The sequence below is a fragment of the Dreissena polymorpha genome, chromosome 4 (genome assembly GCF_020536995.1).
Source record: "Dreissena polymorpha isolate Duluth1 chromosome 4, UMN_Dpol_1.0, whole genome shotgun sequence".
Classification (NCBI taxonomy): Eukaryota; Metazoa; Mollusca; class Bivalvia; order Myida; family Dreissenidae; genus Dreissena; species Dreissena polymorpha.
This window is the reverse complement of record NC_068358.1, coordinates 128324826-128386764: the sequence shown is the minus strand read 5'-3', so window position 1 is coordinate 128386764 and position 61939 is coordinate 128324826. Positions and strand designations below refer to the sequence as shown.

The window sequence follows — 61939 nt, the reverse complement described above, 5'->3', positions numbered from 1 at the left end:
CTTACGTTTTAAACCTTCATTGAACTAAAATATAAACAACAGCTAAAGAGTGACGACTGGTTCCATCGCCATCATCCATTAGAACTGCAAAGTACTAAAATGACCTTGTTGTGTAACTTACCAAACATAGTGCTGTTTTTTTTGGGGTACAATTTATGATTGATCTACTGCTCTAATAAATACAACTGACTTATTTTATCTTTTTAGTGCGTTGTGTTTAAGAAAGTTCTTAAAATGCAACATCACTGATACCGCTCGGCTTACAGTACTGAGTGAGAATTTTGTCAAAAACGTGCGTTGACAATAGGAATACGGCGTGTGAGCGTCTTTTCAAAGAAAGAAAGATCGACGCAACGACCACAATACATATTACGGTAATTAAAGTGCGTTGATGCTTTGGCATCAATCAACCTCGGTGTGGAAACCGTGCATCATGTGATAAAACTGCTTGAATCCTACGTGTTTTTGCTTTCAACTTGCTATTTACTGCACGTACGTACGTCGTACGAAAACATTGTTTTACTTATGGTTTAACGCAACTGCGACGCAACTAGACAACTCACCACCTGGCAAGAGATTGCTGCGTTTCGTGAAACGTCTGATGTCAGCTTTATCGTATAGCGTGTTGGCCCTTTCTGGGTGCGCCGAAACACTAGAACGACATACTAGAGGGACGATACGAATAATTAAGTGACATTTCAATTTGGTTGAACATTACAGTTATAATGTTTATGAATTTAAACTAAAATCATGATTCCACAAAAATGTAGCAATACATATTCACAAAATGAACCAACCATGCAGGTGAACAAACACAATTATTATGACATATAGATCCATCTAGTGTGACGCCCAACGCTTCGTCTACGTTTGCCTTTCAAACGCAGAAGCTTAAGTCCGAGGCCAATGCACCGACGCCCCCCAGTAATCGACAATAAATAGAGACATACAACACAGCCGAGATATACTGTTTACTAATGTTTTTTTACAGTTCAGATCTCAATAACTCAAACAGACCGTTCATAACAGTCTTTTAAAGCATGCAGATTTACCCGGGGGGGGGGGGTAACTTCCCAAGTTTAAGGGTAGGGGTGTCCCACTCAGCTTTCCGAAATGTGACCCATTTTTATACCGGAACTCTGATAAAGTAGACCCATTTTGATACAAGATTTTTCAATTAAGCAGACCCATGTTTATACGATACCATTGAGAAAGTGGAACCATTTCAATACAATAATTTTGATAAACTGGACCCATTTCAATTCTAGAATTTGATAAAGTGGACACATTTCATACTAGAATTTTAATCTCTATCATATCAATACAGTATACTTATTGAATTTGATATTACATGTTAATTTGTAAATTTCATATATGTATCATACATCTTTGCCATTTAAACGTATGTCTGTATATTGTAGTCATACAACACAATAATTGGTTAATTTTCAAAGGTCAACTCTGTCCTCATTAGCGCATTGTGATTTTCAAAACACATTTAATATATCACGTAGCTTTGTACTTTTATAATGTGGCTATTATTGCTACACCGATTCGTAAAATATTGCCTTCCTCTTGAGGACAGACTTTCGTGTACCATCACTTGACGCAATAGGTTCTATTGTCACACTTCTACGTCCATCGTCATTATCACTAGAACTACGTGGTAAGGGGTTCTTTGACATACGGACCTTATTTTACTTAATTTTCTGTTCTAGAGCCCCTTTGATCAATTTAACATCCTGCTCTTCAAGTGAATAGCTGTAAATTCTGGTGTTATAATTTAAGTTTACAGCACACAAAATGTCTGAACACCTAACTTCACTTAACTCATTTTCACATAAAACCATAGCATCATCACTGAGATCTTTATACAACTGGAATAAAACAGCTATTTCCTTAATGTCTGGATCAGTAAATGACACTGGTCTTTTGTATATAATGAGACCTCTATGCTTTCATTGTTTTTTATCCTTTGAATTTTGCCAATACGATGCTTGTTTTGACACTTAAAAGCATAGTACTCAAATAACGCAATTCACTGTGTTTTTTCCGCTATTGCTCCTTCCGAATTCCTCTGAGTCAACGACGGCCTTTGGCGAACTCTCACCAGTCTGAAATTAGTTTTGTGTGTTTTTAAATTAATCCGAATTTTGATTTTATAATCATATAAATTATGTGTTTTAAAAGTGCATTTGCAGTCCACTGCCTAATTATGCATAAGATATACATTCATACTTTAAATGTTCAGTCTGTCTTAGATATTAGAAATTCTCTACTGAGAAATACTCAGACGTTGTGGACTGTTCCCATTAAGTCCCGAAAATGTTGACCAGGCAAAACTGCATCAATCTGAGGTAAATGCTCCCTCCACTGCCACTTCCATTATCGACACCGTTGCCACAAGTAAATCAGGGATTGCGACTCAAACGCAGCTATAGCCTCCCCAATCGTTACGTCAGAGAAAACCAATGGCAGCGATACAGACGGCGTGGCGATGTCCTGCACCACGAAGCTTATCGACCAACCTGAGCGATCTGTACAGCCTAATAGTGAGGCCTTCTTACCGTCAACCAGCAAACAGCATTCTTCGACAGAAAATGCAAATATGCACACAATCCCGTCCGTCAAAATTGTACAAACAGATAAAAACAGTCAAGTTTCTGCATCTTCCTCGATACTAAAATTTACGTTTTTATACCCATTTATATACAAGAATGAAATTTATCATACTTATTTTGATACTGATACTTTCAAATCTATATGCATTTATATACAAACAAATTTCTGATTTCAATACCCATATATATACTTAGATGCTTAAAACCATACCCATAACTATAAATTTAGTCGAAAAGCACACCCCATTTTTTGGCACACCCCTATATACTCGTATATAGGAAGTTACCATCCCCCGGGAGATATATCTTGCAATGCGTTACATTCACTGGGGCCACACGAGACAATAAACTTATTCACTAAAGTGATATTTTAAAATGCCTATAATATAGTTTATGTGGGAAGCGTTAAAAATGTTTATAAAATTTTCTTTTCATTCATCAAAATGGTCAGTGTCGGTAATAATATTCTGGCTATTTCGCAACTGCTTTACATACAGTCAATGCAGGAATAATTATGATTTAATTAGATTTTAATATTTAACAACAAAAATCAATCGTATACTTAGTATTTTTCAGCTAGATTCGATATACCGGTATCCGCATTTAATATTCGTTATTGTTTGAATACACTTGGTTAAAAAAGTATGGCTTCAAAAAGCATAGCATTTGATTTAAAATTATAACATTTGTACGTTAACGTGTGTAACTTTACATTTTAAACGATCCGACTCTGTTATAATTCCCCATTTTTTACGTAAATGATTATATATGCAATAGATAAGTTTAGAAATAGTAACCAGATCCGAATAATTTGTTTCAATTAAATAGTGAAAATATTAGCAGCGAAAGAAAAAATTGTATTGTTAGTTTATTTTACGATACGACTGATGCAAACATGTGAAGCATGAATATCGTTCATTGCGTGTTATCTGAGCGCGCATAAATGTGTCGCAAAACATAGATGTAGAAGTTGCATATTGGCTTAAAATTTAGTAGATTTCCGACCAGTGTTTGCTCAGAAATACAATTTTTATAGAACAGAAAACGGAAGGAAGAACAGACGGATAAAGTAGCGACAATAGTATGCTCACTCTGGTTTTCTGTCTTGATTATACGACATATGAATGTCACATGCATAATTCCCGGTACTATATACGATTGCCGAATTTGAAACGTGCGCTTTGCCTAATCATTGGTAACTTAGTTTGTATTCATCTCGTACACCACATTAATCACCCCTGGGAGGAAACTGGCTGACGTTCCTTTGATTCTATTAATAATTCAAAACAGAATGACGGCGCCTAATTGTTGCGTCCAGTTGAGGCGAACGTTCGCTTACTGAACCGTCGGTTCGCTGCGAACGCTCGCGATCGATAGCGGACGGGTATGTTGTAGTTCTTCGGGTCGCGATACGTGATATGGTGTGCTCGCAGAATAATTATATTAATCAAAGTTTCAAACACGTTAATGGTTCACGGAAATGTGTATGTTTTGCAATGGAAAACGCCGAGTTTCTGAATTTGAAAATATGCTTATTTATACATCGAATGTCTCCGGAAATATCGGCAAGATAGATCTTGTGTCTAATCTACCAGCCGTGCTACATCGACTACCTCAAAATTCTCCGAAAGATATATTGAATCAGTAATTCAAATCTTCGGCTTTCGGTTTAATTACGTTTTTATCAACTCTTTATTTTGAGCATTTATCCAGAAACAACACGCTAAATGATGTCGATGGTAACAGGTATTGTATTTGTAACGACCTTTAAGGTTGATTGAATGTGATGTTATAGAAAAGCTTTGAGCATTTCTCCACAAATAAACACGCAAATTGGTGTCGATGGAAACGGGTATTGCATGTGTTTGTTACAATGCATTAGGTTGATTTAACTCGATTGTAGAGACATACTTGAGACTTAATTATTTTGTAATGGAATTTGGTCTTGTCAGGAAGAACATTGAGAGGTACGTATGTACTCATTAAAGTACTCATAAAAGCTCAAAGCATTCAAGAAGAACTTTGTTATGTTTTTACTAAATGAAATTATGGTATATGTTATTTTGAACTGCAATAACACTGTTTAAAATTGTTACTTTTGATAACTACTCCAATATTTGCTTTTAATTGCACAATTATTCCTTATTACAAAAATGTATAAATCATGATCGATGTCTATGGGGACCGCCTACTTTAAACGATTTTGTCGATCTTATCGTTCAATATGACTGTATATAACAGTAATTTAGGAGCGTTCGCTGCAACTGAACGCACTACAGGATTTCATTGGTCAAAAATATTAATTTCATGAAGGTAACTATCGCATTTTACTGTGTATATTATACAGCCAATTTTCCAACGGATGATTAAAGATTGTAGCACACGTGAAAATTCGACCTTAGGATGACCTTCGGTATCTGTAGGTTGCCCAAACAATAGCCACACGATGCTTAGAAAAACTCAACAAGGATTTGCAAAACGCACGAGTGATCGGAGGTATTTCACTGACAATTCAATTAAACGTTCTGTATTTTGTCATTTTTTGACATTTGTTTTCAATGATCGGTGTAATTTATGAATAAATGAACGACCGAACGAACAAGTGCGATAAAATCAAATAAGGACGGAACGAATATGAGTCCTTTTTGATGTTCAGAGACCTTTCACTGCACCATTTTCATTTTTTGTTTAGTTCTACGATCGTGTCATCTGAGCATGAATACTGTGAGTTGTGTAAGTATGCGTCTTCCTTTTTTCAATGTCGAACCATTGTATATGACAAACAGAAATATATCGTAAGTGTCGTAAAACAACAACGCCACAGTGGGTTTAAATCACAGATATCAATTTCAGAAAGCCCAATGAAGGGCGCGAGGCAAACTTTTTGACATGTACCATTTTACCCAACGTGAAGTGGCCTAAACTCGCGTATTCAACGTGTGTCAAGATACATTCTGAGGTTGAATACAGCTTATTAAAGGGGCCTTTTCACGTTTTGGTAAATTAACAAAAATAAAAAAATGTTTCAGATTCGCAAATTTTGTTTTAGTTATGATATTTGTGAGGAAACAGTAATACTAAACATTTACAATGCTCTAAAATAGCAATTATATGCATCTTTTGACGATTTAAAAAACTGAAAATTATAAAGCGTTGCAACCCGAAACGATTGAACAATTTGGAGAGTTCTGTTGTTGTCCTTATATTTTGTGAAACAACGAGGATTGCTTATATAGAGTATAAAATACATCACTAATTGTATGAGCACGGATGGCCGAGTGGTCTAAATGGGAGACTTTTTACTCAAGTGGTCAGTGGTTCGAGCAAATTTGAGGGTTTCTTTTTTTTCTTTTTTAGATTTTATTCTTGATTTTCTGCTGGAGCTTTTTAGATCCAATGTTTACATTTATCAATATAAAGCATTTAATGACAATCTTCAATACATGCCAAAATCTGTGAAAAGGCCCCTTCAAACGATTCCAATTCTGAAACTAGAAATGGCGCGGCAGAGGCCGACGCGTATCCCCACGCCGCATGTTTGACCCAGGGGTGCCCCAGGGTTGGTAATGGGGCCATGCATAGTTGAGATTGACCGTATTGTCATAAGAGAAGTTTAGTATCAATTAAAAGTGAATCGGTGAAGAATTGAAGAAATTATAGTTCAAGGCAATTTTGGGCGGGCGTGGCCTATGTGGGCGGGGCGCCCCAGGTTTGGTAATGGTGCCATACATAGTTGAGATTGACCGCATTGTCATGAGAGAGGTTCAGTATCAATTTGAAGTAAATCGGTGTAGAAATGAAGAAATTATAGTAAAAGGCAATTTTGGGTGGGCGTGGCCTATGTGGTTGGGGCGCCCCAGGGTTGGTAATGGGGCCATGCATAGTTGAAATTGACTGTATTGTCATAAAAGAGGTTCAGTATCAATTTGAAGTGAATCGCGGTGTAGAAATGAAGAAATTATAGTAAAAGGCAATTTGGGGTGGGCGTGGCCTATGTGGGCGGGGCGCCCCAGGGTTGGTAACGGGGTCATGCATAAGATTAACCGTATTGTCATAAGAGATGTTCAGTATCAATTTGAAGTGAATCGGTGTAGAAATGAAGAAATTATAGTAAAAGGCAATTTTGGGTAGGCGTGGCCTATGTGGAGCGTGGCCTATGTGTACGGAGCGCCCCAGGGTTGGTAATGGGGCAATGCATAGTTGAGATTAACCGTATTGTCATTAGAGAGTTTCAGTATCAAGTTGAAGTGAATCGGTGTAGAAATAAAGAAATTATAGTAAAAGGCAATTTTGGGTGGGCGTGGCCTATGTGTACGGGGCGTCCCAGGGTTGGTAATGGGGCCATGCTAAAGCTGAGATTGACCGTATTGTCATAAGAGAGGTTCAGCATCAATTTGAAGTGAATCGGTGTAGAAATGAAGAAATTATAGAAAACGGAAATTTTGGGTGGGCGTGGCCTATGTGGGCGGGGCGCCCCAGGGTTGGTTATGGAGCCATGCTAAAGCTGAGATTGACCGTATTGTCATAAGAGAGGTTCAGTATCAATTTGAAGTGAATCGGTGTAGAAATGAAGAAATTATAGTAAAAGGCAATTTTGGGTGGGTGTGGCCTATGTGGGCGGGGCGCCCCAGGGTTGGTAATGGGGCCATGCATAGTTGAGATTGACCGTATTGTCATAAGAGAGGTTCAGTATTAATTTGAAGACAATCTGTATAGAAAGGAAGAAATTATAGTAAAATAACTTTTAAAAATGAGTAAAAATCCCTGACCCGGTCCCACCCCAACCCCCATAACTTTTGACCCAGGGGTCAGATCAAAATTCCAAATAGTGCAGGATCGCACATATGCTCATAGCTACCATGTGTGTAAGTTTCAAGGTTATAGTGCTTATAGTGTAAGAGGAGATAGTGGCCAGGTCGGACGGACGGAAGACGGAGATAACCATAATATCCCCACTTTTTCTCCGAAAAGCGTGGGGATAAAAAAGAATCGCAAAATAACGGTATCTACAAAACATGTCTATACATACAACCATTTTTAATGACAAAAAGAGATTGATTCTTGACAACTGGAAATTTACTTGTTAATATCATCATTATATATACACAAGTCAAATGCGTAATAACTTAATTTAATTTAATCTTATTATTATTTTGATATATGAGGTGTACTGTAAAGAATGTGATTGGAAGCTGAATCACACTAACCGGTCCTCTTTTTTGTCTGTGCGTGTTTATATTTACATACTATGCATCATAATAACATACTCTACACATTTTTCATGTTATAAACTTATAATTCGAACAACTTTCGAATTAAATTGCCTATAAGAGTTACCATTCGCTCCTTTCCGTCATAAACAAAATTGTATGAATTGTCATGCGAGTCAGTAATAAAACATAGTAAGCATACTGCTCGATTGGTCATTTTTGGCTCGGGTACTACTTACATGTACCCCGGGTATTCTTAAGTATACTTACATGTACCCCGGGTACAGTAAATACATGTAAACTAAAACGTACGCGGGAATTTGAACCATAATTCGGTCGTTGTCGGCTATTTTTTTTTCGAAATTAATTATGTTCACATTTATGTCAATTTTCTGTTAAATGGCCTATATATACTTATTAATTATAATTATCGGAACTCATTCTCAAAAAGTATATTGATGCAGATTTTTTAAGAGAAGTAAATTTTTCAAGATAAACAATACCGTTTTACGACATCGAATTTCGGGCGAAAATACAACTCGGGTACAGTCTAATATCGAACGGGTAAGTTTAAGTATATTTACCGTATCCGGGGTACATGTAAGTATACTTATGAGTACCGGGGTACATGAAAGTAGTATCCGAGCCGACAATGACCAATCGAGCCATAGTATGTCAGAGGGTTACATAGTTTCATTACACTGCCATTTAATTTTGGAATCTGACAGTATGTACTATAATTTCTTTATTATGGTTGTGGTAAACACAGTCTTAAATTCATCCCTAGAAAGCGGAAATAGTAAACCATTCTGGACCTAGGTTAAATCTAAAAGAAATGTTAATATTGGCGTCTCGGGCCTTAAAAAAGGCGGTACTTTGTATCAGTAAAGTAAAGATAAAGCCAACATACTAAATGATGAATTAAAATCTGTATTTACGAAAGAAAAAATGAATGAAAAAATGCCAGAAATGAACACCATAAAATCCCCAACCATCAGTGACATCAAAGTTGATCGCATAGGTGTTGAACAATTACTATAAAATCTAGACACAAAAAAGCGATTGGACCAGATAAAATTTCAAATATTGTTTTAAAAGAGTGCTCCAAAGAACTTGCTCCTATCCTTAGCCACATCTTCCAACTGAGCCTTGACAATGCCATCTTTACAGAGGACTGGAGAAATGCTAATATCAGTCCTATATTTAAGAAAGGAGATAGACATACTGCAGCCAACTATATATAGACCAGTTTCATTAACTTGTGTGTGCTGTAAGCTACTTGAACATATAGTCTGCCGTCACATAATGAACCACATTGAACAACACAACATCTTAACAACGCAACAACATGGATTCCGCAGCGGACACTCTTGCGAATAACAACTTATAATCACTCTAAATGCAATCAAGGAAAATTTTGACAAGCGGACACTCTTGCGAATAACAACTGATAATCACTCCAAATGCAATCATGGAAAAATTCGACTCCAAACAACAAACTGATCTTGCCATCTTAGATTTTGGCAAAGCGTTCGACACAGTGTCACATAAAAAATTACTTCATAAATTAAAACACTATGGAATAGATGGAAAAATAAATAATTGGATCCGATCGTTCTTAACACAAAGAAAACAACAAGTCATCGTAGAAGGGGAAAGTTCTGATAACTGCTCTGTTGACTCGGGTGTGCCACAAGGAACAGTCTTAGGCCCCCTGCTCTTTTTATGTCATATCAAAGATCTACCTGACTGTGTAAAATCTAAAGTCAGACTTTTCGCCGACGATTGTTTACTATATACATCTGTAAAATCCATCCAAAACCAAATCAAACTGCAAACAGATCTGAAATCCTTAGAAAAATGGGCTTTCAAATGGGGCATGCAATTTAATGCCACCAAGTGTTATATAATGCCGTTACACAGAGCAAAGATCCCGTTCACCTTCAGATACTCCTTGAACAATCATATCATTGAACAAGTAATTGAAAATCCATATCTTTGACTAAATATATGTGACAATTTAAAATGGTAATCCCAGATCAATAAGATATGTAACAAAGCAAGTTCTACATTGGGATTCATACCAAGAAATCTGAAAAAATGTAACGAAAAATTTAAAGAAACAGCCTATATCTCATTAGTGCGTTCCGTTCTAGACTACTCTGCAAGTGTTTGGGATCCGTATCTACAGAGGGATATAGGCAGAATCGAAAACATACAGCATAGGAGAGGAAGGTTTGTTAAAAAGGACTGCCGTCAAATAAGTAGTGTTACATCAATGATGAACGAACTCGGATGGAAACCACTTACACACCGGAGAAGAGAACAACGGTTAACACTGCTCTTCAAGATCATACAAGGTCTGGTGGCTATATCCCCGTCAATGATCACATAGCTTTCAACAAACGACCATCCAGAACAGGACATAGTCAACAAATTAAAATCATTTCCACAAATACTGACAAATAGAAGAACTCATTTTTTCCTAGAACCATAAAGACTGGAACTCATTACCAGAAAGTGCCATTTAATCAGAAACTGTGGATAGTTTTAAATGGATCTTTTCACGATTTTGGTAAATTGACAAAATTGAAAAAAGTTGTTTCAGATTCGCAAATTTTCGGTTTAGTTATGATATTTGTGAGGAAACAGTATTACTGAACATTTGCCATGGTCTAATATAGCCATTATGTGCATCTTTTGACGATTTAAAAACCTAAAAATTATAAAGCGTTGCAACGCGAAACGATTGAATAATTAGGAGAGTTCTGTTGTTGTCGTTTAAATTTGTGAAACTACGAAGATTTGCTTATATAACGTATAAAATACGCATGCTATGTATGCTTGGCAGGATAGCTTAGTTGGCTAATGCGTTTTTACTTCAGGATTCCGGGGGTCACTGGCTCGAGCCCTGCTGAGGACTACTTTTTTCCCTTTTTTTAATATTATTTTTGATTTTTTAATGGAGCTTTTAAAATTTAATGCTAACATTTATCAATATAAAGCATTTTATGACAAACTTCGAAACCTGCCAAAATCTGTGAAAAGGTCCCTTTAAAGAATGTATTTCATGCCACTAAATTAAATTAAAGGCCGATTTACCTTTGGAACGTTTTACAAAATATCCGTTTGCGCATGCGCGCAATCATCAATGGACGAACGACTGTCAAAATAAAACAAATCGAGAAAGAGTAAAGATGAAGTAATGGTCGTTTTGAAAAAATAAGCTGTCATTACATGTAAGGAATTTATAAATGTTTGTTAATGACTGTTTTGTAAAATGGGACAACGTTGAATCTGGAAAATGACACTCATGTTATCTAATTTTCAAGAAACGTCTGATGCTAGGTGACTGAGTCAGTCAACTCAGTGTTTTATAAATTTTGAAATTAAAACATTGCGTTTTTTGCGATCTTGATTGTGGCATTTTGAAAGAGGTGGCGCAAGTGATTAACTGGGGTGAAGGATAGTTGTGAACGAATGTTTGAGGTTTTATGAGTATCATGAGCTACATTCATACAGCTCAAAGTTGTTCCAGATAAAGTCAAAAACCATGTTAAAAATTATGTCCCATCTTACAGACATGTATGTTTATAAATATGCTTTTCATACTTACAATAGTGTCTTGATTAGTCAAACAAATCATTTATTTCCAGTGGCATTCTCAACAAAATAAGGTAGAAAGGTAAGCACCACATTTTTAATTTTTTTTTTTAAATGATTCTCAATTTTATAAAAATATCCTCTGATTACCATGCATCAATCAGTTAAGGAAACAAGAAGAAAACTTCTGAATTAATGCTAACAATGCTGCAATAAATGATTTATCTTTGAAGATTCATTAATTTCCGTAATATCCATGCTAAAATTGTTTATTTACAGCGTGTTTAACCAAGCAAAGCCGCTGGTTCCATACATACCCGCTAGCATGTTCATCCGTTGTATTGACCCTCTTATTACTCATAACAGGTTTGGTGGGTTTAAAATAAATAAATAATACATTGATTTTGTATTTCTTTTGTTGATTATCATGTAAGCTGTCAATTCGAAGTGAAAAACCGAACAAAAATATTAACGGTATAAGTTTACATTAACCGGACTTACCTCCCTCTGCAGCTCCATGTCATTTGAGCGCTGTCTCATTGTATCGCCACTCGTGATTGGTTGCTATTTATTATTGGAAAGGGCAAGAGTTCATGCTACAATTCACATGCTACAATTCAGTTTGCAAAGTGAAGTACAACTTCTGACGTAACAGGGGCAACGAAAAATTTAAAAGAAGTAACTCGGTTTAAGATTTCAAGTAGTTTTTTTAAGTATATATAATCAATTTGTAACAGAAAACGTATTCAAATATAAAAAACTCAATTCAATACACAATAATAACAGATAACAGATGAACAATTAAACCAACAATTAACTATTTAAGTCAATGTTTTCCAACGGTAAAGGTTAATTTTACAAATCGACTTGACATTTTAGACAAAAGAATTGACTATTCCGTCTCACAACCTGAACTGAAGTGCAGTATGCAAGATGCACCCAACCATCGCACTTGTCGCACTGGGCCCAATTTACAATCTTCAGACAAGGTTTATTGCGTTTTTTCTCCAACCTTCCATTTCTGATTCACATCCATGTTATGCAACTTCATGTATTTTTAGAAAATTCAAAGATGTTGGAGTTTATATCTTGACCGCTTTATTCAACTGTCTTTTTAACCGATTTTAATCGCCTAGATGTTAAACGACACCGGCAGCTTATTGGTGTTAATCTGTTGTGCAATGTCAATAAAAGTGTGAAAAATTCATGCGTGTTAGTCTTTATAACATATATTCCCTATAAGAGCGGTTCGGTGCTCAAATTCCATTTAACGTAAGTGCAAGCGGAATAATGATCAAATCATAGTTATTCAAAACAATTAAAACTTTCTTACTTTGATATAATTGCATTTTGTCTATATAAAGGGGCGGCCGTTAAATATACTGCGCACAGTATAAAACAAGTTTCCTGACATTTCATTATCATTTTAGCATTAAGGCATTTTATTTTAAAGAATGTGTACGAGAAATTAATAAAATAATCAAAACAATTTATTTACATGCTAACGCAGTGTAATTGTTAACAGAGATTCATTTTCATTTTTGCCCGGTATCAGAAAGTCCCCGGGAAGCATGTTTTTTACATGACGCGTATGACGCAATAAAACATTTCTTTAAACATTTATCGTATTGCATTCAATTTAAATTTACTTGTCCAATGAAAGCGCTGCCCCATAATGAACTTTACTCTTTACACTTCTGAAAAATGGCGTATGCTTATGTTTGTGTTTATGAAAATCTTAAATATATTTATCGTAATAAATGTTTAAGATTAATTTTTTGTAAGTGATTTTGTAATTTTATTGGATTATCGGATAAATTTGCACATTGGAAAAGCGGTATGTATACTGTTATTGATACAATTCGGTTTATATGCATGTATTGACGAATGACAACACAGCATGGCAATAAACAGGACCTATATATGTAGGCTATACTAAGCCTTTTTTTATAGCCCCCTGCAATAAATGAGTTCAAAACTTATAACGCTGTCCATTTATAACGCTGTTCTATTGCTTGGACCCCTTCATCCGCATTATATTGGAGTTACAGTGGATAACCTTTATTATTTTATTGGTAATTCATTGTAGATTTTGATTGTACTCTTATTTATTTGTATACCTGTACAGGTGTTGTAATTTACAACTATTGTATCAAAACCAGTAATGTTCAGTAACTTTTTACTTCCTTGTAAATTGTAAACAATTTGAAATTGAATCAAATTGATATTATATTTTTATATTTTGTTAAAACTGTAAGTTTAAAATAAAAGTTCATTGGAAATCTCATTTAACAGCAGAGATTCCGAATCTAACCTGTAGGGGAGCCCCATATTTATCACCAGTGCCAGGAAAACTGTTATTTCAGCAGAGGTTATGTCTTCCCATTTTCTCATACTTGAGTGTTGTTTTAATGAGCCATTTAACTTTGAAGAAGTATAGTTAAATAGCACAAGGATATTTATCAGGCATCATCTATGAAAATATCAAGCTGTCTAATGGCTCCTGACTGTCCATTTCAATGTTCAACGCACAACCTATTAATGGCGCCAATAATTGCAGAGATCTTCTTTATCTGGCCATTCCACCAGCTAATAGATTTTAATTGGTCAACGTCTGGCATAAGAAGCATAAAATGGATTAAAAGGCACTTCTCCTTTATGTAATTCAAGTGCCAAGTTAATAAGTCTCGGGCTAAGTTATTGCATTTATCAACCTTCTTAGAATAGCCTTAGGTCCCATGGCCCTCTTGTACATGTAGTTGAGTGTGCTGATTTGCAATTTTTTCATTCATTATTATCCCTTTACCACTTAGATATGTATTTTAACGCATTTGTAGTCCCCTAGAAAGTTACATTTAATTAAAGATTTTTCTTACTATATTCAAGCTTTAAAGGCTTCATTTCCAAACCTTAGATACTGATGAGCAGAAAACAGCATAAAACCTAATCAGACTGCGAGTTTGCACATAGCCATTTTCACTTTGCTTCTGAGTGGGAAAGGGTTATTTATAAAGTTCTGGTATAAACGGCACATTACCAATCATGGAAAATTCCATAATCCCAAAAATGAACATTTATAGTGCTATATTATTTTCAGAAGAAATGACAGATTTGCATGCTTATTATAACAGCTGACAATAAAAACTTTTAGTGGTTAATATTTGGAAAAAATCTAGAGGACAAAATATAGCATGATGCTGCACCTTGCATTGGTCTGCTTCCTCTAGCTGCCCTCTGGTCTAGACCTGCAACATAATAGAAGCATATATTTTTAGCTCGACTATTATATATGAAATATATATAGTGGAGCTATTCTACTCACCCGGGCGTCGGCGATTCCGTTCCCGTTAGCGTAAGCGTGCAAATGTTAAAGTTTGCGTACTACCCCAAATATTTCCTATGTCCTTTGACATATTGCTTTTATATTTTGCATACTTCTTTACCATTATGACCCCAATCTATAAACAAGAGCAGACAACTGTATCAAGCATTTTGACAGAATTATGGCCCCTTTTATACTTAAAATATGCATATTATTGATAAGTCTATGTTCAAGTTTGCGTACCACCTCAAATATTTTCCATCTCCCATGCCCCACCCCAGATTTTTGAAAGATCATCTATTAAATAACCACACACCCACATTATACCCCCCCCCCCTTTCCATGATGGCTTACGTTATACTGTCAAGCACTCGTATAGTCGAGCGCGCTGTCCTCTGACAGCTCTAGTAAAGTATATAATCTGTTTGCTAGTATTGAAATACAGTTCATGTACATATTCATGTAGTTTGACAAAAACAAACTTGAAGAAAAGATACCATTCTAATAAAAAAATGATTTATCTTGCAAAATTAGGAAAATTAGAAATTACAAAAACAAATCCCCCTTCCCCCCTCCACACCACCATACCAACTACATTTGTACACTTTAATGTCTTTGTACCTTTTTACCCTAGATTTTTCTCTTACATTTTTGTGCAGACTGATAATCAACTTTAATATGCATTTTGGCTCTTGTATCCATAGTTCAGTTAGTCTGCCTCTTCATGTATTGCTGATGACTATTTTCTTGAATGGCTTCTAATGCTGCTTGCCATTTTTGTTTATGTTTGTCATGTCTTTCATTTTCTTCAGTGATTGTGGCTACCCTTCAGTTATGATTGGAATGACATAGCAAAAGAAACTGTAATGATGAACAGTGTTGACAAGCTAGATGCTATAGAAAAGCTCATTGGATATTCAGGGTTGGAGCGTGCCAAAGCAAAGGACTATTTAGAGCGTGAGTCCATTTATTTATTGATAATTCTGCACTTTTATAAATTATTATTTCTGTAAGTTTGTAATGTCTTTGAAGATTTCAATATAACTTTGCTTGAATAATTCCCATTACCAAATGATAACTTGTGTAAAATGTTCATGGCTCCTCTGTGAAAAGTCAAAGTCATATATCAGTTGACCAAGATCAATAACTTCAATGTCAGTTCTGTGACTTATAATTCCTAGAATGAATCTAATATGTCACATGTCTTGTTGTAAAGTGTCTGTTTCTCCTGCAAGTTTTCAAGGCATTAAAATTTATCTTTAAACTAGAAATGGCGGCAAAGGCAGACAGGTATCCCCACGCCGCATGTTTGACCCAGGGGCGCCCCAGGGTTGGTAATGGGGCCATGCATAGTTGAGATTAACCGTATTGTCATAAGAGAGGTTCAGTATCAATTAGAAGTGAATCGGTGTAGAAATGAAGAAATTATAGTAAAAGGCAATTTTGGGTGAGCGTGGCCTATGTGGGCGGGGCGCCCCAGGGTTGGTAATGGGCCATGCATAGTTGAGATTGACTGTATTGTCATAAGAGAGGTTCAGTATCAATTTAAAGTGAATCAGTGTAGAAATGAAGAAATTATAGTAAAAGGCAATTTTGGGTGGGCGTGGCCTCTTTGGGCGGGGCGCCCCAGGGTTGGAAATGGGGCCATGCATATAGTTGAGATTAACCATATTGTCATAAGAGAGGTTCAGTATCAATTTAAAGTGAATCGGTGTAGAAATGAAGAAATTATAGTAAATGCAATTTTGTGTGGGCGGGGCGCCCCAGGGTTGGTAATGGGGCAATGCATAGCTGAGATTGACCGTATTGTCATAAGAGAGGTTCGGTATCAATTTGAAGTGAATCGGTGTAGAAATGAAGAAATTATAGTAAAAGGCAATTTCGGGTGGGCGTGGCCTATGTGGGCGGGGCGTCCCAGGGTTGGTAATGGGGCCATGCATAGTTGACATTGACCGTATTGTCATAAGAGAGGTCCAGTATCAATTTGATGACAATTGGTGTAAAAATGAAGAAATTATAGTCAAATAACCTAAAAAAATGAGTAAAAATCTCTGACCAGGCCCCACCCCAACCCCAATACCTTTTGACCCAGGGGTCAGATCAAAATTCCAAATAGTACAGGGTCGCTCATATGCTCATAGCTACCATGTGTGTAAGTTTCAAGGTTTTAGTGCTAATAGTGTAGGAGGAGATAGTGGCCAGGACGGACAGACAGACGGACGGACGGCGGAGATAACCACAATATCACCACACTTTTCAAAAAGCGTGGAGATAACAATTGTAGATTTCATTAAGATAAATATAGCGTACAAGGAATAAAACTTTTGTTGTTTTTTGTCATGTCTGGAAGATAATTGTTAATAATAAAAATAAAGAGATTGATTCATTTGATCTTTTTTCTTTTGTGGAGCATTACTCTATTAGTATTGTAGGGAATCTAACACAAAATCTTGCAATGATAAGAAACTTTTAGAGTACAAAAATCATAACTCTTTCTCCACTACATAAGTATGTTTTTTGCTAGTTTTCTGTTTTAAAGTAAATATATACAATTTTCTGCTTACCTGTACTTTAAAGGTCAAGATAACCCTATATAATGGGGTCAAAACGATACTTTATGGGCCTTCCACACTTACATGGACAGCACTTGTCTACATGTTTGATTTCATCAGCTTCCAGGATAGAAAGCCTTTACAGATCTCCTTGCTTTGAGCTTTAACATCAGAGTTTTGTAGCATAATTATTGTTTTTTTTGTAAAATATATTATAAAACAACAAAGATATTTAAAATGATCATGTTGATGAACAAATTAATGCTTACTAATGCACTTAACAGCAAGTGCACTTGAAACAGATTGGCCTACCGGTAATTACGGGTTATTTGAGACCTGATTGATTCGATTACACAAGGTACAATATTAACAGATACATAATTATGTGCACCAGCTGGCATGGCTTGACAGTTATGATAATTGCTAACTATTAATGAACTGATTGCAGTTTTTTAAGGATATAGAACATTTGTTCTTCTTAATTGACTTTAATGGACTTGTATCATAAAGCTTTCCTGTGGATGAATAGTTAAGTGAGTTGGTTTCTACCTTGAGACAGGCTTTGGAAATTTTTCATCATATGTGGAGCCAGTTAGCTGTAGTGAATGAATGGTTTCATTGGCATTTTCTATAGATTTGAGATGCATATATTTGTGTATTAACTTTATTTCCTGGGATGCATGTTTCTGTTTCTGACTTACATTTGAGAGTTTCAGACGGTCATATTTTTGTCATAATAGATTTTCTCATTATAAATAGGGAAATCATAAAATACCTTATAGATAATCTATAGATCTGCTTGAAAGGTGTTAAATGTTTGCCCTAATATGTGTCTTGTTGAGTTGAATCTTTACTTGTTGCAAACAAATTATTTCAAAATAATAAATAGTAGAAAATTAAGAAACGTTATTGTGAAGTTAGATTTCAATTGAGTGTGTTTGTGCCTGATCAAGTGGAACAGTGATGATGTGAATTCTAAATTACATGTATGGCTTTAAGAAAATTTAAACTGTTGATGATGGCCCATCTGAGACAGTGAGGAACGAGGCCCAAAGGTCATTCTCTCAAGTAATAAACATTTACGTGTCTCCGATGAAATAGTGTCAGTCCCAAATGAGTACTGTAACTGAAATTTCCACCAAAATAGGCATATGAAAGCACATTTAAATGGATTTATGCAATTCAGCACCAAGCTTTTAAAATTTAGGTCTAAAATTCTGATTTTGATGATTTTATTACATGAATTTTCCCAATTTCAGGGTTGTTTGTGCGTATTATTTCCAATAGTACATGCATTTTACTCAAGTCCAAAAAATTGCTTTATTCTGTTAACAAACCATACCGTTGGTCATGTTTGCACTGGCTTAATCTGCTCCTGTAAGTGACCTGTCACAAACTGCCTTCTCATTAGAGCTGCTTTTGTCACAAAAGTAATATCGTACCCAGTAATTCAATATGTTCACACACAGGTCCAGAGTTTACAATTTATTTACCAAAAAGTTGTAGACCCAACATTTTTGACACATGTTTTTTCGCAAATAATAATATTGTATTGTCGCATTTAAAAAAAATTTATTTGGCACCTAGGCAGCAGGGGCCCTGATATTTACTCTAATGGTTACTTCTAATAAGGGCATTGACAAAATGATTTGTTTTCCTCACTGTGACCATTGTGATCATGGAGAATGAAGTGAATAGTTGCACCAAATATATATAAGTCTATGTGTGGTCTTCTGAAAATGGAAGAACTATTTTGGACAAGCACATGGCACATTTGTGAAACAATATCTGTGTCTTGTAATTTTCTTAGTTAATTATATTTTAAGGACAATCGAAACAAGCATTTTGTTGAAACAATTTTGTGAAAACTTACATGTGTAAATGCATCTAGTTACATGATTCAGTATTTTAGTCATTATTCAACTAATAATACTTCTTATTTTAACAGATTAACAATTCATCTTTCTGACGACATAGGAATCTGTAAAATATCTGATACACTTAAGAAAATGTGTTACTAAATAAGGTTTTATTTTTCAGTATTAACTTATTCAAATTCTAAAGCAGCCCAACTGTAATTTTTTTATTTTTTAGCTCGACTATTATATATGAAATATATATAGTGGAGCTATCCTACTCACCCCGGCGTCGGCGTTAGCGTTAGTGTTAGCGTTAGCTTGCAAATGTTAAAGTTTTCGTACTACCCCAAATCATTTTCATTGTCCCTTGACATATTGCTTTCATATTTTGCAATACTTGTTTACCAACATGACCCCAACCTATAAACAAGAGCAGACAACTCTATCAAGCATTTTGTCATAATTATGGCCCCTTTTCCACTTAGAATATGCAGCAAATGTTAAAGTTTTCGTACTACCCCAATTATTTTCATTGTCCCTTGACATATTGCTTTCATATTTTGCATACTTGTTTACCAACATCACCCCAACCTATTAACAAGAGCAGACAACTCTATCAAGCATTTTTTCATAATTATTGCCCCTTTTATACTTAGAATATGCATATTATTGATAAATCTATGTTAAAGTTTGCGTACTACCCCAAATATTTCCTATGTCCTTTGACATACTGCTTTTATATGTTGCATACTTGTTTACCAACATGACCCCAACCTATAAACAAGAGCAGACCACTGTATCAAGCATTTTTACATAATTATGGCCCCTTTTACACTTAGATAATTAAACATTTTGCTTAAATTGCCATAACTTCTTTATTTATGATCACATTTTATTATTACTTTGACAAAACAACACTTACCTGAATACCACAATGGATTCCACCCAAACAATACCCCACGCCCCTACCCAGAATCCCTCCCCCCCCCAACCTCCCCCCCCCCCATTTTTTTTTTAATTATCTTATAAATTACCCCACCCCACATTATACCCCCCCACTCTCACCCCCTACTGCCCCCCCCCCCCCTAAATTTTTTTTTTTTTTTTCCTTTTGTTATTTTTGAAAGATCGTCTAATAAATTATTGGATATGAACAATTTCCCCATGATGGCTTACGTTATACTGTCAAGCACTCGAATAGTCGAGCGCGCTGTCCTCTGACAGCTCTTGTTTTAAAACCTGGTTTACCCACCCAAACAAAATATTTTGACCCCTTGGTCCCAGTGATTTTTAGCTTGGCTGTTTTCGGAGAAAACCCGATTTTTTGTCATAACCAGCTTGTTGTGTTGTCTGCCGTCCGCCGGCGTTGTGCTAAAACCTTGACATTTTGCTCTAAAATCAAAGTGCTTCCACCTACACTTTTGAAACTTCATATGTAGATGCACCTTGATGAGTTCTACATGCCTCACCCATTTTTGGGTCACTAGTTCAAAGGTCAAGGTCACTGTGACCTCTAAAAATAATTTGACAAGCTTTCATTTATTCAAAACTGCACCCACAGCCGAGCGTTGGTACCCATTATGGGGTTCTCTTCTTTTACCTGTGACACCTGCGTACTGGACTCACAAAAACCTCTGGAGATGCAAATTTTAGAATTATGCGAGTCCCAAAAATGCATTGAAATTTCTAAAAAATACTATTGTTTAAAATTTGGAGTCATTCTTTCAATTCAAGGACTCATAGATATGCAATTTAATGAGTCCCAGCACTCAGATGAGAAAATTTGTAAAAATATCACTGCTTGGCCCTGGGTCCTGCTTGTATCTGGAGTATAACTATTACCAGAAGGGAAGTAATTGCTGCAAGGAGTTGACTGATTGTCAATATATTTTGCATGGGTATGGAAGTAACCTCCCATTATTAATAGTGTCATATGGATGAGTTTCTCCCTTAGTAAATGAAGATGTGGGCGGAAAGCTAGTTTGATTGCAGGGAACATATATCACAGTGACAGCTGACCAACTGTTACCTTTCTACAGGGAACTGCTGGATGAAAAGGCTTGTGACATCATGCCTCTACTTATGAAAACTCTATCATTCTACAGCATTACTAAGCATTGACTCACCTTTAAGGTTGTAATTAGGTTGTAATTGAAGGCCTGTTTTTGGCAATTTCTGATGTGAAGTTTTTATAAAATTGTTCTGTGAACAAAAGTGTTCATGAGTATAGTGCGATCGGATCTGTAGATTTCATAAAATTCAGATTTATTATAGTGAATTATTTCATGCCTCACTGAAAATCTAAATAAATACTTTAAAAATGAAATACAAACAAAAGTGTTGGTTACTAAGGTTAACTGACGGCTGTGATATGACTGAAATACTGTTGAAAACAGTATTAAACATGAACAATAACAAGTATATGTTAAAGTATAAGTAGCCATGTTATAATACAAATTGTAAGGTAATTAAGGAAAAAATTATCTGACTCATATCCACTTGGTCCAGTATAACACGCTGTGCACAAATAAAGTTTGATCAGATATGTTGGTGACGTGTAATGGATGCAAATGACATTCATTTTGACTGTCTTCGTTGGGGCTAATGCAAAACATTCAAATGTATTAGCATAAACATTTATACAAAAGTATTCCCAAGTTACCAGTTCACTGTTTCTGACATCCACCTATACACAGCACAACAACACAAACAAATAAATAAAAATGATTCATGACTTTGAACATTGCACATGATCTTATTCAATATGTTTATGTCAAATCCTTATATTTATATGTACTTCTACTGCTAGTCATGTTCTATTTTTAGAACCAACTCAGGGTTTAAGTCCAATATATATTATTAATGAAATCTACTTGGACCATTTAAAGTGTCTACAACTTAATGATCAATGTTCACAGAGTGGTCAGGTTTAAAGAGCTATTTATTTCCAAAAGTGAATGTGTAATTAAGAGTTACTCATTTGAAATATTGCAAAATTGAAAAATTAGTAGATGGCCTAGTACATGCATAATGAAATGTAAGATTGTGGGATTGCTGAACAATTTTGCAGTGTTTTCTGTGCCAGGAAAACGGCATTATAGTTAATGCAGATAGGGATGTTTGAATAAAATTGTAAAACTTAATATAATCAAGTAAGTGTTACCTAATTTTTATGCAGATAGAACTTGGTTTAGAATATATATTAATGTAATACTAAAACAATATTTAAACATAGAGACTTTAATGTTGTTGATTTATTGTGTTTATAAATATGTTTTTATTTCATGTATTATTTATTTAAGAGATTTGTAATGTTGACATTTGGGTTGGCATTTGTAAAAAAACTTTTAACCATGATTTTGGTATTTATTGATAATTAACAAATTTGTATAATGATAAAATTTCATGTTTCTAATATTTTAAATCATACATACAAAACAAAAATAAAATAAACATTTTAGTTTGTTTATTTATAATAATAACAGTCCTTATGAACAAGTCATGGCAAGCTGTTTGTTGTCTTAGGGCTCGCTTACTAACAAAAGTCCTGAACTCGTTTAATAAAATATGATATGATATGACAACTCGTGCAAGATCCTATATTTATGCCCCCCTTCGAAGAAGAGGGGGTATATTGTTTTGCACATGTCGGTCCGTCAGTCCGTCCACCAAATGGTTTCCTGATGATAACTCAAGAACGCTTCGGCCTTAGATCATGAAACTTCATAGGTACATTGATCATGACAGGCAGATGACCCCTATTGATTTTCAGGTCACTAGGTCAAAGGTCAAGGTCACAGTGACTCAAAACAGTAAAATGGTTTCCAGATGATAACTCAAAAACGCTTATGCCTAGGATCATGAAACTTCATAGGTACATTGATCATGACTGGCAGATGACCCCTATTGATTTTCAGGTCAAAGGTCAAGGTCACAGTGACTCGAAACAGTAAAATGGTTTCCGGTTAATAACTCAAGAATGCTTAGGCCTTGGATCATGAAACTTCATAGGTACATTGATCATGACTGGCAGATGACCCCTATTGATTTTCAGGTCACTAGGTCAAAGGTCAAGGTCACAGTAACATGAAACAGTAAAATGGTTTCCAGATGATAACTCAAGAATGCTTAGGCCTAGGATCATGAAACTTCATAGGTACATTGATCATGACTGGCAGATGACCCCTATTGATTTTCAGATCACTAGGTCAAAGGTCAAGGTCACAGTGACTCAAAACAGTAAAATGGTTTCTTGATGATAACTCAAGAACGCTTAGGCCTAGGATCATGAAACTTCATAGGTACATTGATCATGACTGGCAGATGACCCCTATTAATTTTTAGGTCATGAGGTCAAAGGTCACAGTGACTTGAAACAGTAAAATGGTTTCCGGATGATAACTCAAGAACGATAAGGCATAGGATCATGAAACTTCATAGGTACATTTATCATGACTTGCAGATGACCCCTATTGATATTCAGGTCAAAGGTCAAGGTCACAGTGACTCGAAACAATAAAATGGTTTCCGGATGATAACTCAAGAACGATTATGCCTAGGATCATGAACCATCATAGGTACATTGATCATGACTGGCAGATGACCCCTATTGATTTCAGGTCACTAGGTCAAAGGTCAAGGTCACAGTGACCTGAAGCAGTAAAATGGTTTCTTACGTATTTACACCATGGCTGCCACTAAACTTACAGCCCATATGGGGGGCATGCGTGTTTTACAAATAGCCCTTGTTATGTTTCCATTTATTAACTTAAAGGGGCCTTTTCACAGATTTTGGCATGTTTTGAAGTTTGTCATTAAATGCTTTCTATTGATAATTGTAAACATTTGCTCTAAAAAGCTCTAGTAAAAAATAAAGAATAAAATTTAAAAAAAAAGAAAAAAAAGTAACCCTCAACAGGGCTCGAACCATTAACCCCTGGAGTCCTGGCGTAAAAAGTCTCCTACTTAGACCCCTCGACCATTCTTCCGCATACAATGTCAGATGTATTTTATACTATATATATGCAATCATCGTAGTTTCACAAAATATAGCGACAACAACAGAACTCTCCAAATTAGTCAATCCTTTCGCGTTGCAACGCTTTATAACTTTTAGGTATTTAAATCGTCAAAACATGCATATAATGGCTATATTAGAGCATGGTAAATGTTTAGTATTATTGTTTCCTAACAAATATCATAACTAAATCGAAAATTTGTGAATCTGAAACAACTTTTTAAAATTTTGTAAATTTACCAAAATGTGAAAAGGCCCCTTTATTTTTAACAGTGAAAGTAGCTTTTTATGCCCCTGGATCAAATTATTGTTTTTGGCCTGTCTGTCTTTCATTGTATATGTGTGTCTGTCCAAAACTTTAACCTTTGTCATAACTTTTGCAATATTGAAGATAGCAATTTGATTTTTGGCATGCATGAGTATCTCATGGAGCTGCACATTTTGAGTGGTAAAAGGTCAAGGTCATCCTTCAAGGTCAAAGGTCAAATATATGGCTTCAAAGGGCAGTAGGGGGCATTGTGTTTCACAAACACAGCTCTTGTTTATTATTACTTTTGAAACAATTTGTTTAATGAATATTCATGTGATTTGATATAATACATGCTGTATTGAAAATATGTATGCCATAGGGATAATATGAACAGAGACATTGATGGCTTTAGCATGTCGTTTTCACAATAGAGCACCCTGTCCTTTTGATATCCGACCTGAAGAAACTTATATGATAGCTTGAAAGTAAGAAATTTAGAAAGCTGGCATATGTGATTCTGAGCATTTCAGCAAGTCTGAAAAAAGTTGCCAGTCCAAAGCTTATGAGCCTGTGCTTATTTTTAGTGTACTTCATATTCACCTGTGCTAAGTTTGAGTGAAGTCATATATGCAATTGCCTATTGTGAGTGCAAGGCTTTAATTAGTGCTCATGTTGATGGCAGCTTGTCTGGAGAGCCACTGACAGATGTATTTCGGAATATCAAGTATTGCAGATTATGGTTGTATATCAACAGTGTAATATTGATTTAATATTTATGACAAGGCATGGACTCCTCATGTTTTTTCCATGAACACTGCATGATGGTTTGAAGAAATCCATTTATGGAATTAAACCTACATAGGATGTTCATTTGTGTACATTTCTGGGAAACAGTGTTTTATAATAACCATTTTACTTAATTACCAGTAAGCAATACTCTTTCAAAGAAAAATGAACTGTTGTTTGCTAAATAATAAATTCCTTCTCAAATTTAATGTAGTTATTGTCCAATAAAATATATTACATGATAGTATTTGGGTTCCGATACCAACAGCTGAACCTTAAATTGAAAAATAAAAACACTTGATGATTCTTGTTAATTATTCAGTGCATTGTTTAATTGCACATATTTTTGTGGATCAAGTGGTTTAAACAGATTGTTTTTCTGCCAAGACAGGCGAATGACTCACAGGTTGTTGTGTAAGGTTTTGCTATGTGATACAAATAACAAGATGTAAATCTACTGTTGTTGTCTGTCTAGGCCTCATTGTGTGAAGGCATGAACACTGTTCACTGTGAAACAGGATCAATTTGTGGCATTCATTACAGCTGGAATACAAAGCTTATTCTACAGGTAAATTAATACTGCTCTAATAAAATGAGGACTTTTTCTGTGCCTTTGTATTTTATCAATGCTTTGTGCCTCTTTATTTTGTGTACATAACTTAATATTCATGATTCTGGTGATTTAAAAGCGCTTCAATATGATCAATATTGTAAAGAGATTATATAATGTTTGTTTTATGCCCCCAAAGTGTATGCCGCTAGATGTTTTGCTGAATTATGTGCCCATTAACTTCACCAAACTTTTTATACTTCAATAATTGTACATGTAAATGATTCTTTAAATCAATGTAAAGAAGTGAACACAATTATTTGACATTAATTTAACTAATAGTAAATACTGAAGTTTTGCATATGCTAAAAATAAAACTTTAGGGGGGTTGGAAAGAGGGAATTTGTCATCTTAAATGACTGTTCTAGTTGCTTGCACTTTTGCTAAACATTTCTTTATCTAAATTGTTTTAGATAAGGTTTATAATTTCTTTAGATCTTCCTTTTTAGACCAGGGGATGTTTTTGGCATACTGCTTGTTTGATCATTTGATAATGTCTGCACTCTAATGCGTAATTATTTAATTTGGCAAGTATAGTGGATGGGGAAGGGATTTTCTAAGATGTTTTACCAATGCCACTTAAGCTGTTGTAAAATTTCAATCTGAATGATTAACTGCATTGGCCTTCAGCCTGAATCCTACAGACTAAGTTAGATTTTGAATTCTTGAAGTGAAAGAATTCTGCACAGATGTTTCTAGTAGTCTTAGGTTTTAGTAATTTTTTTAAGAAAGATTAAGTTTGTGTATAATAAATAGGATTTGTGTTTAGTGTATGTGGTGAATGAAATGTGCTCCTATATTACACTCCATAGAAACATGTTGTCAAAACATTTATCCATTTGATATGCCAGTAGTGACGTGAACTATTGCAATGATAGTTGTGCTTCCATATATAAAATAATGTCTTTAACTTTGAATGTAACTATGTGGTGATTCACTATATTAACTGTATTATCAGTTAATATTTTTATTCAATTAATGGTATTCACAAGCCAACAAACAAAAACTGGTTTTCTCAAAGAAAATTGTGGTTCAGTGTGAGTCCTGGCCATGGGGTTTCACCAGTATGCTACATGTGATTTCCCTAGTGTCATCTGAATGAATTCCTTCCTTGTAATATATGGCAAACACATAAGCGTGCATTTTCTGCTGTGTAGATTGAATCAATAATAACTACAAAATAAGGTGCATTGTCAAAACTAAAAAGTGATAAGGAAATATTAGATTTGTGTAAACCTTTAATTCATAATGCTGTCTTGTAAACATTTGTTTCACTGATCTAATTATTTGTACCAATATCTATTATTTCAATAAGAATTTTTTCCATGGAGGTATAGTATTTTAAGTATTTTTTATCAGTATGCTTTTATTCTTGTTAAATAGTCTGTTGATATTTTGTGTTTGTTTGAGTAAAACTGCTGATTATTGTATTATTTTATTATGCCCCCCTTCGAAGAAGAGGGGGTATATTGCTTTGCTCATGTCGGTCTGTCGGTCGGTCCGTCCACCAGGTGGTTGTCAGACGATAACTCAAGAACGCTTGGGCCTAGGATCATGAAACTTCATAGGTACATTGATCATGACTTGCGGATGACCCCTATTGATTTTGAGGTCACTAGGTCAAAGGTCAAGGTCACGGTGACCAGAAATAGTAAAATGGTTTTTGAATGATAACTCAAGAACGCATACGCCTAGGATCATGAAACTTCATGGGTAGATTGATCATGACTTGCAGATGACCCCTATTGATTTTGAGGTCACTAGGTCAAAGGTCAAGGTCACGGTGACCCAAAATAGTAAAATGGTTTCCGGATTATAACTCAAGAACGCATACGCCTAGGATCATGAAACTTCATAGGTAGATTGATCATGACTCGCAGATGACCCCTATTGATTTTGAGGTCACAAGGTCAAAGGTCAAGGTCACGGTGACCCGAAATAGTAAAATGGTTTTCGGATGATAACTCAAGAACGCATAAGCCTAGGATCATGAAACTTCATAGGTAGATTGATCATGACTTGCAGATGATCCCTATTGATTTTGAGGTCACAAGGTCAAAGGTCAAGGTCACGGTGATCGGAAATAGTTAAATGATTTTCGGATGATAACTCAAGAACGGTTTTGCCTAGGATCATGACACTTCATAGGTACATTGATCGTGACTCGCAGATGACCCCTATTGATTTTCAGGTCACTAGGTCAAAGGTCAAGGTCACAGTGACAAAAATCGTATTCACACAATGGCTGCCACTACAACGGACAGCCCATATGGGGGGCATGCATGTTTTACAAACAGCCCTTGTTACATTATTTTTTATATACTTGTTTGCATAGATAAAAATCTGGACATAATGATAATAATGAAAATTTTGTCCAGAAAATTAAACAATTTGTTTATGCTGATCCTTTAAACATGTCTAAGGGAAAATTATGCCTTTGTAATGTGAGGGGAAACTTGACTATAATTATAACACAATCTTTTTTAAAGAGTTATACCATTGTAATAAAAACACAACCATCTGTGGTCTGCCTAAGAACATTGGTTAGATAAAAACAATTTAGACCGAATTTCACTTTTAATGTCAGTTTATTTTTCTGTCATTCCCGTCATTATTAAGAATCTTAAGGCATAATATTGTTTTGATTCCAAGCGTCTAGACAGTCCAGCAATAGCACTGCTGCAAGTCAGGTCTGCACTCTATAGAAATGCAATGTGTGTTATATGTTGTTTTGAAATTATACATTGTTTTTAATTAATTCAAATCTGCAGCATAAAAATGACTTTAATAATTGTTTATATGGTTATGTGAACATTTTTCATTTAATGACATTCAGTTTAAATTGTCAGAAATAAAACTGAAACCTGTAATAAAAAAATAAATCCAAACGCAATTGACACTTTAATTTTTTTAGCTCACCTGATTGCTCAGGTGAGCTTTTGTGACTGGTCTTTGTCCATTTTCCGTCCGTCCGTCGTCCACATTTGGTTTGTAAACACTCTAGAGGCCACATTTCATGTCCGATCTTTATGAAACTTGGTCAGAAGATTTGTCCCAATGATATCTCGATCAAGATTGAAAACTGGGTCATGCTGGGTCCAAAACTAGGTCACTAGGTTAAAAAAAAAAGAAAAACCTTGTAAACACTGTAGAAGTCACATTTCATGCCCAATCTTCTTGTAACTTTGTCAAAATGTTTGCCTTAATGATATGTTGGTTGAGTTCTTAAGTGGTTCCGGTCCGTTGAAAAACATGGCCGCCAGTGGGCGGGGCAGTTTTCCTTATTTGGCTATAGAGAAACCTTGTAAACACTCTAGAAGTCACAATTTTTGCCCAATTATCATGAAAGTTGTTCAAAACATTGGTTTTATTGATATCTCGGACGAGTTCGAAAATGGTCCAGGTCGGTGAAAAAACATGGCCGCCAGTGGGCGGGGCATTTTTCTCTCTATGTATATAGTGAAAACATATGAATACGCTAAAAGTCACATTTTTGGCCCAATATTCATGAAATTTGGTCAGAACATTTGTTTCTTTGATATGAGAGTTGAGTTTGAAAATGGTTCCAGTGAGTTGAATTACATGGCTGCCGGGGGTGGGGGGCAGTTTTCCTTATTTGGCTATAGAGAAACCTTGTAAACACTCTAGAAGTCACAATTTTTGCCCAATCATCATGAAAATTGGTCAAAACATTGGTATTATTGATATCTAGGACGAGTTCAAAAATGGTCCAGATCGGTGAAAAAACATGGCCGCCAGTGGCGGGGCATTTTTCTCTATATGTATATAGTGAAAACATATGTACACTCTAGAAGTCACATTTTTGGCCCAATTTTCATGAAATTTGGTCAGAACATTTGTTTCCTTGATATGAGAGTTGAGTTCGAAAATGGTTCCGGTTAGTTGACAAACATGGCTGCCAGGGGGGGGGGGGAGATTTCCTTATTTGGCTATAGAGAAACCTTGTAAACACTCTAGAAGTCACAATTTTTGCCCAATCATCATGAAAAGTGGTCAAAACATTGGTATTATTGATATCTAGGACGAGTTCAAAAATGGTCCAGATCGGTGAAAAAACATGGCCGCCAGTGGCGGGGCATTTTTCTCTATATGTATATAGTGAAAACATATGTACACTCTAGAAGTCACATTTTTGGCCCAATTTTCATGAAATTTAGTCAGAACATTTGTTTCCTTGATATGAGAGTTGAGTTCGAAAATGGTTCCGGTTAGTTGACAAACATGGCTGCCAGGGGGGGGGGGGGGGGGGGGGGGGAGTTTTCCTTATTTGGCTATTATATAGAAACCTTTTAACACTCAAGAAGTCACATTTTTTATACCCATCATCATGAAAGTTGGTCAAACAATTGGTTTATGATATCTCAGAACAGTTCAAAATGGTCCAGATCGGTGAAAAAACATGGCGCCAGTGAGTGGGGCATTTTTCTCTATATGTAGATAATGAAAACAATGTGAACCTCCTACTAGCAGTCCACATTTTTGGCCGAAATATTTAAAATTGTCATAAAAATTTGGTCAGAACATTTGTTTCCTTGATATGGAGTTGAGTTTGAAAATGGTTTCCGGGTCAGTTGTCAATACATGGCTGTCGGGGGGGGGGGGGGGGGGGGGGGCAGTTTTTTTATTTGGTATTAGTTTGTGTTTGTTATTTCTGAAGTCACATTTTTTTGCCATATTTTCTTGAGAAGTGGTCAAAAAGTTTTCTGTTTTGTCTTCGGATTGTCCTCTCGAGTCAAATTTTCCAGTCATCTGAAGGTCAAAACATTGGTTTTCTGATATCTCTGACCGAGTTCGAAAATGGTCCAGATCGGTGAAAAAACATGGCCGCCAGTAGGGCGGTGCATTTTTCTCTATATGTATCTAAGTGAAAACAATGTGTACACTCTAGAAGTCACATTTTTGGCCCAATTTTCATGAAATTTGGTCAGAACATTTGTTTCCTTGATATGAGAGTTGAGTTCGAAAATGGTTCCGGTCAGTTGAATAACATGACTGCTGGGACGGGGGCAGTTTTCTTATATTTATATAGTAAAAAAAGCTGGTGAACACTCTAAAAATCACATTTTTGCCCAATCATCATGAAACTTGGTACAAAGATTGGTTTTATATATATCACATAATTATCGCCCTTAGATTGTCCCAATTTTCATTATATTATACAAAATCCTTGTAAACACTCTAGAGGTCTGACAATTTTGTTTCAGATTTTATTAATCTTGGTCATAATATTTATTTTTGTAAGCAAAGTTTGATGTTTTGTAAGGGGGGGTCAACTCAAAATATAGGTCACCAGGTCAAATCTTACAAAAACAAAAACACTCCATATGCCAGAGTTTTGGTTCAATTATGATGAAACTTGACCAGGATGTTTGTCTGGACAATATCTAGGTCAAATTTGACTTTTGGTAAAGATTGAATATAGCGACTCCTCTCAGGTGAGCGAACTAGGGCCATCTTGGCCCTCTTGTTTAATTTAGAAAAGACATAAGCATTAGATGCTGGTCTTGTACTTTGGCCTCACTGTCCAATGAGGAAATAGTTGAATTGATGCTTTTTCAAGTATAGCCTTGTTTTTGAGCTAGTTGAGCATTTTGGATTACATGTTCTGATATAATTTGAATTACAAGCAACATAAATACTTGTTTCAGGCTGCCACTGGAATGTACAAAACGCTTACACAATGTACAAAAAGACCAAGATGGCTTCCAGTGGGTTTATACCCCCGACACCTATGAGCAGCAACACATACTCCACCGCTGGCATCACTCAGCGCTACCCGGTCCCCGGGACCACCCCTGTCACCATGGTGACCCATGGCCCGCCTGTTGGGTTTGCTCGCCCCACGAACTATCGTATGATGCCGCAGGGGGAGGGGCTGGGTACTGTAGTGACTGGGATGGGGCCTGCAGTGGGTGACACCCACCCAGCGTTCTTGCAGCAGCAGTATGTGCCTAAGTTCCCTGTGGAGAAGGCAAGTGAGAGGATCATACCCATACAGGTGAGATATCACCAGGGCCCATGACTTTGAACATTCATGTCTTAGACTTCTTTTCTTAACCTTTTACGAATCAGAAACCCATTTTGACCATTTTGAAGTCCCTTAGAAAATGATATCAACTAAAAGACCTCTCTAACTCGATTCAAATATAAAAGGCTTCATCTCCAAGATTAAGATAATGATGTGCAGCAAACATCATAAACATGAAGAGTCTGCGAGTAACTCGCAGGTTGTTCAGGTTTTATGCTGATTGCGCATATTCATTGTTACTTTGCATTTGAGCGGAAAACAGTTATATTTTGAAGGTTTAAACTGTTTTATCACATAAAGAATTGTAAAGCAGTTATAACTATTTTGTACTCATCTCATGAAATTTAAATTTATTTTAACAAATGGAAGTTAACACAGGTTACAAGCATTCTAATTGATGAGTTTGATATTAAGACTTAGAGCAATAATAATTGTTGGACCTTACATACGAGTGCGAAAGTTGTGTATCTCACACATAGACTTGATTTTAAGAATTGACCAATAAATATCTTAATATTTATGCCCCCCTTGGAAGAAGAGGGGGTATATTGTTTTGCACATGTCGGTCTGTCTGTCAGTCCGTCCGTCCACCAGATGGTTTCCAGATGATAACTCAAGAAAGCTTAGGCATAGGATCATGAAACTTCATAGGTACATTGATCATGACTGGCAGATGACCCCTATTGATTTTCAGGTCACTAGGTCAAAGGTCAAGGTCACAGTGACTTGAAATAGTAAAATGGTTTCCGGATGATAACTCAAAAATTCTTAGGCCTAGGATTATGAAACTTCATAGGTACATTGATCATGACTGGCAGATGACGTCTATTGATTTTCAGGTCACTAGGTCAAAGGTCAAGGTCACAGTGACTCGAAACAGTAAAATGGTTTCCGGATGATTACTCAAGAACGCTTATGCCTAGGATCATGAAACTTCATAGGAACATTGATCATGACTGGCAGATGACCCCTATTGATTTTCAGGTCACTAGGTCAAAGGTCAAGGTCACAGTGACTCGAAACAGTAAAATGGTTTCCGGATGATAACTCAATAATGCTTATGCCTAGGATCATAAAACTTCATATGTACATTGATCATGACTGGCAGATGACCCCTATTTATTTTCAGGTCACTTGGTCAAAGGTCAAGGTCACAGTGAATCGAAATAGTAAAATGGTTTCCGGATGATAACTCAATAATGCTTATGCCTAGGATCATAAAACTTCATATGTACATTGATCATGACTGGCAGATGACCCCTATTTATTTTCAGGTCACTTGGTCAAAGGTCAAGGTCACAGTGAATCGAAATAGTAAAATGGTTTCCGGATTATAACTTAAGAATGCTTAGGCCTAGGATCATGAAACTTCATAGGTACATTGATCATGACTGGCAGATGACCCCTATTGATTTTCAGGTCACTAGGTCAAAGGTCAAGGTCACAGTGACTTGAAATAGTAAAATGGTTTCCTGATGATAACTCAAGAATGCTTAGACCTAGGATCATGAAACTTCATAGGTACATTGATCATGACTGGCAGATGACGTCTATTGATTTTCAGATCACTAGGTCAAAGGTCAAGGTCACAGTGACTCGAAACAGTAAAATGGTTTCCGGATGATTACTCAAGAACGCTTACGCCTAGGATCATGAAACTTCATAGGAACATTGATCATGACTGGCAGATGACCCCTATTGATTTTCAGGTCACTAGGTCAAAGGTCAAGGTCACATTGACTCGAAACAGTAAAATGGTTTCCGGATGATAACTCAAGAATGCTTGCGCTTATGATCATGACACTTCATAGGCACATTGATCATGACTGGCAGATGACCCCTATTGATTTTCAGGTCACTAGGTCAATGGTCAAGGTCACATTGACGTGAAATAGTAAAATGGTTTCCAGATGATAACTCAAGAATGCTTACACCTAGGATTATGAAACTTCATAGGTACATAGATCATGACTGGCAGATGACCCCTATTAATGTTCAGGTCAGTAGGTCAAAGGTCAAGGTCACAGTGACAAAAAACATATTCACACAATGGCTGCCACTACAACTGACAGCCCATATGGGGGGCATGCATGTTTTACAAACAGCCCTTGTTGATCTCTCATTTGTACCTTTATTGGTTATTTGTTTAAAACTAATATTGAACTTCTGATAGTTGTTATCAATTTAGGGGCCAGGTCCCAGTTTTTCTGTAAGCAATTTAAAAAAAAAGCATGTTGTCAATATTTACAGATAACTGGTCGTGATTTAAATAGCAAGATTTATTTTTAGGAATGTTCACTTTGTTATAATCAATAGCGCTTGGTCGAAGAGTTTGAATTTCCTTGATATTCCAACAATATATTACCTCAGTAGTGCAGATATGATCCGTTGTCTGCCATTGTCCATGTAGTTATGTTACGCAAGACATAGGTACTAGTGAAGGTTTATATGAAAAAACCTATTCGCTTTCTAATTTTAGACTATTTGTTCATATAAACTTTTCAAAGCCCATTTAAATATGGATGTTATGTTTTAGCTGTTTTGATTGATAACATTCAATCAATCAAATGTTTACCAAAGATCTAAACTTGAGACCATTAGTCTGAACTGAAATTTCATAATTTATGAGGCAATGTTAACATAACTGGCAACTAATTATCACTAATGTGTCCCTTGATCAAAGGTCGAGGTCACAGTTGCTGTTGAGATAATGCGCATTATAAATACAGTTTTCATATTATAATAGTAAAAAAGTAATGTATTTTGACATTTAGTGTGGGTGACATGTACTGTGTCTGTGTCCAAGCATGTGTTGTGTGGGGGTCCATGTTGAGACATTATCTTGTGATATTACTTATTATCATTAACCCATTTAAGCCTAGCGGACTCTCCCATCCTTCTAAATTGGATCAATTTATTTCCAAAATTAGGGATGTCTAGTATATTTATTTCTATATTTATAATATTTCTTACAGAAATTCCTTTAAGCAAACAGCGCAGACCCTGATGAGACGCCGCATCATGCGGCGTCTCATCTGGGTCTACACTGTTTGCAAAGGCCTTTTTAGCTCGACTATTATATATGAAATATATATAGTGGAGCTATCCTACTCACCCCGGTGTTAGCGTGCAAATGTTAAGTTTTCGTACTACCCCAATTATTTTCATTGTCCCTTGACATATTGCTTTCATATTTTGCGTACTTGTTTACCAACATGACCCCAACCTATAAACAAGTGCAGACAACTCTTTCAAGCATTTTGTCATAATTATGGCCTCTTTTCCACTTAGAATATGCATCAAATGTTAAAGTTTTCGTACTACCCCATTTATTTTCATTGTCCCTTGACATATGGCTTTCATATTTTGCATACTTGTTTACCAACATCACCCCAACCTATAAACAAGAGCAGACAACTCTATCAAGCATTTTGTCATAATTATTGCCCCTTTTATACTTAGAAAATGCATATTATTGATAAATCTATGTTAAAGTTTGCGTACTACCTCAAATATTTTCTATATCCTTTGACATATTGCTTTTATACGTTGCATACTTGTTAACAAACATGACCCCAACCTGTAAACAAGAGCAGACCACTGTATCAAGCATTTTGACATAATTATGGCCCCTTCTTTATTTATGATCACATTTTCTTATTACTTTGACAAAACAACACTTACCTGAATACCACAATGGATTCCACCCAAACAATACCCCACGCCCTTATCCAGAATCCCTTCATCCCCCCAGCCCCCCCCCCCCCCCCCCCGCAACCTCCCCCCCCCCCCCCCAAACCCCCCCCCCCCTCCAATTATTTTTTATTTTTTTTTATACATCATCTTATAAATTTCCACACCCCACATTATACCCATTATACCCCCCTCTCATCCCCCCTATCCCCCCCCCCATTTTTTTTAAACATCTAATATTACCACACCCCACATTATACCCCCCTCTCACCCCCCCCCCCCCTACCCCCCCCCCCCCCCCAATTTTTTTTTCCCCTTTTTTTATTTTTGAAAATTGTCTAATAAATGACCACACCCCTCATTATACCCCCTCTCAACCCCCCCCCCCCCAAAAAAAATAAAATAAAAATATATATATATTATTTTTTTTTTTGAAAGATCGTCTAATAAATTATTGAATATGAACAATTTCCCCATGATGGCTTACATTATTCTGTCAAGCACTCGAATAGTAGAGCGCGCTGTCCTCTGAAAGCTATTGTTTTAGACGCTAGGCATAAATGGGTTAATAGAAAGTGTTTGATTTCCACCTGATTATTCTAAATAACATGACTGGAAAGGAAGCAAATAACATATTTTCAATTGGAAACATAAATGTTCTGACTCTCTAGTGATATGTCTCTAATCAGACAAATATCAGCAATATGTCTACCATATTATACTGTAACTTTGGGCTTGTCCAAGGAAGTCATGCAAAGCTGGTCTGTTATTTCACTACATCTGAGTCATTTTTTCCCCTATTTAAGGCGTTTACTTCATCAAAGATTATGCATGGGCGTATTGCTAATTACCAATGTGAAATGGTTTGCATGTATTGTTTGTTTCACTATCAGGAAACAATCGTTTTTGTTATCTTTTGTAAATTGGTTATAAGCAAGCCTTCCTGATATCCAAGTGGTTAAGTACATATACACTAATTGGTTTGTCTATATAAATGCAATGCTAGGTTACTGTTGGCTTGTTTTTTTACATGAATACATATTTGCCTCTGTTTATTTCTTCAATGCTTCTGCAAGGGAGCAATTGATCTTTTTTACCACCTAGTTTTTGTTAGCTCACCTGTCACGAAGTGACATGGTGAGCTTATGTGACCATGTGATGACCGTTGTGCGTACGTGTGTCCGTCAACAATTTGTTTGTGTAGACAGTGGAGGTCACAGTTTTTATCCAATATTTATGAAATATGGTCAGAATGATTATCTTGATGAAATCTGGGTTGGGATTGTATTTGGGTCATCTGGGGTCAAAAACTAGGTCACTAGGTCAAATAACATAAAAACCTTGCGTAGACAATAGAGGTCACAGTTTTCATCAAATCTTTATGAAATTTGGTCAGAATGTTTATCTTAATAAAATCTTGATTGTTATTGTATTTGGGTCATCTGGGGTTAAAAACTAGGTCACTAGGTCAAATAACATAAAAACCTTGTGTAGACAATAGAGGTCACATTTTTCATCCAATCTTTATGAAATTTGGTCAGAATGTTTATTTTGATGAAATCTGGGTTGGGATTGTAGATGGGTTATCTGGGGTCAGAAAATAGGTCACTTTTTCGAGGGCCATGATGGTTGTATTTTTTCCTGGGCGTGTTAAATTTAACTGGCTTTGTTCGAGGGCTGTTAAGGACCTGTAAATTGCACATTTTAAGATTTGTAAAATGATTCATTTATTATTTATATAAATTGCTTTAGAGAGAACTTGTATTAAAAACAACAATAAAAATGGCAAATGTTCGACACGTGGACTTTCCCAAAAGTGTTAAAAGTCCACTGGACAGTCACGGACTCAAATTTATTGAAATAATGATAATTGGAAAAATAAAATGGAAAATAAACAACCCCACACCTAACAAGGAACACTTAAATAACAACACACTCACAGCATTTTAAAGAAAAATATTAACACACAAATATGTTTAAAACAAGGCAATTTCTCAATTGAAAATTTAAAAATTGTATACTGGTATGCAAACTGCTGTTGGAACAAATGTTTTCATATACTAATAATTACGTGTGACAGTGACTGAAAAATGTAAATAAATTATTATGACCAAAAAAAAATCACATTTATATTTGTAAGGAATCAGTGAAGTACCTAAAACAACAGAACACAAGTCATGTGGGATATAAATTACATAAATTAACAGACTAAGTTTTAAAGCACAAATAAGTTATCGGTATTTAGATAATTTCAATGACAAATATTTCCTGGTGGCAAAATTTTATGACAACTCAAGAAAACTACAAATGTCAACAAAGACATAAAAATCAATTAAAAGAGCACTATTAAGCGTAAATTTGATCGCAAACGAAATTACAATACCCCGATTGCAACTATCTGACTTCTGAGTTGCAGAACGTGTTTTTGTTTAAACCTTAAAACTATTGTCATTCGCACTTGCATAGGAGGAAGTGTTTTCATGCGCAGTTATAATATTTCAGGAATGTTAACAAAAATACAATGTTATTGTTACTGCTCATAGGTCATTTGAGCTCTCTTTTATTTTCATGTTTTTATTCTATGACATAAAAAATGTTTTCTTATAAATTGTTTGCCGGCCATTCAGACCAGCAACATAGCATTTTCAATAGAACCTGTCTTAAAAACATCTGTCAGGTCCGGCACTTTTGGAAATGTCAAAAACTAGGTCACTAGGTCAAATTAAAGTAAAGGATTGTAAACAATACAGGCCACTGTTATTGGTCAATCTTCATGATCTTGGTTAGAACATTTGTTTGAATGATATCTCAGTTTGGAACTGGGTTACATGGGTACAGTAACAAGGGTACTCTTTGAAATTAAATAAAAAGCATGTGAACACTGTGGATGCCACACTTTTTTTTTTTATATTTATGAAACTCGGCTGAGTCAAAACCAGGGTCATGTGGGGTCAAAACTAGCACACTAAGTTGAATTTTAAAAAAAGCTTGTGCACACTCTAGAAGTCGCAATTGTATGTGCAATCTTTATGAAACTGGCTTTGAACATTTGTTCTAATTTTAAGTCTTTAAACCTTGTGAACTCTACCTGCTCAGAATAATGAAGTTCCTTGGTGTGGCTATTTGGGCAGTGGCACTCTTGTTTGTTTGTATTTTGCTATCTGGATATAATAACATAATTTAATTTTTGTAGATTGAAAACCAGTCTCAAGTGAGTAACAGACCATCCATTTCCATGGTGACACGGCCAAACCGCCCATCCCCACCCCCCTACCAGGCCCTTGTAAACCCTGCAAGGACAGCAGGTGGCATCCGTGTAGAGGCTTTACCAAAGTCCCAGTCTTGTCCGGTGCCTACACGCAATGACCCAGTCTGGGACCCCAAAGACGCTTACAATGACAGCTACACACCTGCAGCAAAGACTGGCTTTATGAACACAGATAGAATCCTAACTGAGAGTGGAAATAGAACTTCTCAGAATCTTGTGAGAGTTGATGATGTTAAGCCTGCTCAGAGTCTTGTTAGAGCAGAGGATGTGAAGCCTCTGGATAATGGCTGCCTTAATTCTCCAAAAATTGCTGCTGGAAGTACATGTGAGTATTGTTGTATTCTTCAACAAGCTTGTCAAAATCTAAACCACAGGTATTCTTATTAAGCCTCACTCTGAAAAAAACAGGCTCAATACATGTGCATAAAGTGTTGTCTCAGATCAGCCTGTGGGGACTGCGCAGGCTAATCTGGGACAACACGGTGAGCATCATTTTCCCAGAGTGAGGCTCATTTGTTTGAAACAATTTACTACAAGTTTAAAGTTGTGCTTGAATTTTGTGGTATGTACATTGAGGTTTGTTATTTGTTTGTTGATAAAATAACCAACACATTTCCTGATAATTTAAGGATTTCCATTTTTTTATAAATTCTGAATATGATGTTTTAAGTGAAATGTAGTAATTAAAAAAATGATTCATTTTCAGTGTTTTAAATTACCAATATTTCCCTATCAACCACAAGAAAATAAATATTTCTTTTAGTAAAGATCTGTATAAATATTTCAATAAGAAAACTTATGTTCTTCTACTAGCCAGACTGGATTCTGTGGGTGTACAGTATATGTATTGTTGTTCTCCATTTCATTTATTCTAGGAACTGAGACAGTATTATTATTTCCTTCATTGATGCAAAAAATGTCATCATAAACTCATATTTCATGAAGACTTCATCTGTCAGGAGGAAATATATTATTATGATACGTAAATCAAATGCAAACTCGATTAAGCTTCAGATTGTTGGTGAACTGTTGTGGTATTTTGTGCTAGTGATAAATGGGGAAAAAGTATATTTAAAACTTATGTTCTTGTTAGCCTTCAGCCAACAGTTAAATTGATTGATACCATTATCAGTCTTAAGGTATTAAGAGAAAAAAACACTGTATTTGTGTTGTTGTTTTTTGCAGGGGGGGGGGGGGGGTCTTAAGCTTTGCTGGCCCTTAAATTTCCATAACATTAAATTTACTACAACCATGTTCTGAAATAAAAGACTTCTTACATCTGGATTCCATTGATAAATATGCTTGCATAGAAAGTCTGAAGTTATGAGAAGTAAAACAATGGCATAAGTTGGAAAATGGGTCCAGTCCATTGAAAAACATGTCCGTCTGGGGGTATGGCATTTTTCCTTATTTGGCTGTAGTAAAACATTGTGAACAATCTAGAAGTAACGTTCATAGTGCAATCTTTATGAAACTTGATAAGAACTTTTGTCCTAATGATAGTTTGGCTGAGTTCAAAATGGTTCTGGTTTGTAGAAAAACATGGCCAAAAGGGGTGGGGCATTTTTAGCTCATCTATTTTTTGAAAAAAAAATATGAGCTATTGTCATCACCTTGGCGTCGGCGTCGGCGTCCGGTTAAGTTTTGCTTTTAGGTCCACTTTTCTCAGAAAGTATCAATGCTATTGCATTCAAACTTGGTACACTTACTTACTATCATGAGATGACTGGGAAGGCAAAGTTAGATAACTCTGGCGTGCATTTTGACAGAATTATGTGCCCTTTTTATACTTAGAAAATTGAAATTTTGGTTAAGTTTTGTGTTTAGGTCCATTTTATTCCTTAAGTATCAAAGCTATTGCTTTCATACTTGCAACACTTACTAAAAATCATAAGGGGACTGTGCAGGCAAAGTAATGTAACTCTGACTGGCATTTTGACAGAATTATGTGCCCTTTTTATACTTAGAAAATTGAAAATTTGGTTAAGTTTTGTGTTTAGGTCTACTTTATTCCTACAGTATCAAAGCTATTGCTTTTATACTTGCAACACTTATTAACTATCATAAGGGGACTGTGCATGGCAAAGTTATGTAACTCTGACTGGCATTTGGACGGAATTATGGGCCCTTTATACTTAGAAAATTGAAAATTTTGTTATGTTTTGTGTTTTGGTCCACTTTACCCCTTAACTATCATAGATATTGCTTTCATACTTGGAACACTTGCTAACTATCAATAGGGTACAGTAAAAGGACAAGTTGCATAACTCTGGTTGTCATTTTTACGGAATTATGGCCCTTTTTTGACTTAGTAACTTTGAATATATGGTTAAATTTTGTGTTTCGATCCACTTTACTTCTAAAGTATCAAGGCTATTGCTTTCAAACTTCAAATACTTTCATGCTATCATGAGGTTACTGTACCTGGCAAGTTGAATTTTACCTTGACCTTTGAATGACCTTGACTCTCAAGGTCAAATTATTAAATTTTGCTAAAAATGCCATAACTTCTTTATTTATGATTATATTTGATTGATACTTTGACAAAACTACTCTTACCTGACATACCACAATAGACTCCACCCAAACCATCCCCCGTGCCCTCCCCCCTCCCCCCCCAAATTCCCCCCCCCCCCCCTATTTTTTTTTTAAGATCATCTCACAAATGACCACCACACCCTCACACTATACTATACCCCCCCCCCCCCTGAATCCCACCCCCCTAATTTTTTTTTTTAAATCATCTCACAAATGACCACCACACCCTCACAGTATACTATACCCCCCCCCCCCCCCCCCCCCTAAGTTTTTTTTGAAACGGTTAAAAAACACAAATATTTATTTTTATTATTTTATGTTTGAAATACCGTCCAACCACCCAAGAGTATCCCCCCACCCCCCTCCACAAATGACCACCACACCCTCACACTATACTATACCCCCCCCCCACCCCACCCCCCCCCCCCAATTTTTTTTTTGAAACGGTTAAAAAACACAAATATTAATTTTTATTATTTTATGTTTGAAATACCGTCCAACCATCGCACCCAACAATCCCCCCCCCCCCCCCCCCCCCAATTTTTTTTTTTTTTTTGCAATTTCTTTTCGCATTTTTGGAAGATACTGTAATGAATGTCCATGCCCCCACACTTCACTCCACCTCTCCCTCCTTTGTGATTGAAAATGAGAGTCCCTTCACCTTTAAAAAGAAAATAGATGAGCGGTCTGCACCCGCAAGGCGGTGCTCTTGTTCTTTATACTGATACAGTGAAATCTTCTTAACACCCTTAAAATCACATATTAAGTGCAATAAAAAAAAATGAAACTTAGAACACTTAATTGTTCTAACGGCTACATGGTCCAGTTCAAAGTTCTTCAGGTTTGTTAAAAACATGATCACTAAGCGCACAGGCTAATCAGAGACGACACTTTCCGCTTTAATGGAATGTTTCATTTAATTAAAATTTCTTTGAATCAAATGATATGCAAATCATTTACAGCTCCCAAGATCCTGAAGCGTGGGATCTCCAAGATTTCGGAGAACTCGTTCCTGGTAGACCAGGAGAGGCAGAACGTTCTACACGACATTGTCGAAGACTGCCATGACAACATGTACGTGCAGACATTCTTGTTACCGGATATCAGCGGATACTCTGACGATTTCAGAGACTTCCTCGAGAAGGACCTCATTGAGTTGTCTACCCTGGTTTCCTTGGAGCAAGCCGGTACACAATATTCTGAAGTATCACACTAAAAAATATTGGTAGATAACCTTTCCTTCACATATGCTTTTTACCCCTTTTGCATTCCCTTAAAAAAACATATATTAAATAAAAGACCTTTCTTAATAGCTTAAACAAAATAAAATAAAGACTTTTTTCAAACTCATAGATACTGATAAGCAGCAACCAACATAAAATCTTAACAGACTGCGAGTTACTCATTACTCACAAAATTTTCTGGTTTTATGATGGTTGCAAAGAGCCATTTTCACTTCATTTCAGTTAAGGTTTTTTAAGGAAGTAATAATAATAATAATAATAATAATAAAATCTTTATTTAAAGAAGATAGACTTGTTAAGAAATACATCAGATGAAATTACATAATATGCAATTTATATAATACATTTCTTATTTTCAACAAGGTCTTCTAACAAGAAACAATTTACAACAAATACATCATATTTCATCTTGAGCAATAAGAACAAAACATAAAGAATCATATATGCATACACATATAATGATATATATTATAATTAAAAACAAAATGACAGACATAAAACTACAATAACCATTTATGCAAGAACAGTATTTAAACATTAAACTAATGTTATTTACTAAAACAACATGAAGCATGTTGAAGTTGAAAATCCTTGTGAAAAAGAGAAGGGCCAAAGGGTATGGCAGCTTGGCTTGAGGTGGGGGGGGATGTTGGTAATGGCAGACATGTGGTTTCTAGTCAAAAACTTTAGTTTGCATTGACCAATCTTGATGAAAATTGGGATATTTAGCTTGGAATTCTATTTTGGGCGTGTGTATTATGTGGTATTAAAAATTGAAAAAACATTTTCTGCTCAGTAACCATAATTTTGATGTTATTGTTCCAATGACATTTTGTGATTGCATTTGGGGCCGGTTTATCACTCTCAATATCACTGTTACCAAAAAATATATATTAAACAGCAACCATGTGCTTTTTGCTCAAAACTTGAGTTTGCATCAAACAATCTTTCCAAAAAAATTTTTCTTAGATCTCAATATTTTGTTGATCTCTGATCCATATAAGTTCAACCTTGGTAAATATAATACTGACGACACTTGTATTCTCAATTTTGAAGCATTTTTTAGCAAAACAGCAACAACACTAATTTCCCATTTTTAGTCAAAACGCCGCAAATTTTCCCAATCCAAAGGGACCCGACACCATTCCCGAAATGGTGAAAAAAACACTGATGATAAAAATCTGGTTTTGTGGCATTGCCATGTTTCTTGTTTAGATTAGTCACACTTTCATGCTTTTGCATGCGGTAGCTCAAGATTGATTTTTTGAGTGTACCATGGGATGAGTCCCAATGCACACCATGAGAGTTTGTTTTGTGTATACCCTACAGTGTTACTTGGTCTTAATTAAAATGTGTTCATTTCAACATGCTTGTGTTTAAATCATGCAGAATATTGAGACATTTTGCAAGTCTGTTTCTTGGGGCGATCCAGTACTTGATTTAGATGTAGAATATGTTTCAACAGAACATTGCAATAGAAAATTCCAAAAGAAATTTGAATGCTTAAATTCATATTCTGCATTTCCCTCGTGAATAATAAAGTGAAGAATAATTGTTGCTGCTTCTGTTTAGTGTCTTTTGAAAATCTATTGCAGACTGGTTATCTTCTGGGTCCACTTAAATTGTCATCTACTACTACTTTATATCTAACAATAGCAGTCCCAAAATCAAACATTTTACTTGCAGATCTGTCTGTAGAGAAATTTAATTGGATAAAATTAGCCATTTGACAAAGAAAATTGACTTTAAAACTCACTAAGTGAAATATATTTTCTTTCTGTAAACCAAAAAATAAAATGTTAGCATTTAAATAAGTAATCTTTGTTTATTGGCAAGTTAACGACTTTTTCTCCTTCTGATCCTTGAGTATTAAACCAGTCAGGTTAAATCCCTAGTGCTTTTCCACATACACATAAGTACACCAAAGCCTTATTTATTGACTAGAGAACAACTGTTAATTCTAAAATACTTACAATCTTGATTCCTTAACCTATGCATGAGTCAAGGGTAGATATTTTGAAGAAAATGTTGCAAATGTAATTCCTGAAAACTTAAGCACTGGAAAAAAGCTTAGTTAACGGAATGCTGGTGTAATGAGGTATAGAAACTATAAATCACACAATTTCTACTGTATAGAACTAATTATATGAGCCTATAGTTTTGAGAAAACTGAGCTTAATTCATGTGCTTAAAGTGTTATCCCAGATTAGCCTGTACAGGGATGACAATTTTGGTCTAATCTGGATTTGCCCTAAAAAGCCCCTTCCTTTAAAACACTAATTACAATAAAAGAAGAAAGTGTCATCCCTGATTAGCCTGTCCTGACTGCACAGGCTAATATGGTATTACACTTTACGCACATGCATTCATCCCAATGGTTCATATTGTACTTATGTTTCTCGTTATTCAGGTCGACTAAACTGGTGGGCAGAGCTCGGTGTGTGTCAAAGACTGATGCCTATGGCAACCTCAGGGGATGGGAACTGCTTGCTACATGCTGCATCTCTCGGTACCTTTACATATACTATTCTTACTTTAACCACTTTCCAGCTAAGATAGGCATTTTATGTTTGTGGTCCCTTAGAAAATCAAATTAAATTAAAGACCTTTCTTACTTGATTCAAATTATAAAGGCGTCTTTTCCAACCTTAAGGTACTGATGAGCAGGTAACAGCATTAAAGCTGAACTGCCTGCAATTAGTTACTCGTTAGCAGGCTGTTCTGGTTTTATTCTGGTTGCATATAGCCATTTTCACTTTTCTTCTGAGTGGGGAAGGGTTAAACATGGCTTTCCTTAGACTCAAAAAGCCAAAGACTTACAGTTTTTGAGAGTAAAAGTCAGATTTTATTGTTGGCCACAAAGTGATGCATATTGTTTAAGTTGCATTAAGTTAATGTGTCCCTTTTTGAGCTCACCTTAGCACATTGTGCTGACTGGTGAGCTTTTGTGATCACCTTTTGTCTGTAGTCAGTTTTGCATTGTCAGCATTTGCCTTGTTAGCACTCTAGAGGCCTGATTTCACAGAAAGCCGGACATATAAATAATGGCAACACTTGAGGCAGGTGGGTGGCTGGCGCCCTTGCCAATGTCCTCTATCTGTTTGAATTTTTTTATTCGGATCATCATGAAACTTGGTGATAATTTTTGTGGGCATAATATCTTTGCCAAATTTGTAAGGCAGCAAGATCAACAAACACTTCTGAATCAATTGGGCAGAAAAATGAGGGAATTGCGTGAGGTTTGGTGTCAAATGTATAAAAATGCCTGTGTTTAAATGGTGTTATCATCAAACTTGGTCACCATCTTTGTGGGTGTAAAATCTCAGCCATGTACAAACACCAGCCAAAACGCCAAAGCACTTTAGAGTGCCTTGACTTTTTTAAAGTTGCGTAAATTTTCACAGACAAAAAATAAATGATACCACAATATTTTGTCTTTATAATTTTTTATGCCAATATTTTTTTCACAAATTAATACATCCTTTTTGGATTATAGTAACCAATTAATACATCCTTTATGGATTATAGTAACCAATTAATGCATCCTTTATGGATTAGAGTAACCAATTAATACATCTTTTATTTATAGTAACCAATTAATACATACTTTATGGATTATAGTAACCAAGTAAAGCATCCTTTATGGATTAAAGTAACCAATTAATACATCCTTTATGGATTATAGTAACCAATTAATACATCCTTTATGGATTATAGTACCAATTAATAATCCTTTATGGATTATAATAACCAATTAATACATCCTTTATGGATTATAGTAACCAACTACTGTAAAATCATTTATTTTCGACAGCACAAAATTTCGTCATTTTTATAAAAATGACGATTTCGTCAGCACTTAAATTCGCCGATTTCTGATTTTAAATTTAAAAAAAATGCGTCAGTCAATATCCGATTTGTGTGTAATACATATTCACGTTCAATCGCAGGTGCGAAAAATCGTGGTACGAATGCGGGAACACACTTGAGAATCACTGCAGGAGGTGGGGCCTGTTTGTCACATGCCAATTAACTAGTCTTTTGTTATCAAGGGACAGTAATGGACCCTCTTAATGTATGCCATTCACACGTTCATTGTTATGATTAGCGGACAAGTGGGATCGAATAACCGTTAACGAGTGTTTGTAACAACGAAGCCAATTGCCAATTAGTCTTATTCTATTATTATAACACAGTAATAATATAATAGTTGGTATGATTTTTATTAAAATGCTGTCAATACCGTTTTAAACTGTTTGTGTTATACAAAAGAGGTTCCAGATTGTTAAGTGTTTTTTTTCAAATAAAATGCTTTTTTATTCTGATATCAACATTTATTTAAAATTATAAACTCTATGTGTGTGTTTGTTCTTTAAAAAGTAAACTACCGGTATATAAATCAATAATGTCAATAATTTAAAAATAAATAAATTGATACATATAAAATAGTAATAAGTGTGGTTAAACGCAAACAATCAAACAACAAACAGCAATTAAAATATTCTTTATTAATTTGTGATAAATACGCATGTTGATCACTCATCGTCTTCTTTTATTTGGTATATTGTCTTTCATCGGCATTCGCTGCGTGATGGCTAATATGCAACACCCCTGAAAAAACACAATGCACCTAATGGGTAATAAAGTTATAAACAATTAGCGCTAATTCATTACCATTCTACATAAACGAAGTCAACGCATTCGATACAGCTGTACTGCACACGCGTTTAAAAGAAGTGTTACGTGTCAGTTAAGTACCTTGTGTAATCTACATCCCTTTTGTGTCAAAACCGGATTAATCTTGATTACGAAACAGCAGTGAATGTGTGCATGGATTATGTTGGAATTTAATGCCTCATGTCTACGGTAAAGTTTTAAAATATTGTTCAACTTAGTGTTTGTTTTTGTTCAAACATAGAGCATGATTGTTCGTTAGGATCTTAAATTCGCCGATCGGTCGACTGACGAATTTATGAAAATTAATGCCTGACGATTAATAATGGTTTCACAGTAATACATCCTTTATGGATTATAGTAACCATAGTAACCAAGACCATTGAAAAACAGAGCCTTGTTCTGGGAAATCTGGGCTGAATGCATGTTCATAAAGTGTCAGATAAGCCTGTGCAGTCGGTATAGGCTAATTAGGCTCAACACCTTCCACCTTTACTGGACTTCAATTAAAAGGGACTTTCTGTGTGTGTGTGTATGTCAGACCTGGAGCCCAGATTTTCCAGAACAAGGCTGCAATAAGCTTATTTTGTGCAGTTTGTGTTGCAGCCATGTGGGGGATCCGCAACCATCAGTTGATGCTACGCAAAGCACTTTACAACTATCAATTTGGGAAATCTGGGCCAAATGCATGTGCGGAAATTGTCATCTTAGATTAGCCTGTGCAGTCCACACAGGCTTAACAGGGATTACACGTTCTGCCTTCGCTGGATTTTCAATAAGAAGTGACAAAAAATTCCATGAAAGTGGAAAGTGTCCTCCCTGTTTAGCCTGTGCAGACTAAACAGGCTATTCTGTGATGACACTTTATGCACATGTATCAAGTCTAGATTTCAGTGTTGTGTGTGTGTTACAGCCATGTGGGGGATCCATGACAGGCAGCTGATGTTACGCAAGGCCCTGTATGACACCCTCACCAAGAAGTTTTACAGCAACGCCCTCTATAGACGCTGGAGACTTCAACAAACACAGACACACAAACAGGTATGCCAGTATGGTCTGGCTGAAAATGTATTAGAGCCTCACTTTAGGAAAAGTGGGCTTAACCCTTTGCATGCTGGGAAATTTGTCGTCTGCTAAAATGTCGTCTGCTAAATTTCTAAAATTAGCATTTTCTTCGATTTTTTTTTCAAAGAATACTATCAGAATAGCAAACAGTTTGGATCCAGATGAGACGCCACGTTCTGTGGCGTCTCATCTGGATCCAAACTGTTTGCAAAGGCCTTCACAACTCGGTTCCCGCACTGTAAGGGTTAATACATATGCGTAAATTGGCTTCCCAGAATAGCCTGTGCAGTCTGCATAGGCGTATCAGGGACAACACTTTCTGATTTTATGATATTTTTGTTAAAAAGAAGTAACATAAAGTTAAGGCTGAATGCGTCCTCTCTGATAAGCCTGTGTAGACTGCTTATTCTGGCTCTTCATTTTATAAATCCTGTTCTGTTTCTCAAAAGTATTAATTCGAATTGCTGTTTATGTTATTTTTAGCTCAAGGAGGTCAAACGCTCACTGACTTACGTGTATGGTCCTAATAATGATCTTATCATGTCCGTTTTTTTCTATGCTCATTTTTTATCACTGTATCTCTTTCCCCAGGCTGGTCCGGGTTTTTCTTTGCTCGTTGTGTATCACTGTATCTCTTTCCCCAGGCAGGGTTGATCTTCACTGAGGCGGAGTGGAAGACAGAGTGGGACAATGTTCTGCGTCTCGCGTCCACGACCCCACGCACGCTGCCCGGCAGTGCGCCACGCAGTAACAGCTGCTGTAACAGCATGCTCACCCAGCAAAACAGGTAATGTTAGAAGATACAATGGTAATACGTACTCTGGTACAAAGAATACTGGTACATTGTATAGCGGTACAGCGTATACTAGTAACATTGTAAAATGTATATTACTAGGCTTGTGTAGCAACGCACAGTTCCATTTCAACATATAGTATTTAACCTTAAGACAAAGTATATTTAAATATTTTTCTTAGTATAAAATTTTCATATATTTGTGTCAATTAACGATTCAATTCATAACAGTTATTTTCAGTACTATGCATCATCAGTTGACATCACTTTAAACCTTTAAGTTTTGTTTGTTCCCTTCATATAAAATATTGAAACTTTTTTCTATAATGTGCTTTTGGAGTTGTGCCGTAAATGTATCATTCTTGTAATGTAATTGCATATACATTGTATCTGTATTAGCTCCTTCAATGATATTGTCAGGGTTTTAAGTATGTTTAGTGGCAAACAAATTTAAATGTGAAATACGCCTTAAATGTATTAAAAAATCTGTAACTTTTAGAAATCGTTGGTTATTTTGGCTACTGTATCATTTAGTTGAGAAATAATTTATGTATGTACTGAGTTGTTGTCTAAATTGTTGTTTGTTCTGAAAGTACACCCAAAAAATAGAATTTGTATGCCCCATTTCGAAGAAAAGGGGATATATAGTTTTCGCACTGTCCGTCTGTCACACTTTTCGTGTCCGCTCTCTAATTCAAATAGTTTTCATCGGATCTTTACGAAACTTGGTCAGAAGTTGTATCTAGACAATATCTAGGTCAAGTCATGCTGGGTCAAAAACTAGGTCACGGGGTCGAAAAAACAAATCCAAGGGAAGTAATAAGCTTTAAATGGACATAATTATCTGACCTGCCAAATTATATATTTTTGTTAAATAAATCAAAGCGGGGCAGTAGGCGGCATTGTGTTTCTGACAAACACATCGTGGTAAAAGGTCAAGGAAATCCTTCAAGGTCTAAGGTCAAAAATACAAATCCAAGGGAAGTAATAAGCTTTAAAGGGAGATAATTATTCAATATTGAACATAGCAACTTGATATTTGGCATGCATGCGTATCTCATGGAGCTTCACATTTTGAGTGGTGAATCTACAACTAACGGTAGTGGCTTTTAATTTAATTTGCTTCTAAAAATAGAGATTTGTTAGAGACAATTATTTTCAAGGGCAGTAATTTATATAATTATAAATCTCAGATTATATATTTCCTTACCAAGAATTTAAGTTCTTTTCACAGTTACTGTACATATTTTTTATTTTGATTATTTATAACTCAAATGATTGATTTGTCAAAGGTTTTTTTTAATGATATAATTATCATTTCTTTCCTGTACTAATTTGTGAATGATAGGGTTCATTACATACCTGTGGACTTATGTCCATAGATACATGATAAACTCTGGCTATGATCTCTTTGATAAACCACAGGCCTTGGTTGTCAGTGATGTCTTACTTGGTCATTTTTGACTGTCTACAGACCCCTCCCCCCTCCCCCGGTTGGATTGGACAAAATCCAAGGGAAGTAATAAGCTTTAAAGGGAGATGATTTCTATGCCTGCCAAATAATAAATAGAAATTTTATTTCAAAGCGGCGGAGTAGGGGGCATTGTGTTTCTGACAAACACATCTCTTGTTTATTTTACATTCATCACTTTTCTATGTATGTACTTAACAAGGAAATTGTAAGCAAAATTATAGTCGCATACTAGATTGGATCCCCAGATTAGTGGACAGTTCCCTTAAGCAAAAATCTAGTTTAGGCAGAAAATGTTTTCCTATATTAGCCTGAGCATACAATCTGGTATGACACTTTATGCACATGCATTAAGCCCCATTTCCTTGAGTGCGGCTCATATGAATGGTGAATTTTTTTGCAATATTTATTCTTACGCACTAGATCTGGATGCCATGATTTGTGTACAGATCACTTCACTATGTTTCAGCTCTTCCACAATGCCAGAAGCCAACTCCGACTCCCCCATCGTGTACGAGAGCCTGGAAGAATTCCACGTGTTTGTCCTCGCACATGTCATACAGCGCCCCATCATTGTGGTGGCGGACACCATCCTGAGGGACGCCAGTGGGGAGGCTATGGCCCCCATACCCTTTGGAGGGATTTACCTGCCCCTGGAGTGTGAGGCAGCACACTGCTACAGGTCTCCACTGCTGCTCACATATGACGCCGCTCACTTCTCCGCCCTTGTGCCCATGGAATCTCAGAGGTCGGAGGAGGACAAGAATTCTGCTTTACCAGGTGAGTTGTGTTGGATATTGGAATCTGTTTCTTGGATTTTCTATTATCAATTTTGCAGAAGAATGAGGGAATTTTGTGAGGTTTGGTGTCAAAATTATAAAATGCTGGTGTTTCTTTTTTAATTCAGTATTATCTTGATAAACCCTGGACAATTAGATTTATATAGGTAATTAATAATTGTTTTTATGCCCCCGTAGAAGGGCATATAGTGATCGGACTGTTGATCCGTCTGTCCGTCACACTTTGCGGCTAGTTTCGAAAAATGCTCATAACTTCTATTTCGCTTCAGATAGCAATTTCATATTTGGCATGCATGTGTATATGGACAAGGCCTTTTCATACGCACACAAATTTTGACCCCTTTGACCTTGACCTTGAAGTTAGGGTCCGCGTATAGGTTTCGAAAGCTGCGTTTAGGCTTCGAAAAAAGCTCATAACTTCTATCAAGCGTTTATAGGGGGCATATGTCATCCTATGGTGACAGCTCTTGTTTTTTAATGCTCATTGATTTCTTTGAAAATTGGCTTAACATTCATATGCAGAGTGATGTTAAAGTTTTTAACGGCTAAGCATGAAGTTTAAGTGACTTGTGATTTATAATATATAGATTTGTGATTTATAATGGGTGCGCATTGATGTGACTTATTCATGTGGATTTTGAACATGGATTTACAGACTAGCATACCCTTAAACAATATTTTGTTTTAAATATTATTCTGCCCTTGTATACCAAGTTTCATATATATCCATCATCCGCAGTCAGTTTGTTTGTTTGTTTTTTTTTGTCAAATTTGGGGCCAAACTTCAACCCCATTTCCAATCTCAAAAAGTAAATAACTGTCTAAAATTCCCAAGTGAAGGTTTCAGAAAAAACAACAACACACATTTCGATATTGAATTCATTTCCCTTTCTATCTCTATATGTTGAACATTAGACAATTATATATAGATTTGTTTATTCTTTATTTAAAGTATTCGTGAGGAAAAAAAAGACAACAATTTCCCACTTTTAATAAAAACAGCACAATTTTTTGGTATCCAAAGAGTCCTTGTCCCATTCCCAAAATGGTTGGAAAAAAACATGTGGGCTTTGTTCTGTTTTTTCAGTGGCCATTCCAATAGTGAGTTCAGAACTGAAGATTCTGCCGCTGCATTTTGCAATCGACCCTGGCTCCTTCTACAACTGGGAGAAGAACCAGGGTGAGTTTATGATGCCTGAGGAACAGAAGATAAACATCCTGAAGCGCTACATGGACCTAGAGCGGCTGCCAATCAGTGGAAGCTTGCTGGACAGTGGCAGCGATAAGAACTCAACAGGCTCGTATGAGTCAGACGATGGGCTCACAGAGAAAGGGAAGAAAGAAAAGAAACGGGGAAATTCTGTCTCAAAACAGTTTGGAAGCTTTGGTAAAAGTGTGGGAAAAAAATTGAAAAATCTTGGTAAAGGTGGAAGTGGGAAAGATGAGAAGAAGTCCAGTCGAAATTCTAGTTCTCAGAATTCCAAAATTCCACTGACAATATCAGCTCTGGCAGAGAATGAGCAACAGTCGCTATGGTGCTGCCGCTTAGTCACACAGAAGAGTGTAACACACCAGAAAATGATTGACAACTATTTATGTGATGCGAGTGAACGGTTTAAAGCAGACCTTGCAGGCAATAAAATTAAACACAAGGAGTCTAGTTCAAATGTTGGTCATCGAGTTCAGTGTGTAACTCAAGGCTGTAGCTTGTTTGGAACTGTTGAAACAAGTTATCTATGTTCGAAATGTTACGCTGATCAGAAAAAAGTAATAATCGATCAGGAAAAAGATAGGTTAAAGGAATTTGAACACAATAAACATCATAAACACAAAGATGAGGTGGATGGTACGAAAATTGGTAAGTCCAAGTTCTATGACATGAAAAATGGTGAAGTTCAGACCAGTGAAGTGTCTGCAAAATCTAAGCAAAGCATTCAGCCCCCCGTAGCAGTGAACATTGGCTCCCAGTCCAAGGTTCCGGTCCCAAACTCTCAACAGAAGGGTCCAGTTCCCAGTTCCTTAAGCAAGATCCCTATTTCGACCCCTGGGGTCCCTCAAGCCCGACCCCTGACCCGAACGCCGTCCCCAGATTATGACAATGTGGAGTACAAGTCCGCAGGAACTGTGAAACCCAGTGTTTCCATGGTCCCAACTCATTCCGTTAGCAACTATGGGGCGCAGCGGTGTATGAATGAAGACTGTGCATTTTATGGTAACGACAAATATGACGGGTTTTGCTCTTCATGCTTCAAGGAAAAACAAAAACTTCAAAAGCTGGTGTGAAAATTGTATGCTTTAAGTTATTGTTATGTTTGTTACATGTATCTATTTTAAAATAATTTCTTCTGCTTATATGATTGTTTATTCCCAATGTTTTAAATGAAATAAGAAGTTTCATAAAATTATATTGTCAGGGTTTTAAGAACATTGGTAGGAACATGATTATAAAATTACAATTCTAGCTTGTTTACAATTTAGCTCGTTTACTCCGTCATCGCTGTGTACTAATTTATTGACAAGTCTTGTGACAAGAATTTCATATTCATCCTTTAATTTGATTCCAGTCTGTGTTAAATGTTTTTAAATCTTTTTGTATCAGGATAGAGTTTTGTCTTTTATTGCTAGAAGTCCCAGAGCAATTATCAATTAGATTCCATAAGGGCCCATTTTCCAAGACTTAAGAATGTCTAGAAATACTTTTGCGTTTGTAAAGACGCAGACCCCATGGGTGTTAATTTCTTTCACAAACTATTCAAGATAAAGAATAAAAAAATTATTGAAAAACATCTAGTACGAATGGCAGCTTTTTAAAGAACATAACCATGTTATTGGTTTTTTAAGTAAATGTCATTAATCTTCAGGCTTAGTTTGATGAATATGGGCATTAACATGCTTTATTAGATCTAAGTAACTGTTGTTCTTCAGTATGGGTTGATCACTATCATGAGCTGTGCTTTGAGAAAATTGGGCTTAATTCAGGTGCGCAAAATATTGTCCTATATTAGCATGTGCAGACCACACAGGCTAATCGTGGACGACACTTTCTGCCTAGATTGGATTTTGTTTAGAAGAGTCTCAACTTTCTTGAAAACAAATTCCAGAGATCAATAAAAAAAACTAAAACTATAAAAACTATAAAAAAAATCATTTGATTTGCACTCCCTGTTGAATTCAATTTCTTATTTTATTTTCGGAAGTAAATGTATTCACACAGGGAACAATCAAACGTGCAATAGAAAACTGGAGTTTCCTTCTGCTCAGTTATCAGGATGTGCCTCTTTACTGTTTAACTGCAGTATCACCGTACAGTATTTTGTCAAATATATCAAGGGTTTGAAAGAGAAACAGTGTTAGAAAATATTATGCAAACATTTTGGCATGAATGAAAAAAGCCTTGAATTGAAACCTATTTTATATTTGCACAGTTAAAGCATGACATATACATTTTTCAACTCAGTTAGTAGGATCTTACTGAGATGCAACACTGTAACAGAATACTTGCTAATTTCCCGACCAGGTGTCCAATTTATAAAGCAGGAAATGAAATGTTTGTAATACCTGTAGCAATAGATAAGCTTGTGAAAACAAGCTGATGATCATCAGTGTCTTTTCCTTTTTCATATTTCGAAGCCTCTACTTTTTTTAGATAATAGCTGTGTGGGGTGTGCATTTTTATTTAATTTGTGTAAAATTATTTTTAAACAAATTAAGAATTAAACATATTGTTTTTTATGCCCCCTGTAGGGTGGCATATAGCAGCTGAACTGTCTGTCAGTATGACAGTCAGTCTGTCCGTCCGTCCAAAAAAAACTTGAACATTGGCCATAACTTTTTCAATATTGAAGATAGCAACTTGATATTTGGCATGCATGTGTATCTCATGAAGCTGCACATTTTGAGTGGTGGAAGTTCAAGGTCATGGTCATCCTTCAAGGTCAAAGGTCAACAACAACAAAAAAAAATAATTTCAAACCGGCGTTTTCATGAAGCTGCACATTTTGAGTGGTGGAAGTTCAAGGTCAAGGTCATCCTTCAAGGTCAAGGTCATCCTTCAAGGTCAAAGGTGAAAAAAAATCGCGGCGGCGTTATCATGAAGCTGCACATTTTGAGTGGTGGAAGTTCAAGGTCAAGGTCATCCTTCAAGGTCAAAAAAATAAAATTAAGCGGCGCAATAGGGGGCATTGTGTTTATGACGAACACATCTCTTGTTAATAATGAATAGCAGTCTATTATGGCCAACTGGTACACTACCAGTTGTGACATTATACTCAAATATGTACTTTGGCTGATATTTATTATATATCAGTTGTACAATTCATATTCTGCTAGTTATCTTAAAAAATAATTTATGCTTCGATGTACATTCCGACTGTTAAGAATATTTATTTATAATTTTATCTGGTAATGTACTTGAGACTACTTTGAGTGTCGTACTTAACTTATTACGGTTAGGCTGTTATTACAAAATTAAATTAGAACAGCTACATGTAACAAAACTTTGCCACATTTCATCATAGAAAAATATGGATATGTGTGATTTTTATGATTTTAGTCTACACAAATTATTTGAATATTACATTGTGTTTCTTACAACAACTTGTGTTCCTCATGACACTACAGCTGGCATTTACTTTATTATTTTGACTTAGTTAATGTGTGGTATAAATGCATGTTTAATACAGACTTTACCAAGTATAGGAAAACAGGAACAACTTTAGCGACAATAGTGTTTGATTTTATAACATTTTACTCTCCCATTATGTCAGCTCCAATCTTATTAAACTACAAATACATTATATGCACAATACATTATTTATAATGTTACCATTCATTAATTGCTTGCTTCTTTATATCCAAAAATACTTGCTTGCTAATTGTTATCTCTTTAAGTGAATGTGAAGCCTATTTAATTATTCTTTGTATATTTTAATGTTTATTTGTACCAAATTCATGGGTTGGTTTGGTAATGTTACACATCAAATGAAATTTAACAATAGTATGGTATAATGGTAAAACATAATGTAGCAATGTATTTCTAGTCAAATAAACTCCATCACGGTGACCCGAAATAGTAAAATGGTTTTCGGATGATAACTCAAGAACGCATACACCTAGGATCATGAAACTTCACTAGGTCAAAGGTCAAGGTCACAGTGACAAAAATCGTATTCACACAATGGCTGCCACTACAACAGACAGCCCATATGGGGGGGCATGCATGTTTTACAAACAGCCCTTGTTTTTACATGTTTTATTTTTCTGCATGTCTACACTGGTTGTACATGTATACAACTCAAAACATACAGGTTGTGCCTTTATTGCACTTGGAGATTTTATAGTAACCCGGAAATGAAGTTAATGTGTGAGTCAGCTTGCCTGTCTGTTGGTTGTCATGGTTTCCAGAGAATTACTGACAAAAAAAGTTAGCAAACAACCAATAAATGCTGAAATAGTTGTGGCCCCCTTTTTACTTGAAATAACTAGTTTTATGATTATGATAATATTGTATAAATGACCTCCTGTTTTGAAACTAGTATAGAAATTAATCATTTATATGTAGCTTTATAAAAAGAAGTATTTCTTTGGTCGTTTATCATGGATGGCATCGTTTTGTGCAAAGCTTAATTCTGAGTATTTTTTCCACAGTGATCCTGGCACAAATAATTAGTGATGTGTGTAAACCTTATTTAAAAGATGCTTTTGTTGGTGTCCATTATTTGCTCACCTTAGAATTGCTGATGGTTTGCTATTGTGGTCAGTAAATGTACATTCTTGTATGTGGTGTGTTGCCAACATTCAGTTTGTTATCGCTCTAAAGAAAACAGTTTTTGACCTGATCTTAATGAAACTTGGTCACAATTTTTCCTTGACAAAATCTAGGCTGATCATCTATTTGGGTCAAGTACATCACAAGGTCAAATCTTAGAAAAACGTTCCTTCTCTTGAAGCCAAAGTCATGACTCAGTCTGATGAAAATTGGTCAGATTGTTTATCTTAACAATATCAAGGTTGAGTTTTAATCTGGGTCACATGCTTAAAACATTAGGGAAACTGGTCTAATTTTAGAAAAACTTGTTACCACTCTATCTGTCTTATATACGACTTGATCTTCATAAAACTAGGTGGTAATGTTCATCTTTACCTAAGCTGGATCACACGTGTCCAAAATCTAGTTAACTCGGTCAAAGCTTCACAAAATCTTGTTACCACTCTAAAGGCTTAATGTATGACTCAATCTTAATGAAACCTGGTCAGATTGTTTTATTGAGGGTATAAAGGCCAAGTTTGAATAGATGTCAAATGGGGTCAAAAACTATGTCACCAGGTCAAGATTTTAACAATTGGTGAGGAGAGTTCTTTTGGGTCATCATGGCCCTCTTGTTGAACTTTCTTGTGATTCTGTAGATACGGATGTATTTTGTTTTGTTCAATGTTGTTTCATTGTTTTGAATTCTGTTGATATGCAAACATTTCAATTTACATTTTAATAAACCATGCTGCTGAATTATGTTGTGTTTTGACTTGTTCAACAGAGAATCCACTTAGAAATGGATAAAATATGCATAGGACACATTTGCAAACTTTAATGATAACTTGAAATGTTGTTCTTGCCAATATTTTTTGGGGATGATATTAAATATATATATTATGTATTGTTCTAATTAAATGATATGCAGTACTGGCAAGTATTTGCATAACCATATTATGAATACTAGCAGTACAGCTATATTTGTTTTTTTTGCATGAATATTTACTAAAGCTCATAATGAAAAAGTGATGCAAATGAACAGAATTGGCATAGAATACTTTATATCTTTTGTTGTGAAAGATTCGATGGCTGCAAAACCGTCTCAATAAGCATGATGGGGAATGAAAAGAACAAGTTCATGCTGGCATGTACAGCAGAAAGAGGAAAGTTATGTTGTGTTCAAATGAAAGACTGAATAATTTGACCCATTAAAAATTACTTTTTGAATATATAAGTTGGAATATATGAGTTTGAATAAAAAGGTGCTGCAAGACTTATTCTTCCAAGTTCTTTTAGGAAATTGCAGTTTGAAGAATATTCTTTTTTTCAAGACTTAAGTCTTAGAATCGGTTGGTTAATACAGACTCAAATGTGCAGCCCCATGCAGTCATTATAGACAGACAAACAGATAGTCAGATGGAGATGTCTGTCAGTCTGTCAGTCTGTCCGTCTGTCACAAAACTTGTAAGTGCCTTATCTCAGAAACTATACAAAAGCACCACATAGCGGATACCAACACTAAGCTGCGGGTATATCAACTTTTGCCTTTACAGCTCTATATCAACTTATACCTTTACAGCTCTATATCAACTTTTGCCTTGACGGCTCTATATCAACTTATACCTTTACAGCTCTATATCAATTTTTGCCTTTACAGCTCTATATCAACTTTTGCCTTTACAGCTCTATATCAACTTATACCTTTACAGCTCTATATCAACTTTTGCCTTTAAAACTCTATATCAACTTTTGCCTTAACAGCTCTATTACAACTTTCGCCTTTACAGCTCTATATCAATACAGCTCTATATCAACTTTTGCCTTTACAGCTCTATATCATCTTTTGTCTTTACAGTTCTATATAAATTTTTGCCTTTACAGCTCTATTTCAATTTTCGACTTTACAGCTCTATATCAACTGTCACCTTTACAGCTCTAATAATAGACTAATAAATCAACATACGGCAATAAAGATTTATATCAACATATGCCAAAACAGCTCTAAATCAACACACACCATCACAGCTTTATGTCAAACACAAGCCATTACAGCTCTAATCAACATACTCAATTACAGCTCTACATCAACATATGCCTTTACAGCTCTATATCAACACACACAAAAACAGCTCTATATCAACATATGCCATTACAACACAATGAGCATACGCCTTTACAGCTCTATAACAACATACGCCATTACAGCTTTATATCAACAAACGCCACTACAGATTCATATTAACACACACCATCACAGATCTATATCAGCACACACCAACACAGCTCTATATCAACAGACGCCAATAAGCTTTACATCAACGTATGTCATCACAGCTTTGTATCAACACACACCATCACATATCTATATCAACACACACCATTACAGCTATATATTAACACACACCATCACAGATCTATATCAATAAACACCATTATAGCTCTATATCAACACACACCATCACAGCTCTGTATCAACACACACCATCACAGCTTTATATGAACACATGCCATCACAGCTCTGCATCAACATACGCCATCACTGCTCTACATCAACACACGCAATTACAGCTTTATATTAACACATGCTATTACAGCTCTATATTAGCACACCCGCCATCACAGATCTATATCAATTTACAAAATAACAGGTCTATATCATCACTCGCAAATGCAGCTTTATACTAACACATGCTATTACAGCTCTACATCAACATAATAGCCTTTACAGCTCTATATCAACACACACCAAATAAAGATGTTACAGCGCTCACATCAACACACGCCATTACAGCTCTGTATCGACATACGTCTTTACATCTCTATATCAACATCAATAATTACCAATACAGCTCTATATCAACATACCCCTATTCACTCTATATCAAGTTATGTCCAACACACAGCTGTTTACATGTGTTCATCTGAGTGCTCTATATGAAACCCTTTCCATGTCACATATCGCGGATGGATACATGCTGGATCAGCAGACGATTTACTGCAAAAAATAACGTTGATATTGCGTTTTTCATGAACATTTGATAGAAAGTTTGGCGCTAGTTCATCGCGCGTCGTACACAGTCTTAAAGCTATCTTAAAGCTATCTTACGGAGGATTCCGGAGATAGTCGATGTATCACGATTGGGATGTATATTCAACCATTACAGCAGTTATAATCGCTTTAAATCTAAACACTTGTTCGTCCTTTACACGTCGTTATTGACCTATTTTCGCGTAGATAAAGTGCATACTCCTTACTTATCTACCATAAAATGTAGCATATTCATATTATTGTATGTACATTCTATACATAGATGGTGACGTCACTACGTTATTGTCAACTCTATACTTAGACGCATCACATTCCCCTGGTTTGGGGAATTATGCCTCCGCCAAAATAGTTCTGCGTAGGCATGAAAATGTTAACAATAAAAGAAAACCCGTTTTTAGTGTGTGTTTAAAACGGAATGTTGTTTTAAGAAATGTTATTCAAGTATGTTTAAATGTGATTTTGAATCTCTATTAAGTCTGATAGCGATTTACAGAAGCACGATTACCTGACCTACTTTCGCTTTCACTTTTTACTCGTAAAAGAAGTGCTACCCACAATTCCTATCGCGTTAGACCGGTGTGTACACAATGATTGTATGCATACACATTTCATAGACACGTAACATAAGACAGAATGGACTTTGTTGATACACATTTTCGTAAGTACACTTATTTATGCTCTCATATCCGTTCGCAGTATATTTAACCACTAAATGTAAAGCTCAGAAACATAAACATGATACTGTGATAGACTGTTTGCAAAACTAATTGTGTCTTATATATCTACAGCGTATGTGCACTTGTTTCACAAGTTTAATATCCGGCCTTGCAAATCATACATGCCGATGGAACGGAGTATTTATATTAAAAATTGCTTAAGTATTTAAACATATTCGCGAATAAAGGTCAGGTCATGTTGTCCAGTGATATTTTTACATATTTTCTCATATGAGTCCTGGGACTCGATAACTTGAAGTTGCAAATCTATGAGTCCCCGAATTGAAAGAATAAGTCCAAATATTAAGCGATTTTATTTGTTGAGAAATTTGATGCATTTTTGGGACTCACATAATTCGAAACTTAGCATCCCCAGAGGTTTTTGTGAGTCCAGGACAAAAGGACTCGCAGGTAAAAAAATCACTGGTTGTCGAGCTGTAATTAAATAAGTTATAACTGCTAACTGACGATTCTGGTATTGCACTTAGTTTGTACAAATCAGTGCAAATTATGCTATTAAACAAATCCAATAGTGTACATACCCAATACTAAAAAAAGTTATGAATCCTGCCATTTCGAATTGCAAACCAAGAGGTAGTATGTATCTGTTTCGGCCACACATTTGCTCGCCCATTCACGCTCATGTTTATTAAATTTGTTCTCTTCGTGGCGGACTGTTATAAAACCATAATAATTTTATGAGCAAGATACTAATTGAATTGTCGATGATTGTTATGACGTCGACACCGTGCCTATGTTTGAATGTTTATAGACAACTGGGCCTTGGACAAGTTTCCGTACCCCTGGCCCACGGCGGACATGTCGATCTACAAGGACTACTACCCGTGCGGCCTGGAGAACGCCGTGGCCGACACGCCCGTGCAGCACGCGATATTCGTGCAATGCCTGAACTGCAGCGCCGAGGAGGCCGAATGGGTCATGGACATGGCGACAAGGCACCCGATCATTAAGGGCGTCGTAGCAGGATTAGATCTCACCA

At 35.8% G+C, this 61939-nt stretch overlaps 2 protein-coding genes across 4 annotated transcripts in view; both read left to right on the top strand.

The window, feature by feature from the left end:
- The first annotated feature begins 10966 nt into the window (after window positions 1-10966).
- Window positions 10967-56469, top strand: LOC127877302 (OTU domain-containing protein 7B-like). 2 transcript variants are annotated; one of them, XM_052423003.1, is made up of 11 exons: window positions 10978-11070; window positions 11488-11516; window positions 15569-15713; window positions 31500-31849; window positions 38766-39165; window positions 42341-42565; window positions 45033-45131; window positions 48210-48337; window positions 49006-49148; window positions 51095-51405; window positions 52513-56469. In XM_052423003.1, the coding sequence occupies exons 3-11, from the start codon at window positions 15623-15625 to the stop codon at window positions 53706-53708; spliced, it is 2943 nt and encodes a 980-aa protein (XP_052278963.1). In that variant the 5' UTR covers window positions 10978-11070; window positions 11488-11516; window positions 15569-15622; the 3' UTR covers window positions 53709-56469. The 2 variants fall into 2 exon arrangements, with proteins under 2 accessions (XP_052278964.1, XP_052278963.1); XM_052423004.1 differs by lacking the exon at window positions 11488-11516 and having other exon boundaries at window positions 10967-11070.
- A 4289-nt stretch (window positions 56470-60758) lies between these two features.
- LOC127877305 (uncharacterized protein y4mH-like) overlaps window positions 60759-61939 on the top strand; it is a 4972-nt gene continuing 3791 nt past the window's right edge. Inside the window, exons 1-2 of one of the 2 annotated variants that reach the window (XM_052423014.1) lie at window positions 60759-60881; window positions 61712-61939. The exon at window positions 61712-61939 is cut by the window's right edge and continues 8 nt beyond it. In XM_052423014.1, the coding sequence (XP_052278974.1) occupies window positions 60857-60881; window positions 61712-61939 (253 nt within the window). In that variant the 5' untranslated portion in view covers window positions 60759-60856. The remainder of the gene's footprint in view (window positions 60882-61711) is intronic. The other variant, XM_052423015.1, reaches the window with a different exon arrangement.

Bases quoted from the DNA above. Each gene is read 5' to 3' on its own strand.
- LOC127877302 (XM_052423004.1), top strand. From the start codon at position 15,623: ATGATGAACAGTGTTGACAAGCTAGATGCTATAGAAAAGCTCATTGGA. The intron at 15,714-31,499 runs GTGAGTCCATTT...TACTTGTTTCAG, and splicing joins AGCAAAGGACTATTTAGAGC to GCTGCCACTGGAATGTACAA. The intron at 49,149-51,094 runs GTAATGTTAGAA...ACTATGTTTCAG, and splicing joins ATGCTCACCCAGCAAAACAG to CTCTTCCACAATGCCAGAAG.